Source organism: Lithobates pipiens, unplaced genomic scaffold, assembly GCF_037356315.1.
Source record: "Lithobates pipiens isolate NorthernLeopardFrog02 unplaced genomic scaffold, aLitPip1_a1.2 Scaffold_13, whole genome shotgun sequence".
NCBI classification, from domain to species: Eukaryota; Metazoa; Chordata; class Amphibia; order Anura; family Ranidae; genus Lithobates; species Lithobates pipiens.
The window spans coordinates 132,648,782-132,720,870 of NW_027507718.1; positions in this window are offsets into that span (position 1 = coordinate 132,648,782).

A 72,089-nucleotide genomic window follows, 5' to 3' on the forward strand; every position below is an offset into this window, starting at 1 on the left:
CCTAAAATATATATATGCCGAAGCATGGGGGCATCCTCCCGCAAAAAAGTTATGCTGCGTACATACGTTCAAACTTTTCCACGGGCAAGCCCTCCATCGGAATTTTGACCGTATGTACGCGGCATTAGGAGCAAAATCGCTCCTCCACCCCTTATGCCCCCATGCTTCGGCATATATGCTCTTTTTTAACTGTGGTGGTGAAATCACCTCCTACAGCACTGGAGTCGCGGCTTTATGTATCGTGGGAGCAAACGCTGTTGCTGTCAAGATAAATAAATCCACGCTGCAGCTGAATGGCGTACCTGAAAACATGAAAAATGGTTAACAATAACACAGTAAACAGTAAAGTATAAAAAATTTGAGAGAAGAGAGAGAGAGAGAGAGAGAGAACAATAAAACGACAACTATTTTTGGTTTTTATATTTTATATTTTTTTTGGTTTTTTTATTTCACTTTTTTTTTTTTTATATACACTTTTTTTTGAACTGTAAACTGTAACTGTAACAGTTCGGGTCTCTCAAAATGCGATGGCATCTTGGGAGACCCTGTGTAAGTGTGCCTAGCCTGTGAAATGCTGTACCCTACGCTAATACTTCACTAGTGTGTGGTAGCGTTCAAAACACTCACCCTGACAAAGACCAGGATTGCCAGGACAGCGTGGACAATAAGAACGGGTGTCACGCCTATATCCGCGCTTGCTACAGACACGACATCTTTTTTGGGGGGCTCGTTGGGTAGGGGTACTCGGGAGGACATAAGAATAATGCCTCTCATGCAGCCGGCTTACTGCATTTGGTTGGGAATGGTGAGGTACAGAACCGTCTGGAAACAGAAGCTCTGTGACAACCTCTCTTTGGAAGAAAAGAAAGGTTAATGTTCCGCCTGAAGTTTTGTATAGCACAAAAGCATTCAGCAAAGCCAATTGAAATAAGTAAGCAGACACTTTTTTGTACCAACGTCTGGTCTTACGGGAAGTTAGATACGGCGCCAACATCTGGTCATTGAGGTCCACCCCTCCCATATTTTTGTTATATTCGTGGACACAGAGGGGTTTCTCCACAATACCAGTCGCCGTAGAAATTTGGACCGTCGTGTCTGCATGAAGGGAGGTAAAAACGAAAACATTCTTATTATCCCTCCACTTCATAGCGAGCAAATTATTACACCGATAGCAGGCTCTCTCCCCCAGCCTAAGACGGGAATCTACAAGCCGCTGGGGAAAGCCCCGGAGATTAGGTCGCACGGTGCCACATGCTCCAATCTGATTATCAAATAAATGACTAAACAGTGGCACGCTGGTGTAATAGTTGTCCACGTACAAGTGGTACCCCTTTCCGAATAAGGGTGACACCAATTTCCACACTATCTTGCCAGCGCTTCCTATGTAATCAGGGCAGTTCTCCGGCTCTACGTAACTATCTTTACCCTCATAAACCATAAAGCTCCATGCATAGCCTGTGGCCCTGTCACAGCACTTATAGAGCTTGACCCCGTATCTGGTACGCTTGTTGGGAATGTACTGTTTGAATGACAAGCGACCAGTAAACTTAACCAGGGACTCATCAACGCAGACAACTTTTTGGGGAGTAAAGAAGTCTGCAAAACGTTGGTTGAAGTGGTTTATGAGGGGCCGAATTTTGTAGAGCCGATCGTATTCAGGGTCTCCACGTGGACGACAAAGTTCATTGTCACTGAAGTGCAAGAACCGCAAGATCTGCTCGTATCGTTTCCTGGACATGGAGTTAGAGAACACGGGCATGTGGTCAGCCGGATGCGTGGACCAATAAGCCCGCATCCGCATAAATTTGTGTGTGCCCATGTTGAGGGAAAGGCCCAAAAACGTCTTAAATTCGGAAACCGTAACTGGTTTCCAATCTCTGGCAAGAGACGGCAACTGGGGATTAGCGGCGATGCGTTGACCAGCATATAAATTGGTTTGGTCCACAATAGATCTATAGAGATCTTCCGTGAGATACAGAGAATAAAAATCGAGTGGCGTAAAATCATCTGTATCCACCTGAATACCGGGTTGGGCAGTGAATGGGGGAAGTACGGGTTCTGCAGAAGTGGTGGGCACCCAATCAGGATTGGCGAATTCTGCAGGAAGGGCACTATGGGTACGACGGGCCTGTCTTTGTCTTCTTCTTGGTGGCAGCGGGACACTACTTGTGCTTGCCACCTCGCCAGCTTGAACTGCACTTATGGGACTCGCCACGTCACCACGTGATACTGCAGTGCTGGATGTACGTCCAGGGTGTACTAGGCCGCTGGTGCTTGCCAGTTCACCAAAAGGATGAGCGGCGCTAGTACTGGCTCTATACTCCATACGAGGGACTTGCGGTTCCTGCACCTCAACAACATCAGAAAATCGGGGTCGGGTACGCCTGACAATAGCAGGGACCTCTTCTTCGTCGTCAGAGCTATCTGACATGGAGGCACTGTCCTCTACAGGTTCGTATTCTGAGCCTGAATCTGACAGATCAGTGTCTTCCTCTTCACTATCTGTCATGCTCAGAAACGTGTAGGCCTCTTCACTAGTGTACCTTCGCTTTGCCATTTTGGGCTCTAAATTTAGGGGTACAGTAGTGAGACTCACAGGTAAAAAAGCACCTAGCCTGTCAGCGACTGTATAAAACGCTACCAAAAAAAACTGTTAGCGATCGCAGGGATCAGGCCTGACTCTGCGAACGCTGCAGTTATGTGTGTTGTGTTTTGTAAGTGACAGTGATCGATCGATACTGCACTTGGGTGGGCTGGGCTGGGCTGGGCTGGGCAGAGGGGCAAAACGCAGGTGCTAGCAGGTATCTGGGCTGATCCCGCTAACAATGCGTTTTTTTAGAACCCTAAATTGCTGGGCACGCTAGTATAGATCTGATCAGATCAGATATTGATCTGTTCGGATACTATACCACTAAGGGAGGTGTATGCTTTGCGCGTGTGTGTTAGCGGTGCTGGCACTAACCTAGCACTGCCTGGGGCGACGCAGACCCTTTCTGACCCTAAAACCAAATTTATATCACCCGCCGGGTGATCAGGGGTTAAAACCTTTATTGGGTATTTATATCGGGGTACCTGAAGCTTTATAAAAAGCTGACGGGGAACCTAAATAACTAAATAACTAACTGGCTAACCAGCGTCACCAGTGACACTTATGCAGCGATCGCTGGTGAAAGGGTTAACTCTAGGGGCAATCAAAGGGTTAAAACCTTTATTAGGTTATATATCGGGGTACCTAACGGTATAAAAACCTGGCGTTGAACCTAAAAAAAAAACTAGCTTCCTAGCGGGACCAGTGACACTATTGCAGCGATCAGAAAAACGATCGCTTAGTGACACTGGTAAAAGAGGGTGAAAGGGTTAACTGGGAGGGCAATCAAGGGGTTAAACCTTTATTAGGGGGGGTAGGGGGCTACCCTGGACCTAAAGGGGCCTAACACTAGCTGCCCTGACACTTTTTACAGTCACAACTGACACTAAATGTAGTGATCAATAAATAAATGAACACTGCATTAGTGACACTGTGACTGGGGGGGGGGCGGGGGGCCGATCGGGGGGGGTGATCGGGGGGTGACTGGGGTGAAATGTGTGCCTGTGTGTACCTATGTGTCAGTGGACTGTTGGTGCACTTACTTGAAGGTCTTCACTCCTCGCTGTCCGGTTCAAAAAGACCGCCACGAGGAGTGTGACATCACTTCCTCCTCCTGTGTTTACATTTTCACAGGGGAGGAAGTTCGTCACTGGCCAGGAGCGATCGAGAGGGGATGGGCGGAAACCAACGGCCATCCCCTCATCGCCGATCGCTCCGGCACCGAAAGGGACCGCCGTATCTAGCGGGAGGGGGTCCGATCGGACCCCCCACCCGCTAGAAGGCATTCACGTACATTTACGTGATTGTGCCTGCCTGTGCCATTGTGTTGACGTACATTGGCAATACGGCGGTCCTCAAGTGGTTAACGGTGTTCGCGTGATCAAATTTTTTGCCTGTTCGCATGTTCTGCTGCGAACCGAACCAGGGGGTGTTCAGCTCATCCCTACCAGGTAGTACTTAGAACCCGAAAGAATAATTTTTTGTAAGCTTATATTGGTTTGTCAAATATAACTATTGTTTGTATTACTATTATGCTGGTGTTATAAAATGAAAGTGTATGCTTTGACCATGAATTTCTTTAATTGAAAAAACCTAAAAATTCAATCATCAGCAAATGGAGCAAATGGCCTCAATGCACAAAAAACCAAGGATGTTTTCAATGCACGTAACTGCACTTTCTATAATCTTGTTATCAGTGCAGCTCTAAGTAAAAAAAACAACACTAACATTTTTTTAGAATAGTATATGGCCAAAGGGCCAAAGAGAACCATATGTGTAGTCCCAGTTCATAAAATGAATAGTCGATCAACAAGAATGTGACGCAGAGAGATAACACCAGAGAGACAGAATTAATGCTCCTCAGTACTGACCAGGGTGCTCAAAAACATATCTTCTACGTGCATCCATATCAGTGCTTCCACCAATGTATATGCAGGCCGCTCACCTCAAACTGTGGACCTCTGAATTAACAGATAGGTCAGTCAAGCTTTCCCACACAGGTATTATGCCCTGTACAAACGGTCGGATATTCCGACGGAAAAGGTCCGATCGGATTATATTGTCGGAAAATTCGATCGTGTGTGGGTTCTATCATACTTTTTCCATTGGAAATTCTACCGGAAAAAATGTATGAGCAGGATCTAAAATTTTCCAACAAAAAAAATCAGATCAGACTCTTTCCGATCATTTGTAGAGAATTCCCATGGACAAAGTGCCACGCATGCTCAGATCAAATTACGAGACCAAAGCTATTGGCTACTAGCCTCTACGTAGTCCCGTCCTATCCAAAGAACGTCACCACTTTCCAAACGATCAGATTTTCTGACAACTTTGTCCGACCGTGTGTATGCAACACAAGTTTCGGACAAAATCCATCAGAAAAAATCAGATGGATTTTGTGGTCGGAATGTCCGTGTGTACAAGGCATTAGAGATGACAATTGCCTCTAGGGGATCCAAGAATCGATATCCAGCCCCTCCACGATAGCAGTGGAATAACACACTCATAAACAGTAGATGGGAACGTGGTGACCATGAAAAAATCAATAAAAGGTGCATAGTGCTCTCTGGTTGACTAATAACATCTTTTATTTATTAAAGAGTTACTCACAAACAGAGCACTGATGGCCCAGTGCTAGGATGCAGAGCGTACAACAAGCGTCTCATTGAAACAAAGAAAGGTGGCTGCAGATGACGTCACGGAGTCCTCAGGAGGCCTTTTTTTAGGAATAAATATCTGAAAAGTGTGGTCAGTACTTTGAAAAACCAACTTTTGCTGCAATTACAGCTGCAAGTAATTTTGGGTATGTCTCTACCAGCTTTGCACAGCTAGAGAGTGAATTTTTTTAAAAATAGCTCAAGCTCTGTCAGACCCTAGTCACCCTGTGCAGTGTCAATTTTTCCTGCTTCTTAGCATCCCGTCTCCCCTCTACAGTGCTGCCAGCTTCCCTCCTGTCCTGTCCCTCAGGCTGCTGGGGGGGGGGGGGGGGTTGGTTTCAGAATGGAGAGTGGGGGAAGGGGCTGGTAAATGTATAATTTACCGACCCCTTCCTTTTCTGAATGAACACGTCTGTACCTGACGCTCCTGTGTTCATTATTAACTGAAGCATAGTACACTATGTTTATCAGTTTGTAAATGAACAGAAAGCCGCTCAGCTTAGCGCACTTCCCATTCATTCACTGTCCAGTTCATTTGAGGCTGCAGAGAAAGGGACTGGGGAAACTCTGTCCTCAATCTCTTTGTCTGTCTCAATAATTAGAGATTAGCGGTCTGTTTAGACCCTAAGATACTTCAGCAAGTCTACCAAAGGGGCCCCTAAAAAAATGTTTAAAAAAAAATTGCCCTGTATTTGGCTCCATATATCTTCCAATCAACTCTGATCAGCTTCCCTGTCCCTGCTGAAGAAAAGCATCCCCACAACATGATTCAGCCACCACCATGTTTCAGGGTGATGTGCAATGTTATTTTTCAGTGACACTTTAGGTCAAAAAGGTCAGTTTTGGCCTTCTCTGACCAGAGCACCTTCTTACACATGTTTGCTGTGGAAGACATCCCTTCTGGTTCTGGATCCTGTCTGCTGCCTCCTGCTACGCTGATCTCTGGCTTCCTAATTTACTGGCTTGTTCTGATTACCCATTTTAGCTACCGAACCCTGGCTATGCTTTGACTAAGTTTACCATTTGAATAATTTTTACCATTATATTAAAAGGTGTGATTTCTTTTTTTACTGCATTTTCTGTCTCCATCTGATTCATGGTTCCTGATAGTAAGCAAAGGCCATGAATTCAGAAGATGCAGGTAATCCACCCGCTGATAATATTTTTTCCAGATTGAATGAGCAGGACCACTGCATGGATCAGTTTGATATAAAAGAAAGGAAGGTATTCCGGTGCTCCAATTTTTGTAATGTCTTATTAGGATGGTTCAATATAAGCTTAAATGGCTCATTAAAGTTAGTCACTATTTATTTGCAGGTGAGAAGGTAGCCATCCTCAGAGGGTATCCATAACCTCAGTATACAAGCAAAAAAACAGAAATGGGGGGTTAAGAACTCCAGTAGTTCTATCACATAAATATATGTTGGTTTTTTAACTTACTGGTTTGCAGGTTCATAAAGTGGTGATGTCCATCAAAAGTTAAAAAAATCCTGGAGTGTGTTGGTGATAGAGTGCAGGGTCCGCCGGCAGTCCTTTTGCTGTAAGGATGTTAGTCCTAGTTGTTTTAGCAACTAGTCCGTGTTGTACATGGTGTGGGAAGCTCCACGCTAACCACCCTGGAACGCAGAAGCGGAAGGGACGTCAACAGTGCTCAGCAAGCATCCAGACACAGAGTGTAGAATGTACAGGCTATGCACTCGGGGCTTACAGCTCCTTCTACTGGCCTGTTTGCTCTCAGGAGGAGAGCAACTTAAATACAAGTGCAGGAACTGCGGCTGTGGGACCATAACAGCCGATTGACCCACATTTTTGTAAAAAAAATGAAAGAAAAAGGGGAATGAGGATTAAAAATCTTTTATTTAATACAAAAAAATAAAATGAATGTGAATTCATACTAGAATAAAAATCGAAAAAAAATTTTGGAAACCAGATAACATTTTTGAGTTTAAGAATAAAAAAAAGGATATTTAAAAAAATGATATTTTGATATGGCAGTTCAACATGGTGGAACTCTATTATAATTAGTCTGTAATTATAATGTAGTCTGCTTTGTTGACCCAATCATTGTAGACTGCACAATAATTTTGCCCCGGCTACTACCAACTTTTTATTTTTACCTTTGTGGTGGCACAGTGGTACAGGTGGCGGCACAGTGGTATAGTGGTTAGCACTCTCACCTAGCAGTAAAAAGGGTTGCTGGTTTGATTCCCAACCAGTGGCGTAACTAGAACCTTCAGGGCCCCGATGCAAGAAACCATGAAGGGCCCCCCTGAACCCCAGCCAGGGCCCTTCCCTCCGAGCCCTGCGGTGGAACTCCAGGGAGTGGTCACAGGTATGACCTTTGTGAACCCTGTAGTTCCACCACTGGTATCAGTAGTTTTTTTTATTATTTAATTTTTTTAGGTGCCCCATTGGGGGACTGTCCCTAGGCAGGATGGGGTCCCCGTCCCCAGAAGAGATGAGGTCCTTTTCTCCAGGGCAGATGAAGTTACTGCCCCCAGGTGAGAAGGGGTCCCTGTCCCCAGGGGAGAAGGGGTTCCTGTCCCCAGGGGGAGATGGAGGGGTATGTAATGGTGTGTGGGGGATGGGGTCCTCTCACTCACCATGACCAAGCTGTAGGCCGCACACTCATCCATGTTGGCCTGGGCTCCATCCAGTGTTCTGGACGGGCGATCAGCATATCTCCCAGAAAGACCTTTCATCATCTGTGTATGACGGGGGAGGAGGAGGGCTGGCAGACAAGCCTGCAGTGTCCTCCGGGAGCTGGCTCTCATAGGGCTGCACTGCATCTGTGTGCTTAAAGTTTGTTTACCCGGGAGAAGTATGCAGTGCAGAGTGGGCCGGACTCGGGGGGGATAGTCGAGCATGGAGCTCTGCTAGTCACCCTCCACCTCCAGCCACCCGTGTGCATGGTGCACTGGTACGCCTAGCTGCCTATGCTGCTGCCGGCCATATGTAGAGGGGGCTGCATGGGCCCCCTGCATCACAGGGCCCGGTTGCGGTCGCGACTGCTGCACCCCCTATAGTTACGCCCCTGTTCCCAACCATGACACTACCTGCCTGGAGTTTGCATGTTCTCCCTGTGCCTGCGTGGGTTTCCTCCAGGTACTCCAGTTTCCTCCCACACTCCAAGTTCATGCTGATAGGTTAATTGGCTTCTGTCCAAAATTGGCCCTAGTATATGAATGGGGACCTTGGATTGTGGACTCCTTGAGGGTAAGGACCGATGTGAGTGTACAACGTACAGGGATAGGGACAATTGTAGACACTCATTCAGGTTGAACTGGGTGGACTGGTGTCTTTATTCAACCTTACTATGTAACTTGTTATACTATTTCTGATGTGCCACTTGGTAACTTAGATCCGATCTGGGATGTACCTTATGTATCCAAGGTTGTGGAACTGTTTTGCGCATTCTGGCCGACACTTCCTGGCTAATCATGACTTATTGTTGGCATGTTTTCCAGCACATAGACAAGGGAGGCAGGGTGGGGAATTCCTGTGACTACTAGTCATACTGAAAAGACTTGTCTAGGTGCCTAACTGTTAGTTTGATGTTTAAAGATTGCATTGTCATGTTTTTACTGGTTGTACGTCTTATCTATGCTAATATCTGCAGGAGGGTAATGTCATCCTGGGGGGTATAAAGCATGTGTCCGGGTTTCAATAAACAGTTATTCCTTTGGTTTTACCTCAACATCTTGTCTGTGTATGATGCTTGGGGTAAAGGGCTGGTATTATCTATTGGTCTGTTGGAAGGGTTTGTAGGGCAGGAGGCACAGTTTGGCAGAGGCAACCAGTCGAGTGAAAGGTGGCCCGTCACATTGGTGGCAGCAATGAGATGCTTCCTGAAGTCTGGGACATTCAAACCACCACCTGGATCTGGTTATCCCAAGAGGAGAAGTACAATACCAGGCGCCACGCAAAAGGATCTCAGAACGGGACTGCGAGAGAGAGTAGTACAGGGCATCAGTGCCAATGCAGGTCCTGTTGGGATGGTATGATTCCATCTGCTGGCAACTCTGGAAGGAAGCTCTAGACCGCAAGCAGAACCACCAGGGAAAAATTATCCCCTCCATCCAGGAAAGGTACTGGTTACAGTACGAAGTGAGGGTGATATTATTGGGGGAACAACTGCACTAGGAGTGAATGGCTGAGTTAAGCAGGCTGGTCCGGGCAGAGAAATGGTTGAACGAAAGCTACAGAGCCCTCTGCTGGTATGTAGCCCAAGGGTGCCTGTGGACAGAAGGACAGAACGGAAGGCTTTGGTAGCTTGGGGCTGTTGTACGGGAGGCTGACTTTGGGAGCGATCTGGAGTGGCATTTGGAGGAAATCATGGATTACACTGACTGGGTGCTGAACATCTTGGAAGTGCTCTGGGCACAGGAAGACATGGAGGGTCTAGCTGTTCAGGAATATGAGCTGGAGATCTCCTTCAGACAGCTGCTAGATTATGCTTAGCAGCTGGGCAGGGCTTCCTTTGCCTGGGTCTATGGGAAATTACCTGCAGATAGCTCTGAAATCCTGGTGTCAGCAATGAGGCAGAGTAACAGTGTGCTTTGCCCTCCTCTACCTGCAGCTACAGAAGTGGATCTCTCAATGTGGATGTAGCGAGTGTTGATTCACCTTGACAAACCTGTTTCTGCACAGGATGAGTGGAATGAGAAGAATGCATCAGTCCAGCAGTGAGACAGGGACCTGGGAGAAGAAGCAACCATCTCATCTCCCCAGCAGCAGATGGCTCCGGAGCCGTGGAAGCTGTCTCCCCTTCACAGTAAGGGTTCATGCCCCTGGAAGAAAGGGCCATAGAGATGTTGTCTCCACAGCTGGATGGGTCTGTAGGAGAATGGGAAGCCAGCTCAACTCCTCAGTGGCAGTCCAGGAGCCAGGGAAAGGAGGAAGCCATCCTCCCTCCCCAGCGAAAAGCCAAGGTGCAGAGAGATGAGGAAGACGACCTCCCTACCCAGAGGGAGAATCTCCTCTCAGGGGAGGAGGTAGTCGTCCTTTCCCCCCAGCATGAGAAAAAGATCTTGGGGTGGAAGGACGACTTCCCCTGCTTCTAAAAGTCAGTCATAGCAGACGATGTTGGGTCCCCATCTGAAGTGGCAACAGGGAAGATTGCCGCTGACCTGTCTCACACCTAACTTGTCTTCTTGGCTCCAGGGAGTCAGGACAGCTGGCCCCTCTCCCCAGCAGCAGATCTAGCCCCTGAATGGCAAAGACCCCCCATCTGAAGCGCTGGCAGCCGGACAGAGGATCCATGACCTTTGCCCCACATCTACTGACAACTCTTCCCCGCAGCCAAGAATGGCGATCATGTGGACCGACTGTGGGTTCACTCTTGTCCAGTCCAGTTGGTGGTATGGGACTTGGTTAGCTGGCCTTTGGTGGGGGAGGGGGAGAATGTGACAGGCCCAACTGGGACAGGGCTTTTAGGGGGGGGACTATGGTCTAGCCTTTTAACCACTGATTATTGCCCATGGAGGAGAACGGGAATTTGTCTGCTTCTCCCCATCAGAGCATAGAGGAGAGCCAGATTCTGAATCCCTTTGAGAGGCCGGGAGTATCTACCGGGATTATGCGGGCAGAAAGTCCACAGAACAGTGGTGCGTCTACGGGAACATTGTGTCAGACAGATTGTGCAGACGCACCTTCACCGGCGGGGGATATGGAATTCTTCTTGGGCATATTTCTTATCTTGCCCCGGCTGGACCTTGAGAGCTACATAATGCAGTATTTTGTCTCAGTTACTACCAAGTTATATAAACTTTATACTATTTCTGACCAAGATCTGCCACTTGGTAACCTAAATCCAAGCTGGTTTTGGGCTTGGACATTTAGAAATGAGGGGATGTCAGGGCTGGCTTAGCCCTTCCTTCTCTGGACTGGCTGCTCAGCTGTCTTCTCTCTCCACAGTTACCAGCTGTTCCTGATGATGCTCGTCTGACCTGCCTACTTAAAGCCATTCATTCAGCTCACTTCCCCTCTGCCTTTGCCTTGGTCACATCACAAGAAACAATCTCCTGTGGTTTGTTTAAAGACTGGCTTCCTGACATCCCTTCTGGCTCCTTATCCTGCTTGCTGTTGCTCTACTTGGATCCCTGACTTCTGGGCTGGCTGACTACCCGATCTGGTTATTGAACTCTGGCCTGGCTGACTACTCTATCCAGTTACTGGACTCTGGCTATGCTTGACTACTCTTTTTCTATTTACCTTTTTATTTCTATTAATAAACAAGTGTGATTTAATTGTACTTCTGTCTCACTCTGATTCATGGTTTCTGACAGTAGGCGAAGGCCATGAATTCAGAAGATACAGTCAATCCACTTGTTGGTAATATTTTTTCCAGATTGGATGAGCAAGGTCACCGCATAGATCAGTTTGCCATGGCCTTACAAATGCTCTTGAATCGCACGGCTCACCTGGAATCCCCCATGGTGGCTGTTCCGCCAGTCTCTGTGCAGGCACCCCCTCGAGTATTACCTCTATAAGAGGTATGTCTGGTTCTGATCCACTTCCCCAGTGATTTGGGGGCGATCCAGTTCAATGCAGAGGGTTTCTCAATCAGGTTGAGATACACTTCGAGATGCTGCCCCAGGCGTTTCCCACGGACAGAAGCAAAGTAGGTTTCGTGATATCTTTGCTTTCTGAGAGAGCTTTGACCTGAGCTAACCCTCTATGGGAGACGCAAAAACCTGTTGTCTTCAGTTACCCTCAGTTTGTGGCCTCCTTTAAAAGGGTATTTGACGTTCCCGCATGCTCTGCTTCTGCTGCCAAGTGCCTCATGTCCATCAAACAGTGAACAAGAACTGTTGCCGACTACGCCATTGAATTCCGTACTCTGGTAGCAGAGGTTGCTTGGAACAATGAGGCCGTCATAGCTGCTTTTTCTCATGGTCTCTCGGATTCCATCAAGGATGAGATAGCAGCCCGAGATATACCCACTGAGATGGAGAGCTTGATCTCGTTTGCCATCCTCATTGACTCTAGACTCAGAGAAAGACTTTCTCTTAAGGAGCGCTCGCGGAAGCCTCCTGTACATTTGCCTCTGAGCCTTGTAGTCCCACCCATGCCTCCCTCCCCTCCCATGCCTCCTGGTACCGAGTCGGTCAGTGAAGATGAACCCATGCACCTGGGCTTCACGCGTCTCTCTGCGGATGAGAGAGCCTTTAGGAGGAGGGAGAGAATGTGCCTTTATTGTGGCCAGGCAGGTCACTTTTTGAAGTCGTGTCCTACCCGTCCAGGGAAAGCCCGAACCTTGAGGTCCTGTCATGGACAGACCTTAGGTGGCGTTGTTTCGTCCCCAGTTATCCAGAAGGATAAGCCCCTGGTTTTGGTCTCCCTTTCTTGGGCTGAGTCGTCTATCGAGATACAGGCTCTAATCGACTCTGGGGCTGCAGGCCTGTTCATTGATGCTGCATTTGTTTCGCAGCACTCGATTCCGCTGCAGCTGCGTGACACTCCACTTGCCATTGAGGCTCTAGACGGGAGACCTTTACAGCCTGCCCATGTGACTCATGAGACGGTTCCGTTGTCCATGGACATTGGAATTATTTCCTCACCCAAGTTTCAGCTGGTTATTGGTTATCCTTGGTTACAGAGGCACAACCCCTCTTTTGATTGGCTCCGTGCTGAGGTTCTCTCCTGGTCACCACAATGCAGTGAGACATGCTTCCTGAAGGTATCCAAGGTCCTGTGCACCTCTTCACTCCCCTCCCTGCCGGAGGAGTACCGCGATTTTAGCAATGTCTTTGATAATGGTCAAGCCGGTAGTTTGCCTCCACACCGGTCTTATGATTGCGCAATTGACCTTCAACCTGGTGCCATACCTCCTCGTGGCCGGGTTTACCCTTTGTCGGTCTTAGAGGATAAGGCCATTGAGGAGTATGTTGCTGACGCACTTTCTCGAGGTTTCATCTGCAAATCCTCGTCTCCTGCTGGTGCTGGTTTCTTCTTTGTGAAAAAGAAGAGCAGTGAACTGAGACCTTGTATAGATTATAGGGGTCTCAATCGTGTCACGATTAAGAATGCCTACCCGATTCCATTGATTAGAGTTATTTGACCGCCTCAAGTGAGCTATGGTTTTCACAAAGCTTGACTTGAGAGGGGCATACAATCTCGTGCGCATTAAGGAGGCCGACGAGTGGAAAACTGCGTTTAATACCAGAACAGGCCATTATGAATACCTGGTAATGCCTTTTGGCCTTTGTAACGCCCCGGCAGTTTTCCAGGAATTTATTAACGATGTCCTCCGAGATTTGTTGCAGTTGTGTGTGGTGGTTTATCTCGATGATATCCTCATATTTTCCAAGTCCCTGGAGAGCCACCACACAGATGTCTGTCGTGTGCTTCAGAAACTAAGAGAGGACAATCTCTATTGTAAACTGGAGAAGTGCGAGTTCCATCGTGAACAGGTTACATTCCTGGGCTATGTCATTTCCATTGCTGGTTTTTCGATGGACCCAGAGAAACTTTTGGCAATCCTACAGTGACCTCGACCCGTGGGTTTACATCCTCTGCAGCGTTTCCTGGGCTTTGCCAACTACTATCGGAAGTTTATTCATAACTTCTCGTCTCTGGTCAAGCCCCTGACTGATATGACCAGAAAGGATAGTAACCCACAGAGTTGGTCTCCGGAGTCCATTAAGGCCTTTGAGACTCTCAAGGCTGCCTTTGTTTCTGCTTCTGTGTTGGCACATCCTGATCCTACGTTGTCTTTTATCCTAGAAGTTGATGCTTCTGAGACTGGAGTTGGCAACCTTCTGTCTCAATGTCCTAACTCTGAGAGTGCTATGCATCCGTGGGGCTACTTTTCCAAGAAATTGTCACCTGCTGAGTGCAATTATGAGATTGGTGATAGAGAGCTGTTGGCGATCATTTTAGCCCTGAAAGAATGGAGACATCTCCTTGAAGGTACCACTGTGCCTGTTCTTATTCTTACTGACCATAAGAATCTTACATTCTTGTCTGAGGCTAAGCAACTCTCTCCCAGAAGGGCGCGATGGGCTTTTTTCTTGTCGAGCTTTAATTACATTGTCTCATTCTTACCCGGTACTAAGAATGAAAGGGCTGATGCCTTGTCACGACAATTTTCCTCCATTTCCAAGTCGGGGTCGGTTCCGGTTTCTATGATTCCTCCTGATCGCATCTTGGCTACGGTTCGCACCAGTCTTACTTCTCCTTTGGGTGACAAAATTCTTGCTGCTCAGGTTTACGTCCTCTGCAGCATTTCCTGGGCTTTGCCCACTACTATCGGAAGTTTATTCGTAACTTCTCATCTCTGGTCAAGCCCTTGACTGATATGACCATAAGAATCTCACATTCTTGTCTGAGGCTAAGCGCCTCTCTCCCACAAGGGCGCGATGGGCTCTTTTCTTGTTGAGTTTTAATTACATTGTCTCATTCTTACCCGGTACTAAGAATGTAAGGACTGATGCCTTGTCACGACAATTTTCCTCCACTTCCAAGTCGGAGTCAGTTCCGGTTCCTATGATTCCTCCTGATCGCATCTTGGCTACGGTTCACACCAGTCTTACTTCTCCTTTGGGTGACAAAATTCTTGCTGCTCAGGTCCATACTCCTCCTGATAAACCTTGTGACCGCTGCTTTGTCCCAGAGAGTCTCCGTACTGCTGTGCTCCAGACTTACCATTCTCCCAAGGCAGCTGGCCATCCTGGGAAGAATCAACTCATTTGGGCCATTTCCCAACAATTCTGGTGGGCTAGTCTACGGGCTGATGTTACTGCCTTCGTAGCTGCCTGTCCCGTGTGTGCTCAGAGTAAGACTCCACGACACCTTCCAGTGGGCCTCCTACAACCCATACCCAATGGAGAGAGGCCCTGGACTCACCTGTCTATGGATTTCATTGTGGAGTTGCCCAACTCCCAAGGCTACACTGTTATCCTTATGGTGGTTGACCGGTTCTCAAAGATGTGTCATTGTTTTCCACTTAAGAAGTTACCCACCTCTAAGGAACTGGCTTCCATTTTTGCTCGGGGAGATCTTTCGCTTACATAGGCTACCCAAGGTGATTGTCTCGGGCAGGGGCAGTCAGTTTGTCTCCGGGTTCTGGCGAGCCTTTTGCGCACAGTTGGGAATCCAGCTTGCATTCTCTTCTGCGTATCACCCGCAGTCTAATAGGGCTGCAGAATGTGCCAATCAGTCCTTGGATCAATTCCTACGTTGCTATATTTCTGACCAGAATAACAACTGGTCTGACCTATTACCTTGGGCAGAGTTTGCTCACAACAGTGCCTTGAATTCTGCCTCCAGATTGTCTCCATTTATGGCAAATTATGGTTTCCAACCTTCCATGTTGCCTGACTAGTTTGTTCCGCAGAGTATTCCTGCGTTAGAGGAGCATCTCCGTGGTCTTCGTTCCACTTGGGTACAAGTCCAGGAGGCTTTGCGTCATGCTAATGATAGGTACAGACTCCATGCTGACCGCAGACGCCTGCCTGCGCCTTCCTACCAGGTTGGGGACAGGGCCTGGCTGTCATCTTGCAACCTCCGGCTTTGTGCTCCCTCACTGAAGTTTGCACCTTGGTTTATTGGGCCTTTCCGTATCCTTCGCAGGATTAACCCAGTGGCTTATGCGTTGGATCTTCCTCCTAGTATGCGTATCTCAAACGTTTTTATGTCTGCTTAATGAAACCGTTGGTCTGTAACCGATTTACCACCTCGGTGCCACAACCTCACCCTATTCAGGTTGAGAACCATGAGGAGTATGAGGTACAATCCATTGTTGACTCCCGTAGGTTCATTTGGGCGCATACAGTACTTCGTGCATTGGAAGGGGTACAGTCCGGAGGAACGCTCTTGGGTTTCATCCTCTGACGTACATGCCTCTGTCCTCCTCCGCGAGTTCCATAGATGGTTTCCCCTCAAGCCCGGTGGCCCTCCAAGGGAGAGGGGTCATTGAGGAGGGGGTACTGTCAGGGCTGGCTTAGCCCTTCCTTCTCTGGGCTGGCTGCTCATCTGTCGGCTAATTGCCAGCTCTCTTCTCTCTCCACAGTTACCAGCTGTTCCTGATGATGCTCGTCTGACCTGCCTACTTAAAGCCTTTCAGCTCACTTCACCTCTACCTTCGTCTTGGTCACATCACTAGAAACCATCTCCTGCGGTTTGTTTAAAGACTGGCTTGCTGACATCCCTTCTGGTTCCTTATCCTGCTTGCTGTTGCTCTACTTGGATCCCTGACTTCTGGCCTGGCTGACTACCCGATCTGGTTACTGGACTCTGGCTATGCTTGACTACGCTTTTTCTATTTACCTTTTTATTTTTATTAATAAACAAGTGTGATTTAATTATACTTCTGTCTAAGTCTCATTCATGGTTTCTGACAGTTCCAAAACCTTCAGAAATAGGGGAACCTAGGGGTTACCCACAATCCTGGACATGCCACAGCACCCTGCCAGTAAAGACTTTATGGCCTTACTACCAAAAAGTACTGGATCCCAGGGTCCAGCTCTCTAAAAAGAGAAGCATTCGCAAGCAAAACCTTGTTTCTTCAGACACGAGGCCCGGGTACCATTCCTTTAGCCCATGAAAGGACATCTGAACGGATCCAGTCAGCATGGCTAGCCCCAGCAAGGATTGCCTCCAGTGGAGCTCAGCACAGCACATCTTTACTCGTGACCAGCACCTTAGACACTGGCGAAAAAACTGAGGACTCCCAGGAGTGGGAGGGGTTATATAGGGAGTACACTTCTTGCCTTAGGGCGTGCCAGTGTCATCACCTATCAATGGCCCTATAACCCACATAGTAAGTACTATGACTCTGTGTCCCCTGATGTAAGAAAATAAATGAGGATCTTAATATCACTCCAATCGTCAAACACATGGCGGACAAACATTGCATATGGTCATCGCTTCCTGTGATTTTTTTTTACCAAAATGTTTATATTGTTTTGGAGCAGCCCCTGTTTTTTTCCCTAAAAAGCTTTTTGACTATTGAATCCACCCTCTCCTCTTTTCTATAGAATAATGCCCAGCCTCGGATTGCAAAATTATCCCTGTAGGCACCTAAATCATTAGGAGGGCTTGCGTGCAAGCATCCGGGTTCAAACTGGATTGGTTCGTTTTGAAGTCACTCACCTCTCACATATTGTCCATGGAAATATTTTTGTTACCTGTGAAATTTTAAGGGTGATCATGGTATTTTTAAATACCTGCTACTCCGGCATGCGATCCGGGTTCAATTTTGGGCATTGACCATAGAGCTCACAGAGTCCCCGATGGAAGAATTATTATCCTACCCTGAACATGTCAAACTGGTAACAACATTTTATAATCGGCTTTCATTATGGGGGTCGGACCCTTTTCAGAACTCACATGATAAATGGTTGATGTTGTTACCTGAACTGTCTAAGGAGGGCTGGGAAGATGCCACTGATGTTTGTTTTTTAGGATATCATTAGCACTGCTGATCAATTTGTCCAATTTAAATTTATCCATCACTTACACTACACTCCAGCTAAATTGGCTTGCATGGATTTGGGTATTGCTGCAGATATTGAATAAACAAGTGTCCATAAAGTGTGAACAACTGGTGCTGTTCTAAATCATGCAAATTAATTCCTTGATGAACATCCAGTAACAGTGCACCTCCACCGATATTGATATAAAATGCCTCCTTACCAGAGGTCTAGACTCCAAATTATAAGAGTCTAGACAGGCGTGATATGCAAGTATAGAATATTCAATCAGTTCCCTTTATTATATTGCAGGTGGTGGTATTGTAATGGCTGATGGTAAGGTTTACTTCCATAATAGCGCCCATGAAGGAAAGATAAAACTACCACATAGTGTAAAACTGCTTAACAATTTACGGTATTACAAGAAATCAGTGCTAAACGCTTACAGAAATCCGGTAAAAACAAGCATTAATAGATCCAAGATATCCTAGAAGTTGATTGACCAGTATACAGGATTGACATGCGTGGTACCTCATGAACATGGACTCCAACTGACACGTTTCAAGTTAATGTCCTCTGGGGCATGGGGTCCATGTCCTATACCACACAAATATATACTGTTCAAAAATAGGTAGGATACAGCCATCCCCACTACTCTAATCAAAGGTATGGCCATGCTGGTAATAGTGTAGATGTCCAAGCCTCGATTTAGAGCCAAGTTGGCCACTGGAGAGCAGCGCGTAAACATTTTTTTTGCTAATTTTATCCAATAGTTTTATTATCTTCTGAGTTAAAGCGGGGTTCCACCCAAAAGTGGAACTTCCGCTTATACGCTTTACATAGTTACATAGTTAGTAAGGTTGAATAAAGACATCAGTCCATCCTGAGTGAGTGTGCATGTCTACAATTATCCCTATACATTCATTCTCATTATTATTTATTATTTATTTAAGGTACCCATATAGTGCAGAGGAAACCCACGCAGGCACAGGGAGAACATGCAAACTCCAGGCAGGTAGTGTCATGGTTGGGATTTGAATCAGTGACCCTTTTTACTGCTATGTGAGAGTGCTACCCACTACACTGCTGTGCCGCCATACTTCTCCCCCCCAGTGCATCATTTGGCACCTTTCAGGGGGAAGGGAAGAACAGAGATTTGTTTTTGGCAGGTCTCCTTCCCCACTTCCAGAGACAGGGCCGCGGCCTGATCTTCCGGAAGCTCAGCCCCCTTCCTCCTTCCCCCAGCGCTGGGCCAATTAGAGAGAGCACCACACTTCGCGCATGCACAGTAGGGAACCAGCTGTGAAGCCAAAAGGCTTCACTGCCGGTTTACCTTACCAGTAATGGCAGCGGCAGCACCCGGGAGAAGATCTGAAGATCGACTGAGGTGCCAACATCACAGGCTCCCTGAACAGGCAAGTGCCCTTATATAGTATTTTTTTCACCCAGGCTGGACTTCCTCTTTAACCTGCCAGGCGGTAATCCCGAGTCTGGCTCGGGCTGGAATTTCAGTACCACGAGCGGTAACCCCGAGCCAGACTCGGGATCGCATCGCTGGATACAGGGAGACCTACTTACCTTGTCCCCTGGATCCAGCGATGTCCCCCCGCTGTGTGTGCGAGCCATCCTCCGCTCGATTCACACAGTGCCCGAGTGCCGCCGAGCTCTGTTCCCTGCGACGTTACAACGCACAGGAGCAGAGATCGGCGCCAAATTCAAAAAAGTCAAAATACACAATACACATACAGTACTGTAATCTTACAGATTACAGTACTGTATAAAAAAAATACACATCCCCTTTGTCCCTAGTGGTCTGTCCAGTGCCCTGCATGCAGTATTTATATTATAAATACTGTTTTTTTCTGCCTGGAATTTGGAGATTGTCCATAGCATAGATTATGTCAAAAGTGATTTTAGACCAGCTAGAAAACAGCGATAATAAATTAGAATCACTTGCACAATTGAGCGATAGCGATTTGTGGGGAGATCCGTCATCAAACACTAAATCTAATGACAGAAACAATTCTGCAAATGAGCAAATTTCAGTGTTTTTGGATTTGATTACATAATTGAATAATTTTTATTATTATTTGTTATCATTATTTATAGTTATTTATTATATTATAAACTTTATCATACCCGGGATGTCTACTAGACTCTTGTTTGAACAGATTTAAGAGAGTTATTCCTAAGAATTGCAGGCCTACAATATAAAACGACAAATTTCCATGCAAAATAATTGTACCACTTTCAGCACCTAAAATCAGAAATAATCATACCGCCAGGGAGGTTAAGCAGCCCATTGTTTTATCACAGTTATGTGATAGTTTAAGTTTGTTTAAGATTTTTGTTTGATATGTGTAAAGAGAGATCACACAACTACTTACAAGTATAACATTTATTAAAGATAATGACAGATAAAGATAAAGAAAATATGACAAGAATACTTAACTAAAGATGCTTTTTCTGCCATGGATCCTGTTTGCTGTTATGCACATCGCAGAGGCGACCACGGACGCTTATATAATGCAAGCTCTGGATGAGACAAACTTATTCCAGTTTGGGCTGTGGTATTTAAATTTGCATATAAGGAATAGACCACCCCCAAGCCAACTCCCTTTGCAATATGACCGTTCAAGGACTTGACCAGTTATCAAAAACATTCCTTTTATATAAGGAAAAGTCGTGCTTATGACCTTATATGGCCTCCTTAAGCAAGATTTGAAGCCTTAACATGCATTAGTGAGTCACTTTATTTATAAGGAAATATGTAAAATACAATTTACCCATCACTCCACCCCCTGACTCACAAATATCATATAATGCCTCCAACTGTACAAAAAGGCAACATATCAGCATTGGAAGGAAAGCACCTTATAATTGTAAATAAAAAGAATAATTAATGTATTCACCCACCCCCTGGTTTACCTTAAATGAAACATGGGCAATCTAAGTGTAGATACCTATTTTCCCTGTCTGGTTTACCTACTCAGAAAATCTAATTTTGCTGTTTGAGCTAAAAAAATATAAAAATATCCAAAGTTCAAAAAATATTTAAAAAACTATTTGTTGGACTAACAGAAAAACACCAAAATTTTCCTTTCAAAAGCACAGGAGCGCGTAGGAATATCACACTTTCCTTTCCAAGAGTTTAAAATTGTAGGAGCTTATCAAAGTCCTCCATATCTGGTGATGGATAGCAGAGTCTTATGCTGCATACACACAATCTGACTTTTTGACTGACTAGGTCAGACGGTCTTCCTGATGGACTTTCGGCGGAGGTCCAATGGACTTTCCAAACAAGCTGACTTGCGTACACACAAACTGACTTTCTGGAAGACTAGGTCTGACGGACTTCCCAAAGGACTTTCAAGATGATTGAACGTGACCCCAGGTATGACGGGACTAGAAAGGGAAGTCAATCTCGCAGTTTTCATCCGTGAGATTGCCACCTTGCGAGCCCTGTCGCCTGTTATGGATTTTAAGGGGAACCCCCTATGCCAAAAAAACGTGTGGGGTCCCCCCAAAATCCATACCAGACCCTTATCCGAGAATTATTAAAGAGGGCCCCGTCCGCAGACCCTGACAACCAACGGCCAGGGTTGTCAGGAAGAGGCCCTTGTCCTCATCAACATGGGGACAAGGTGCAAGGTGCTTTCCCCAAAGCACCCACCCCCCCATGCTGAGGGCATGCGGCCTGGTATGGTTCATGGGGGGGGGGGCGCGGTCGCTCATCCCCACCCCCTTTCTTGACCGGCCGGGCTGCGTGCTCAGATAAGGGTCTGGTATGGATTTTGGGGGGGGGACCACTCTGTTTTTTCGGCATAGGGAGTTCCTCTTAAAATCCATACCAGACCTAAGGGCCTGGTGTACAGTACCCTGTAGCCGAGAACCAGTGCTATAGGATCGCACTGGAAACATTCTCGCGGGCAGGTGCTGTAGCTGCCCTTGCATCGTATTTGGTCCTTTGGACCAGCATACAGAAGAACGGGCTTCCCGATAGGAATTTGGTCTGGCGGACCAAGATTTAAAACATGTTCTATTTCTAGGTCAGTCTGACTTTTGGGAAGAAAAAGTCAAACGGAGCCCACACACGATTGAATTGTCCGACGGATTCTGGTCCGCCAGACCAAGTCTGCCAGAAAGTCTGATCGTGTGTACGCGGCATTAGACATCCTGTGATCAGATTGCAGCTGCAGCACAACAATTGCAATGCTGTAGAACTAAAAGAACTGTAGAATATATATCTTCCGGACTATTGCAGCTCACACGTCGTAGACGAGCAAGTACATAACCACCATGGCAGATGGAACTTTAGACAGTTCAGGTACTTGACCATCAGAGCAGATAAAACAGTTCAGGTACTTCACCGTCAGAACAGATAGAGGAATTTAGGTACTTGACCATGATAGCAAGTGGAACTTGCACCAGTTTAGCTGCTGATCATTGGCAAAGTCTTTATAGACAGTGGCTGCTGTCAAAAGCATTTGTCTCCTTTCTCCAGCATGCTTGTGGCTGACGTCAAGGCAGGTGTGTTACCAAGGCTGTCAGTCCAACATTCCATAACTAACAATAATGACCATATAGCCCATCATAGATTCCTCAACAGTTAAATCCAGGATCCCTAGTGACCTGGGCTAATACTAATGCCCCGTACACACGGCGACGTACAACACTATGACGAACTGCAAAAATTAAGTTCAGTGCTTCCGAGCATGCGTCAAATTGTTTCCGAGCATGCGTAGGAATTTGTACAGACGATCGGAATTTCCAATCGGAACTTTTTCCGACCGAAAAATAGAGAACCTGCCCTCAATCTTTTGCTGGCTGGAATTTTGCCAGCAAAAGTCAGATTGAGCATACACACGGTTGCATTTTCCGACCAAAACCTCACATCGGACTTTTGCTGGCAGGATTTTCGATTGTGTGTACGTGACATAAAAGGAAAACTCAGCTTTTCTCGTTCAGGATGAAATATTGGTACAGGAACATCACCCACTTTTTCCTTTTTTTTTTCAATATAAACCGGCTTTTATTGGTACATTCAATAAAGTATACAGTAAGAACATTATCACAGTAAATGTCAATGAGGGTGACAATAATTACAGCATGAGGCATGGAAGAATATCCCATATAGGGAGGGGATTGCAATTAGAAATAATAGGGGGTTTACAGTGCAGGGTAATACAACATAAAATATGTAAACATAACACACATTGCACAGCAAGCATGCAAAGTTAGACACGGGGGGGGGGGGGGGGGGGGGGTTTATTTACAAAAGGCAAATTCACTTTGCACTAAAAGGGCACTTGGAAGTGCAGTCACTCTAAATCTAAGGGGTAGATCTGAAACGGGTGGAAGCTCTGCTGATTTTATCATCCAAGCATGTGCAAGCTAGAATGCTGTTTTTTATTTTCCTTGTATGTCCCCCTCAGATTTACAGTGACTTTACTTCTAAGTGCACTTTTAGTGCACTTTCAAGAGCACTTGCCAAATGTAAAGTGGATTTTCCTTTAGTAAATAACCCCCAAGCAGTCTCAGCTGCAGACATTGTCCATTGCCCAGTGAAAGAGGGGGTGGGGCGGTAGGGCCAAGGGGGAATGTCTGCATGTCTCTTCAGCTCTCTTACACAGACACAGACATGTAAAGGAAGGGGGTCAAGTCCTTCACACAAGCAGGCTGATTGTCTAACAAATTCTCCCACAGGATGACCCTCAAACCTCAGTAGCAAAACTTATTTTACAAATCACCCATACTTAACGTTACCTTTCTGTCTTAATTCAGGTAACATTGTCATTTAATATAGACAATACAACATCCATTCAACATATCTTCACACAAGTACCATGTCCTCAACATTAACTAGCTATGAACAATTTGGATATACACACATATGTTATGTTACTGCAGGGGAAACAAATAAAGAAAGGGATATTACTAAGTATCCCTAGGTTGGACTTTAGAGGCATACAAAACAAATAGTAATGTATAGGAAAAAAAAAACAATGTTTATTATGAAAATACAATGCATGAATAGAACATTCAAAGGTTAAAAAGCCCTTGTGTATCGACACGTTTCACCAGTAGGTTTCTTCAGGACACAAACAAGGTATTCAAAGATAACAGAGGAGAGAACAAATCTTACTTTATAGAGTAGAACATAACATACATATTACACATTAGAATTAAAAAGGGCAAAAAAGGACAAAGAATTAAAAAGGGCAAATATGTGCAAAGAGAGATCACACAAATACTTAAAAGTATAAAATTTATTTAAGATAATGACAGATACAGATAAAGATAAAGAAAATATGACTAGAATACTTAACTAAAGATGCTGTTTCCGCCATGGATCCCGTTTGCTGTTACACACATGACACAGAGGCTTCATGGTGGCAAGCTCTGGATGAGACAAACTTATTCCAGTTTGGGCCGTGGTATTTAGACTTGCGTATAAGGAACAGGCCACACCCAAGACAACTCCCTTTGCAATGTAACGCCTCAAGGACTTGATCAGTTAACAATACCGCTCCTGCTAGATAAGTTAAACCATGCTTCTGACCTTATATGGCTTCTCTAACCAAGATTTGGAGGCTTAAAATGCATTAGTGAGCCACTTTATTAATAAGGAAACATGTAATATGCAATTTCCTCATCACCCAACTGACTTCCACTCGATGAGGCTGGGGAAATCTTCCCCACTGAGCTATTGTACACAATGATCAGTGTTGCCAGCTATAGCCTGCAGCACTGATCGAGAGGGGAAAACCCGACAGGGTGCTTGTACAGAAGTCAAACGGTAGGTTGAATTCTTTACAGCCTCCCTGCCAATACATTGGATCAAAATTAGCTGTCCCTGCTGAAATGGCCAAGGTCCGATCCGTGTATGGCAGGTTTTCAAACCAATAGTGCAGATTACGTGTTCTGAATTGACAGTATGCCTCTTCCATATCTGTGTATCAGAAAATTTTGAAGCCAAAGACAAATAGGCAAAAAGCATTTTTCAGAAGGTAGTCAGCAATTGCTGCATATTTCTCTCAGGACAGGTTTGCTTTCATGTAGATCTAAAGACTTTTTTTCTTAAAATAAGTGTCTTTTCTCCCCTCCTTTTATGTGTGATCTCAATGCAGCTTGTATAACACAGATTTTATACGCAAATGCATTTTTCACAGGTTTAGGAAGTGTTTTAACATCTCCTGTGCAGTGTTAATATTGTAAAACACATTAGTGTATAAGGAACTGCTAAAACTAATATAACAATTTTAATGTGCTTTTCTTACAGAGTAGCATAAACGCTGGGGATGGGATGACATTTGAATGAAATGTAGGAAAACTCTAACAGGAATTGGTAAAGGTGAACTCTGGGAAAAAATGTATTTTAAATACTATACTTGCTAAGTAGGATAGTCCTAATATTATGTATACTGTGTGGGTGGCTTCTGCATAGTATAAAAATCACAACTTGGTGCAAGCCAAGCTTTATCACTGGATTTCCAGGTGCTGACAAATTGAGAGATGTGGTTATGGCAGTGAAGGACTCCAGTCACATCCTTGCCTCCTCATCCCTCCTCACCCATTCACAAAAAGCCATCTATTTTTTCTGCACAGAGTACAGTGCATTCTGTGAATAGAGGAGAGGGGAGGGGAGAGGAGGGGCATGTATGTGATATGCTATTCTTTCAAGCAACGTGGGCATTTCTACAATGAACATGGCTTCAGGGGAGTTTGTTATGTGACTGATATATAGACTGTCAGAGTTTATAGTGTCCCGTATAAATTTTTCTTTATATTCCATCTGAGACTCCTTTAAATGGATGCCATCTGGTCCAATCATCAGGGTATACATGTGTAGCCCTGGGTCTAGGGCACTTTCTGCCCACTGCAGCATGGACTGAGCTATAAATACTAATGCTACTGCTGCCCACATTGTTTCTCTTCCTCTCTTGTACTGCCAGTGAATGGAGGAGTGGCTGCATTGGAAAAGAAGAAAAAAGAGGACTCAGGACGCTTTGATAGGGCTGCCATTGCAGCCACATTTGCTGCAGCAGACCCTTCCCACAGCCTAGGAAAGCAGAGGACAATGTGATTGGAGGGAAATGGGAGAGAAAACAGACTCCTGGGAGCTACCTGAAACTATGGATGACAGTTCCCATTAGAAAGTTCTCTATCAAGGTAATGACTGGATGGGACTAAAAGTCCCAGGGGGACAAAAAACTGCAGAAGGAGAAAATGGAACGAGAAGCAGTCCCATATGGGCTGTGAGAGGTGACCAGAGACCAGGCTAGTGAGTCGGAGAGCTTCCTGTTGTGAATCTTTGTCACAGAGTCAAAGAGAGATTGGGCTACCACATCTGCACAGAGTGCACAGCTGTCAGGCAGACCCAGAAATGGGCACCCCTGGTTCAGGATGCCAGAGAGTCGGAGGAGTCTTAAAGTGGTTGTAAACCCTTACAACCAACTTTGACCTACAGGTAAGCCTAGACTAAGGCTTACCTGTAGGTCCAATAAATATCTCCTAAACCTACACGGTTTAGGAGATATTTGCCGAAAGACAGGCACCGCTGTCTACGGCGCATGCGCCTTAGACAGCGGCGTGCAGGCGCACTGAGCGCGCCGCGGTCAACGGTGATATGCCACGAGTGGCGGCTCCCGTGCGCATGCGCGGGAGTGACGTCATCGCAGCTTCGCTGAATGGCGGCGGCGGAGCAGCGAGACCCACGGAGAACCACAGAGAAAATGGATGCGCCGGACTACAGGGGACAGCGGGGACTTTGCTGGCTCCTGTGTCAGGTAAGTGACACATAATGGACTACTATGCGATGCATAGTAGTCCATTATGCTTTACCTTTGCAGGGAATGAAAGAGGAAGTAAACCCATCAGGGTTTACTTCCTCTTTAATTACAGACTGTATAGTGGTGAGAGATTACAGGCCACAGCTTCATTATGGATTTATGGGCATTCATTCACATCAGGCCACCTTTAGATCCATCACGCTTCAGTATAAATATATTAAAAAGTAGGAAGAACTTTTGCAGTTTTTTTTTTGATCTGAATGGTTGGTGTCTGTTTTCATCCTTCTGAGAAACTGACAGGTGGACCTGATCGGACTGCTCCCCGTGAAAGGGGCCTAACAGTATATGTAAACTCTTTTATGTTCCTTCTATCATGTCACAACTCCATAGCAATCATTTGATAGCAGCTGTGAAAACTCTGTTTAAAAGCAGATGGCTTGTCCTTCCTAGCAACCAGTGTGTGTAGTTGTGACACCAAAGTAAAAGAGGCAAAAAAGGTGGGGTTTTGATTCATTGTGTAAAAATGTAACAAATGTAGTATAATGCCTTGTACACTCGGTCGAAAATTCCGACGGAAAATGTGCGATCGGACCATGTTGTCGGAAAATCTGACCGTGTGTGGGCTCCATCTGACTTTTTCCGTCGTAATGTCCGACCAACAAAGTTTGAGAGCTGGATCTAAAATTTTCCGACAACATGATCCGATTGCGTCAATTCCGATCGTCTGTAGCCTAGTCTGACGGATAAAGTGCCATGCATGCTCAGAATAAATTCTGAGACGGAAGTGCTCGATCAGGTAAAACTAGCGTTCGTAATGGATATAGCACATTCGTCACGCTGCAATGTTAAAAATTGTTTAATGCAGCACATTCTCTTTTTCTTTATAATGCTAGAAGAATGTTGAAGTTGTTTTGCTGCTCATATTCACACACACTTCTCCAAAACATATTTCTTTATTATTTTTCCTGATTTCATGAATAGTATATTTTTATTCATCAGATCTCCAGAATCTTTTTTGTTTACATTTTGTGGTTGGTTTTTTAATCAAGATCTCCTTTTTTTGACATTTTGCTCATCTTCGTAATTTTTTTGGTGTGTTTTGTGTGTCAACTTACCACAACACCATTATTATCTTTTTATTTTATTGTTTTATTTTTTAATCTCGAGGAGGTTGTTTGGTGTTGGTGCTCCTTGTTAATTTGACTTTGTATTTTTGAAATTCACCTGCCTACTCACAAATAAACTGTCCCTTTTGAAGTAAAACACATTAGTATTTCTTGAACCAAAAAAACTTTATTAGGTGCCATAAACAAATAAAGAGGGAGGCAACGTGGAGAAACTAGGGAAATTGGTGAAGCCTTTGGCCCTGTCATGGTTATGCAATAGAGTTTGTCTGCTTACCTGTTTCATGTGTTCATCTCTAGAGACCAGCCGACCCTCACCTGACTGCTTTTGTAATCCATCCTCTGGCATGACTCCACCCTATCTCCAATCAGAGAACTCTATATTAACCTGTGCACTGCAGGCCAAACCTGCTGATCAACCATTGTGTATTCCTTTGTGTGTTTAGCTTCCTGTTACCTGCCGTGTGCGCTTCTGTTGTTCCGTTACCGACTCTGGCGTGTCCTTGACTATCCCTGTTTGCCTGTGATCCTAACCTATTGGCGTGTCCCTGACTATTCCTGTCTGCTTGTGGCCCGACCTTGGCTTTATTCCTCACTATCCCTATCCTCCTGTTGCCTACTGTGGGTGCGAGCTGGGGGACCCTGGGGGTCGCGACCTGGAGCCAGTTGCAGCCAAGTCCATCCTCACCACTAGAGGCTCTGGTGAACACCTGCGGGCTCTTAGACTCCGCGCCCCAGGGAATCTTACGCTCTAACCTCGGTGGGATCTGTCTCCCATCTGCAGCAGTCAGCCTTAGGGTCCACAACCTTGCGGTGCACTCCTGATCCCTACGGTGTGCATCTGTCACCTCACCTCAAGGTGACCTGACAGTTTGATCAGCCATGGACCCAGCTGACGTGCCGCTTCCTGCAGATGACCCATTGCAGGGCTTAGTTCGCAGACTTAAGACCCAAGAATCGCATCAGACCCAGGTGATGCGATTCCTTCAGGATTTGGCATCCCATGTTGAACAGGTTCAGGCCTCATTAGGACCCTCGGTTCGACAACCTCAACCGCTATCTACCGCTGCACCTATCACATCAGTCGCAGCCACACATTCATTACAACTACCAGCTCCGGCCCGTTTCTCTGGGGACTCCGAGGCTTGCAGGGGGTTCCTTAGCCAGTGCACAATTCATTTTGAACTTCAGCCCCAAAACTTCCTGTCCGATCGGGCGAAAGTAGCATATATTATATCCCTCCTGTCCGGCGAGGCGCTAGCTTGGGCTGCCCCTCTGTGGGAACTGAATGATCCAGTGGTTTCTAGCCTGTCTGATTTCTAGAAACTTTTTCGGAATATCTTTGAGGAACCGGGTCGTGTCTCCTCAGCGGCTAGCGCTCTTTTACGTCTCCGTCAAGAGTCCGCTTCTGTGGGACAGTATGCTCTTCAGTTCCGTATCCTTACAGCTGAATTGAGCTGGAATAATGAGGCCCTAGTTGCAACCTTTTTACATGGCCTCTCTGATAGAGTGAAGGATGAATAAGCAGGAAGATCCCTTCCTACTGATCTGGACAGCGTCATCACCTTGTGTAACCAGATCGATATTCGCTTTCAGGAGAGGGCCCTGGAAAAAAGACGCCAGCACTACCTGTTCTTTAGACAGCCTGAGCTCCCAATACCTTCTCTTCAATCCGAGGAGCACCCCCTGCCTGTTGAGGAACCTATGCAGTTGGGCCGGACAAAGTTATCTCCCGAAGGACGCGCTAGGCGCAGAACTCTGGGCCTATGCCTCTATTGTGGGGCCAAAGGTCATTTCCGTGACAATTGTTCTCTTCGTCCGGAAAAAACGCTCAGGGCTAATACATCTGGACGGTGGAGTATTAGACCCTGAAATATCACCTTCACCTTCTCGTCTTCTCCTTTCTGTGTTGCTTCATGTCGGTTCTTCCACTCATTCGGTCTCAGCACATCTGGATTCCAGAGCCGCTGCCAATTTCATGGATTGGGAAACTGCATCCTCCATGAAACTTAACCTTTTGCCCCTTACAACGCCATTGGTGGTCTTGGCGATTGATGGCACTGTTCTCCCAGGGGGCCCTATCCGCTTCCAGACCCTTCCTGTTAAGATGTCAGTAGGGACACTCCACCAGGAGTGGATATCCTTCCTTGTCTTACCTAAGGCTTCATCTCCTATCATATTAGGTCTTCCTTGGTTACGGCTCCATTCTCCACACGTTGACTGGTCTGCTGGACAGATCCTGGCTTGGGGTTCCTCCTGTTCCTCTTCCTGCCTACGCAAGGGTACCCCAAAAGAGAAACTTCCTGTTACCACCATCCCAGTATCTTCTGCTCTTCCCGCTGTATATAGCGATCTCTGGGATGTGTCCTGCAATAGTCGGACTGGTGCACTCTCTAGGTCATGTGGTACTCTGGATAAGGGGCCCACCTATGAACCTGAGTCGATCATTTACTCCAGTTTGCATAACCATTTACCTTTGCCTGTCCCTAATCTCCCTTGGACGCACAGCCAGGCTAACTTGTCTGCAAGTTCCACAGTCGCTATGCCCTGTGATGCGATTGAGATGGTCGCTACACCTGACAATACTATTCAGTTGGCCTCTGCACCAATTATGCCAGTCCAGCCCATGCCCAATGAGCTTCCTGCTTCTTGTTCAGGACCTTCTGTGACCTGGCCTCACCCTTCTTCTACTATGTCCGTTCAAACCCATTTAAGAGGCTCAATCCATCCTTTGGATAGACTGCCTCATTCGGCCAGGTGGGGTTTTCAGTCTTTTTCTCAGGGCTCTCTGCATTCTGTTTGTGTTTCAGCTATCCAGCTTGACTCTTGTGACATGTCACCTTCTAACCAACCTGACCTCAGGGATCCACTGACCTCTGCCCAGTCTGGTGGTCCTGTTCTGGATGCCCAGCTCATCTTTAAGGGTCTGGGGGACCCTGCTCAGGCTCCTGATCTTCTCATACCCTTACCCATTCCTAAAAAGCCTTTAGTCCTCAAGTCCTCTCGTCCTCTCCCTACCTCGGTTCCAGTCTCTGAGGATAACCTACCGTATATACTCGAGTATAAGCCGAGATTTTCAGCCTCTTTTTTGAGGCTGAAAGTGCCCCCCTCGGCTTATACTCGAGTCATCGCCGTCTGACTGCTCGATCAGCGTATCGAGCAGACAGACGGCGGACATACTACAATTCGAAAGCCGCGCCTCCGCCTCCGCCTCCGCCTGTGATAGGCGGAACACTCAATTTCCCAGCAGTCAGTGTTCCGCCTATCACGGACATCCGCTCATCCTCGTACTACGGACGAGGATGAGACGATGTCCGTGATAGGCGGAACACAGGCTGCTGGGAAATTCAGTGTTCCGCCTATCACAGGCGAAGGCGGAGGCGCGGCTTTTGAATTTTAGAATGGCCGCCGAGGCGCCGACGAAGAGCGGCGATCCTGGCAAGGCACGGGACGGAGGCAAGGCAAGGCACGGCACGGGACGGGACGGAGGCAAGGCACGACACGGGACGGAGGCAAGGAGGCAAGGCACGGGACGGAGGCAAGGAGGCAAGGCACGGCACGGGACGGAGGCAAGGAGGCAAGGCACGGGACGGAGGCTCGGGACACAGGTAGGCTGGACACACACACACACACACACACACACACACATGGACACACACACACAGGGATGGATGGATGGAGACACACACACACAGGGATGAATGGATACACACACACACAGGGATGGATGGATGGAGACACACACACACAGGGATGGATGGATGGAGACACACACACACAGGGATGGATGGATGGATGGAGACACACACACACAGGGATGGATGGATGGATGGACACACACACACACAGGGATGGATGGATGGATGGACACACACACACACAGGGATGGATGGATGGATGGACACACACACACACAGGGATGGATGGACGGACACACAGGGATGGACGGACACACAGGGATGGACGGACACACAGGGATGGACGGACACACACACAGGGATGGACAGGCATGTCTCACCCTCGGCTTATACACGAGTCAATAAGTTTGCCAGTTTTTTTGGGGGTAAATTGGGGCTTATATTCGGGTCGGCCTATACTCGAGTATATACGGTAAAATACGAGGTTAGTTAAGTTTTCGATTCCCGGCTCCGTAAAGGCATTCTTCAGTACCTTGTACATTGGAAAGGGTTTGGCCCTGAGGAGAGGTCTTGGATCACTGCATCTGAGGTCTTTGCTCCTAGTCTGTTGAGGAGGTTCCATCTGGAGTTTCCCTTTAAGCCTGGACCCAGCCGGGGGAGGGGGAGGCCTCGTAAGAGGGAGGGTACTGTCATGGTTATGCAATAGAGTTTGTCTGCTTACCTGTTTCGATCAGGTAAAACTAGCGTATGTAATGGATATAGCACATTCGTCACGCTGCCATGTTAAAAATTGTTTAATGCAGCACATTCTCTTTTTCTTTATAATGCTAGAAGAATGTTGAAGTTGTTTTGCTGCTCATATTCACACACACTTCTTCAAAACATATTTCTTTATTATTTTTCCTGATTTCATGAATAGTATATTTTTATTCATCAGATCTCCAGAATCTTTTTTGTTTACATTTTGTGGTTGGTTTTTTAATCAAGATCTCCTTTTTTGACATTTTGCTCATCTTCGTAATTTTTTTGGTGTGTTTTGTGTGTCAACTTACCACAACACCATTATTATCTTTTTATTTTATTGTTTTATTTTTTAATCTCGAGGAGGTTGTTTGGTGTTGGTGCTCCTTGTTAATTTGACTTTGTATTTTTGAAATTCACCTGCCTACTCACAAATAAACTGTCCCTTTTGAAGTAAAACACATTAGTATTTCTTGAACCAAAAAAACTTTATTAGGTGCCATAAACAAATAAAGAGGGAGGCAACGTGGAGAAACTAGGGAAATTGGTGAAGCCTTTGGCCCTGTCATGGTTATGCAATAGAGTTTGTCTGCTTACCTGTTTCATGTGTTCATCTCTAGAGACCAGCCGACCCTCACCTGACTGCTTTTGTAATCCATCCTCTGGCATGACTCCACCCTACCTCCTATCAGAGAACTCTATATTAACCTGTGCACTGCAGGCCAACCCTGCTGATCAACCATTGTGTATTCCTTTGTGTGTTTAGCTTCCTGTTACTTGCCGTGTGCGCTTCTGTTGCTCAGTTACCGACTCTGGCGTGTCCTTGACTATCCCCGTTTGCCTGTGATCCTGACCTATTGGCGTGTCCCTGACTATTCCTGTCTGCTTGTGGCCCCGACCTTGGCTTTATCCCTCACTATCCCTATCCTCCTGTTGCCTACTGTGGGTGCGATCTGGGGAACCCTGGGGGTCGCGACCTGGAGCCAGTTGCAGCCAAGTCCATCCTCACCACTAGAGGCTCTGGTGAACACCTGCTGGCTCTTAGACTCCGCGCCCCAGGGAATCTTACGCTCTAACCTCGGTGGGATCTGTCTCCCATCTGCAGCAGTCAGCCTTAGGGTCCACAACCTTGCGGTGCACTCCTGATCCCTACGGTGTGCATCTGTCACCTCGCCTCAAGGTGACCTGACAGGCCCCCAGGGTACACATCAATTATTTAAAGGCAAAAATTGGTGACCTGAGGAGAACATATCTAAGGGAGAACAGTCTGGTCCAGAAGTCCAAGAGATCAGGAACAGCAGCAGCTGACATCTATGTCCCCAGGCTGTGGTCATACAAGAGCCTGCATCTTCTGTCAGACCAGACTGAACCCAGGTCATCACACTCTGGTCTTCCTTCCACGCTTCCTTCCAGGCTGAGGCTGTGGCTGTGGTGCTGGAGGTGTGGCAGGAGGAGGAGGAGGAGCATGGTCCAAGTCAGACAAGTGTGTTTTTTGTGTCATTTGGCCCAACAACCCCTTATTTAAAGTTTTCATGATGATTTCCTCACACATGAGGCATTGCCCCTCCTCCATTCGGTCCAGTTTCCATGCAGCCAAGGCGGCAAAGGCCTCTTGATATATGGGGGTGGCTTTGAGGGCTGCAGAAGCCTCCCCAATTAGCCTGAGCGCCGACTCCTCCACATTCCCCCCCTTTCTGGCCCTTTTGAGTAGAAGGCAGAGGGGAGGGACCTGTGATTGAGTCAGGCTCCTAGGCCTTCCCACCTCTTGGTTGCCACTTACCCCTGCCTCCCACATTCCACAGCCACCTCCTGGCTGCCGCATTCCACGCCCTCCTCCTGGCTGAGGTCTTTCTGTGTATGAAAAAGGGACATAGTTTTAGTTTTTGGTTCATCAAACACACACAATTTTCATCTCTTGACTGTTGAAATTGTTAACAAATAGAAAAGACTATCATTCTGAGCCCAGCATTTTTCATTCTTGGCCCAAATATTTTGGCCACTACTGTCTATTGATATGTAAAATACTTTATAAAATCAGCAATTAGTGAGCAAAAATCAAGTTAACATCATTCACTTTTACTCCAAAAATATGTAGAACAATACTATACCTGGCTCATGCTGGGCTCCTCCACACCTTCCTGACTGGAAGGCCCAGGTTGGGCATCGGAAGCCTCAGCAGGGGTGGAATAAAGCATAGAAGGAAGCGTGGAAGGAAGAGTGTAGAGTGATTCCCTGACCTGAGTCTGGTCTGACAGAAAATGCAGCCTCTCATAGTACCACAGCCTGAGGACATAAACGTCATCTGCTGCAGCTCCAGATTTCATGGACTCCTGCACCTTCTTGCACTCCCTCAGATATGTACTCCTCAGGCCACCAATTTTTGTTTTTAAATAGGTGATGTCTGCCCTGGGGACCACTGGCTTCACCAACTCCAGAAGTTTCTCCATCGCTGCCTGCCTGTTTAATTTGCTGTAATGGGGATGTTTAGCTTGCCACAGACAGGGCAGCTCCCTGTACTTGTCGGTGAACAGGGGGAGGAAACTATGGTCGTTAAACCCATCCATATTCTCTGCAAGACACAACATAAGACAAACCCTAATGTTAGGCTAAACTCTCCTAATCTTGTCCCTATATAGGCCTCAATCTAGAAGCAGTATAGGCTAGTGATGTACCAAGTGTAAACTTTGGGGATAATAGCTCCGCGGGACCAAGTGCATAAACCGTTCAAAGGTGAAAACCAAAATATTTTTATTTATAATTAAATCAAAATAAGGCTTTCTTCAGCACACAGATCAAAACGTAAATTAAAGTCCTCTTATCTTCAGCACAAAAAAACAAGAATTAAAGAAAACACCTACAGTTCCGTAGGCAGGTCTTCGCCTCAAAATTTTCAGAGTCCTTATAGAAATCTTTTGCAGCCTTCAAAACAGCAACACAGCTCATCAGACAGGTGTTAATCTCTACTCCTCCTCACCACCACCTCTTCACTACTTCCTGTCTTATGAGCTGTTTTCTTGGAGGCCTTTAACCCTTTGTGTGCAGAATCCCTGTGGTCAGGGAGGGAGGCTCTTTCCCACCCAAATGTCACTTCAGAGCCCCCCAAATTCCGGGTCCCAACTATCTCTCTCTTAATATAGAGAGGACCACGAGTCAGTCCTCTCCTAATGACTATACCTGGAATTTCTCACCTATTTTGGGTGACCCCCTGAAGTCTACCGGGACTCCCTTAAAGGGACCACAACCCGAATACTGGTGCTACATAACAACTGTCCAGGACCCAACCTTGGCGTCCTGTACATATCTCCCCCCTGCCTCAACGAGGTTAGTGGGGCATGGTCGGATACCAGGCGAAACCTTCTGCCTAGGAGGAAATACCGTAAAGAGTCCAAAGCCCACTTAATGGCAAGACACTCCCGCTCCACCACCGTGTAGTTTTTCTCCGCTGCTGTCAGCTTCCTACTTAGAAAAACTACGGGGTGCTCTTCCTCATTGATCACTTGAGACAGGACTGCTCCTAACCCTTCATTTGAAGCATCTGTCTGTACTACAAAATCCTTAGTAAAATCCAGAGCTACGAGCATTGGATCCTGGCACAATGCCGTCTTAAGCTTCTGAAAAGCTTTTTCGGCATCGTCATTCCACTTTACCATCACAGACTTTCTGCCTTTGGTCAGGTCAGTCAATGGTGCAGCAATGGTGGCAAAGTTGGGGATAAACCTACGGTAGTAGCCAACTATGCCCAAAAACTCTCTGACCTGCTTCTTGGTTAGGGGATGGGGCCAGTCCTGTATAGCTTTTACTTTACTCATTTGGGGCTTCACCAGCCCTCTACCCACAATGTACCCTAGGTACTTGGCTTCCTCCACCCCAATTGCACATTTTTCCGGATTGATGGTGAATCCTGCTCTTCTCAAGGAGTCTACGACAGCCTGAACTCGGGGAAGATGGGACTCCCAATCAGTGCTGAAGATGACTACGTCATCCAAATAAACAGAAGCGTACCACTGATGTGGATGCAAAGTTTTGTCCTTGGCCCTTTGGAACGTAGTGGGGGCAGAGTGTAAACCAAATGGCATTCTTTTGTATTGGAAGTGGCCTTCCGGGGTAGGGAAGGCTGTTTTCTCCCCCTAGCTTCCTTGGTCAGGGGAATCTGCCAGTACCCTTTCTTGAGGTCCAGCGTGGTAATCTACCTGGCAGGACCCAACCTCTCAATTAGCTCAACTACCTGTGGCATGGGATAAGCATCAAACTTGGAGATTTCATTACGTTTTCTAAAGTCGTTGCAGAAGCGGAAAGTGCTGTTGGGTTTGGGTACCAACACGATTGGACTTGACCACTCACTCTGCGACTCCTCAATGACATCAAGCTTGAGCATTCTTTTCACCTCTTCAGACACTGCCACTCTATGAGCTTCTGGGATACGGTAAGGCTTTAACCAAATTTTTACATTGGGTTCAGTTACAATGTCATGCTCGATGACATTGGTGAGACCCGGCAACCCTGAAAACATGTCCCTATTTCTTTGAAGGAACGCTTTTGCTTGCTGGGTTTGGGGCCTAGTTAAGGTAGCAGCCTTCCCTGGCTGGTATACCTTGTAGTTTACCTCCCCCACTTTTTCTACTACCTCAAACAGACCTTGCCACTTGGCCAAGAACTTGCACTCCACTGTGGGTATTAGGACAGCCACCCGGTCTCCTACTTGAAACTGTCTGATTTTTGACAATCGGTTATACATCCTTCTTTGGGCATCCTGAGCCTTCTGCATGTGCTCCCTCACCAGCGGCATCCCCTTAGCCACCCTCTCTCGCATTTGAGAGATATGCTCTACCACAGTTTTGTGCGGTGAGGACTCACTTTCCCACGTTTCCTTTACCAGATCGAGCAACCCCCGGGGCCTTCTCTCATACAATAGCTCAAATGGTGAGAAGCCCGTGGACGCTTGTGGAACCTCCCGGATGGCAAACAAGAGGGCAGGGAGTAACATATCTCAATCCTTCCCCTCTTTCTGGACCACTCTTTTTAGCACGGACTTTAGAGTTTTATTAAACCTCTCAACAAGGCCATCGGTCTGCGGGTGATAGACGGACGTCCGCAACTGTTAAATCTGAAATAGTTTGCACAAGTCCGCCATCATCTTTGACATAAAAGGGGTGCCCTGGTCCGTTAGTATCTCTTTGGGAAATCCAGTTTGTGAAAACATTTGAAATAATTCCAGAGCAATGGCCTTAGAGGAAGTTTTCCTCAAAGGAACTGCTTCTGGATATCTGGTTGCGTAGTCTAGGATGACTAATATATATTGGTGCCCCCTTGCCGACTTTACCAGGGGTCCCACGAGATCCATAGCGATCCGCTCGAATGGAACCTCAATAATTGGCAAGGGTACCAGAGGGCTTCTATAGTGGGGCACTGGGGCAGTTAACTGGCAAATGGGACAAGATGCACAATATATTTTAACCTCAGCCTTCACCCTTGGCCAGTAAAACCGGTCGATTATCCTGGCCTCTGTTTTCTCTGCCCCCAAGTGTCCTCCCAGTGCGTCATTGTGGGCTAGATCAAGTAGCATCCGCCTATACGGTTGGGGAACCAGCAACTGCTCTATAGTTTCCCCACGACTTTCAGCCACTCGATAAAGCAAGTCCCCCTAAAAAGGCAAAATGAGGAAACCTCTGATCTGCCCCTGGCATTTGTGAGACCCCCATCCACAACAGAAACCTGCTCTCGGGCAACGACCAAGGTAGGATCCAGCAACTGGGCGGTGCCAAACGCACCCCTGGGTACATCCAGGTCTGGGTGCACTGGCCTTGAGGATGTTTCCCCTTCACCCTCCTCAACCGGGAACTGCAACGGGGAGAGCTCCTCGTCATCCTCCCCCAGCATAACCTGTAATGGGAAGACTTCCCCCCCTCAGAGGTTAACTTGGTTTTGAAACCTGAAACAGAAACATCATCCTTCAACTTAACGTTTTCTGCAATATCATTATCAGTAACCGGTATCTCCGTATCAGTGGGGTGTGTTGTGGGGGTTTCAGGCCCAGGTCCCTCAGACTCTGTTTCTTTCAGGTCCATCTGTATCTGGCTCCACAGTTTGAAACATAGTGGACAGTCCCTCCCCACTATAATGTCATGTATTAAGCTTCTCACTACCCCGATCTCTTGTGTCACAGAGGTATGGTCATAGCACACAGTTAATGAAACCAAAGGGTGTCCCCATGGATGCACACTATGCGTAGGGTTTTTCTTACCGTGCCAAGTCTCCCAATCACCCTGGCATGTACAAGTGCTACCAGTCCAGTAGCGCCCTGGCAGGAAGGTGGTTCACCCATACTTCACACTCGAACCGTCCTGCAATCGGATCCAGATGAGTGGCACAGACTCTTTGCACATAGAAGGAGCTTGTCCGACCACTCCCGCAGTCCATAGGCTCCTCCTGAAGTGGGCATTGCGCCCGGGTATGTCCCCAGGACCGACATCGCCAACACTGTAGGTCTCCCATTCTTGGGACAGGAACCACCCTTTGAGGTTCTGCAGCAGACGATGCAGTTTTGCGGGTCCCAACGTCTGGCAGGGCTTCTCTCCTAGGTGCTGTGGCTGGTCTGGTTGCCCTTGGTGTGGGTTCCTGATGCTTGGCAGGCCCAAGCAGGTCCTCCACCACGGTGTACCTTTCAACCAACTCAACCAGCTGGTCAGCGGTTGCAGTTTCTCCATGGCTTACCCAGCGCTGTAAGTCATCTGGCAGGGACCGCAGGTACCAGTCCATCACTACTCGTTCCACCATCTGTGGGCCTGACAGTTTTTCTGGCTGCAGCCATTTTTTAACCAGCTGTACCAGTTCATGCATTTGGGACCTGGGTGGTCAGTCAGGTTTGTACCACCAGCGATGCACCCTCTGAGCCCGGGCTGCTGTGGTCACTCCTAGGCGGGCCAGGATCTCTGCCTTCAGATGCTCATAGTCGCTGATGTGTTCCATTGGGAGGTCAAAATAGGCCTTTTGCGGGTCACCGGTGAGGAAAGGGGAGATAATGCCGGCCCATTGGTCACGGGGCCACCCCTCTCTCTCTGCTATCCTCTCAAAGGTGGTGAGAAAGTCCTCTACATTATCACTGGGTGTCAGTTTTTGTAAAAAATGGCTGGCCCTCACAGACACCTGGTTGCCAGCGGCGACAGCCGCTTGTTCTCGTCCCTGAGCCAGCCGCTGTACTGCCACCTGTGCTTGAGTGGACTCCTGCTGAGCAGTAAACTGGGCGGCTGGCATCCATGTGCTTTCCTGCTGTGCAGCTATGGCCTGTGCCAGGGCCTGCTGCTGCTGAGCAATCGCTTCCTCATGGCCACAGTTTGCGTCTGCTGAAGCTTGCTGCTGGGTCACGGTGGCTTGTGCCAAAGCCCTGATGACCTCCTCCATGTTTTTACCTGCTGCTAGCAGCGTCTGAGCTGACTTCACCCAAAACCAAGACATGCCATTTGTACAGTCTCTTTTAAATGTCAGTTTTTGGTTTTTAAACGTTTTTTGCGGCTGCAAATGCACTTTTCCCAGCATCCAAGACACCAGTTGTAAACTTTGGGGATAATAGCTCCGCGGGACCAAGTGCATAAACCGTTCAAAGGTGAAAACCAAAAGATTTTTATTCATAATTAAATCATAATAAGGCTTTCTTCAGCACACAGATCAAAACGTAACTTAAAGTCCGCGTATCTTCAGCACAAAAAAACAAGAATTAAAGAAAACACCTACAGTTCCGTAGCCGGGTCTTCGTCCCAAAGTTTTCAGAGTCCTTCTAGAAATCTTTTGCAGCCTCCAAAACAGCAACACAACAACACAGCTCATCAGACAGGTGTTAATCTCCTACTCCTCCTCACCACCACCTCTTCACTACTTCCTGTCTTATGAGCTGTTTTCTTGGAGGCATTTAACCCCCTGTGTGCAGAATCCTTGTGGTGAGGGTGGGAGGCTCTTTCCCACCCAAATGTCACTTCAGAGCCCCCCAAATTCCGGGTCCCAACTATCTCTCTCTTAATACAGAGAGGACCGCGAGTCAGTCCTCTCCTAATGACTATACCCAGAATTTCTCACCCATTTTGGGTGACCCCCCTGAAGTCTACCAGGACTCCCTTAAAGGGACCACAACCCGAATACCAGTGCTACATAGCACCCATCCAGGACCAAACCTTGGCATTCTGTACACAAGTTAAAATTGTACCTTTGTTTCGAACGATCTGCGCTTCAGTTCCTCCTTCCTCCGCTCACAGATCGTACGTACGACGCACCCGTGTTACATTTTATATACAGTGCACATGCGTGAAACTCCGTCCGCCCCTGACGTTCTTTGTAGTCTATTCCCCGCCCCTTCTCTTTCGGCGTAGTGGGAGAGCACATGGAGGAGACACAGCAGGTGCGCACTAATTATTCTACTAACGAGCAGGAGGAGGACGACGAAAGCCCAGAGCCAAAAACGTCCTGATTCTGGAGGAGATTTAAGGCCTCAAATATGTCTTTTGTAGAGATGTTGGAGATGGTGAACATATTGAAGAGGAACGACTATGATGGGAAGTATGGACCTTACACAAACCCAAATATCAGAAAGGCCAAGATCATGACTAAAGTTGTGAAGAGTCTTCAGAAGAATTTTGGGGTACGACGTTAGCCCACTCCAAAGACGATGTTTTGGCAAGTTGCACTTGACTACATTTGTTCAGTCCTATCTATTTCTAGTCAAAGGAAATTTGTTGTCTAGAGGGCTTTGTAATAGAATGAAATGCAAACTTGATTCAGGAGAGGACACTCAGCAGCTGTTTACACATCTGGACTCAGGAGCACTAGTGTGGGACACCAGAACTCCCTTTTTATTAGGGTGTCCCACACACGTGGATACTATAGGGATGTCTCCATCTGTCAAACTTTCGCAAAACAGGTAAGTATTCCAGCTTTAGAAAGTGTCATAAATAATAATGTTTTCAGCTTTGAACTCTGCCAAAAAACCCAATTGTACAACACTTCCAGGCAATGTTTCATATTCCTATTTCTGCCCTCAAATATCTGTGTGCTAAGTATTCCTTTCTTACATTCTCATAGGGGAGAGAAGACTCTGGACCTCTGAGGACACCAGGGACCCCACACCTCCCAAAGAAGGGGAAATACCAACACCGAAAACAGAGGAGGAGGAGGAAGGGGAGACTGTAGAAATTGGCGAAATTGGCACCACAACAGGTGAGGGTCTGAGACCACAGCTTCAGGTAAGGTAATCAATGTATGCCTACATATTTATAATACACAGTGTTTTTTTTGGTTTATTTTTAGGTGATGTGGATGGTGTGGTCGAAGAATCGCATTTTACCAGTGAAAGTGCCCAGATCATCATCTGGGTAGATAATGGGGTGCAATCGCGATTTAGATAATCTCAAGAAAAACATCAATGATGCTCAACAAAAAAATGAAGAACATCATTGATGTTTTAGGGAGAATCTGAAACACCTAAAACTAGCTAGCATCCATTTTCAATTTGAAAAAACTGTTTTATATTTTTAGAAAAGCAAAATTTGGAAGATGCACACAGCGTGTGAACATGTGCTATCTCCCATCATGGGGGATCAATGTACATGTTTTGTACGTGTTTTGTGGGTGCAACCCCCATGGGATGAAGGCAATATCAACACAGTTTGTACATACTCATGTTATGTTGTATGTACAGTGCCTTGCGAAAGTATTCGGCCCCCTTGAACTTTTCAACCTTTTGCCACATTTCAGGCTTCAAACGTAAAGATATAAAATTTTTATTTTTTGTGAAGAATCACCAACAAGTGGGACACAATTGTGAAGTGGAACGAAATCTATTGGATATTTTAAACTTTTTTAGCAAATAAAAAACTGAAAAGTGGTGCGTGCAAAATTATTCGGCCCCTTTACTTTCAGTGCAGCAAACTCACTCCAGAAGTTCAGCGAGGATCTCTGAATGATCCAATGTTGTCCTAAATGACTGATGGTGATAAATAGAATCCACCTGTGTGTAATCAAGTCTCTGTATAAATGCTCTGTGATAGTCTCAGGGTTCTGTTGAAAGCGCAGAGAGCATCATGTTAGGTACCTAGTCACGTTCGTATACGCACAGTTCCGGACGTTTTGGTTGTCGGTCGTTTTCGGTGGAACGCACGCCGTACACAACGAGGAACTACGCACTTACCACGAAACGATTGGTTTAAGCAAGCAGCCCCAGTGCCAGGTCGGGCACCGGGAAATGTAAGCAACCATTTGGCTTTATGTTTTTAATTTTTTTAATTAAAACGGTGTTACACTATGGATATTGTTTGCTCTCCTTTTTTTATGACCTGTCTGAGTCTATGAGGAGGAAGGTTTTTTCCATAAGAGATCCATCTTATTCCATGTGAGCAGGGAATCACCTGCATAAGCTCATCTGACTATCTTTTTAATTAAAGTAGTCAACACCATCTGGTAAGAAGAGAACTATATCTTCACGGTTGGGGTGTTGTCTGTGTCCAAAACTTGGTGAAGGGACGTTTCACAATTCTGTAGAAGATATCAGTCGTTTTTTGGCAAATGGATATAGACGGAGTTTATCACTAAATGAATCACTGTATGGACTGTGGATATATGTTGTTCTCTAGCATCTAATTGGGACTTTATTATTTATTAATTTTTTGCAATTGTTTTATGGTATTAATGTATGGTGATAGGTTGTCTACCACTCTAGTTGTTTATGATTAATAAGTTTTAGACTTGTTTGTAATTAATGTTTACATTCTAGCGCCCCTATTATTACCATATTTTCAGCACGACAAGTTTTTTTCTCTTGTTTCTAGGGAGCAGCTATTAGTGTTTCACTTAGCTAGTATTGACTCACTGATTATTTAATATTTTTTTCACATAGTATTTTATTAAGTGGAGCGGAGTTTATTTGCTGTTGTTTTTCAGTCGTATTTACACAAGCTCCTAGGCCTGCCCAGCTCTTGGCTGCCACTTAACCCTGCCTCCTGCTGGCTGCCACGTTCCACAGCCACCTCCTGGCTGCTGCATTCCACACCCTCCTCCTGGCTGAGGTCTTCCTGTGTATGAAAAAGGGACATAGTTTTAGTTTTTGGTTCATCAAACACTCACAATTTTCAGCTCTTGACTGTTGTAAATTGTTAACAAATAGAAAAGACTATCATTCTGAGCCCAGCATTTTTCATTCTTGGCCCAAACATTTTGGCCACTACTGTTTATTGATATATGAAACACTTTCTAAAATCAGCAATTAGTGAGCAAAAATCAAGATAACATCATTAATTTTTACTCCAAAAATATGTAGAACAATACTATACCTGGCTCAAGCTGGGCTCCTCCAGTTCTTCCTGTCTGGAAGGCCCAGGTTGGGTGTCGGAAGCCTCAGGAGGGGTGGAATAAAGCATAGAAGGAAGCGTGGAAGGAAGAGTAGAGAGGGATTCCCTGATCTCAGCCTAGTCTGACAGAAAATGCAGCCTCTCATAGTACCACAGCCTGGGGACATAAACTTCATCTGTTGCTGCTCCAGTTTTCATGGAGTTCAGCACCTTCTTGTGCTCCCTCAGATATGTACTCTTCAGGCCACCAATTTTATTTTTTAAATAGGTGATGTCTGCCCTGGGGACTACCGGCTGAACAAACTCCAGCAGTTTCTCCATCGCTGCCTGCCTCTTTAATTTGTTGCTGTAGTGGGGATGTGTAGCTTGCCACAGACAGGGCAGCTCCCTGTACTTGTCGATGAACAGGGGGAGAAAGCTGTGGTCATCCATATTCTTATCTGCAAGACAAAACACAAGACAAACCCTAATGTCAGGCTAAACTCTCCTAATCTTATCCCAATATAGGCCTCAATCTAGAAGCAGTATAGGCTAGTGATGTATCAAGTTAAAATTGTACCTTCATTTGAACAATCGGCGCCTCAGCTCCTCCCTCTGCTCACAGATCATACATACGACACACGCGTGTTGCGCTTTATATACAGTGCGCATGACGTTCTTTCAAGTCTATTGCCCGCCCCTTCTCTTTCGGCACAGTGGAGAGAGCACATGGCAGAGACACAGCAGGGGCATGATAATAATTCCACTAACGAGGAGGAGGACGAGGAAAGCCTGGAGCCAGAAACGTCCCGATCCCGGAGGAGAAGATTTAAGGCCTCAAATATGTACTCTGGTTTCTCTTCAGATCGAATAAATCTTTCACCTTTAAAAAAATATATATATATATATGTGTTTTGGAGAGATATTGGCAATGGTGGACATATTGAAGAGGAACGACTATGATGGGAAGTATTTCGTGTGTTCATATTATTATTATTGCTTGCATACTGCTCCATGTGCTTTTATTTAATGTTGTACAGTTTAAAATGGCCATTTTCATGTTCATGGGTTCAATCGTTCGTAATAAACATTGTTCGTTATCCCACTCCAAAGACAATGTTTTGCCAAGTTGCACTTGACTACATTTTTTTACACAACAGGTAAGTATTGCAGCTTTAGAAAGTGTCAAAAATAATGTTTTCACCTTTGAACTCTGCCAAAAAACACAATTGTATGACACTTCCAAGCAATGTTTCATATTCCTATTTCTGCCCTCAAATATATGTGTGCTAAGTATTCCTTTCTTACATTCTCATAGGGGAGAGAAGATTCTGGACATCGAGAAGTCGCTCCTGACCACGGCCCAAAAAATGTTCGAGTACGGGGATAAGAGCCTGATGGCATGGCTGGCCAAGGGACAGTTTGCAGTTAACCACATTACCGGGGTTCGGGATTTGAATGGGACGCTGCTGCGATCCCCGGATGCTATCAATCTTAGATTTGCCACCTACTACCAGCACCTCTACTCGACCAGGGTGGACTATAGCTTTCAGGAACTGTCCGAGTACCTGGAGGGCATTCCCCTACCGACTATTGGTGTTCAGGCTTGCTCGGCTCTGGAGAAGGATATTTCTCTGGAAGAGGTCCAGGCCGCTCTATCGCAATTACAGGTGGGGAAGACCCCTGGGGCGGATGGCCTGCCTAAGGAATTTTATTCCCACTATCCTGATTTATTGGCCCCGCGGTTGGTGTCCCTGTATGCCAATTGCCTTCGTTTGGAGGCTCTGCCGGCATCTATGTATGAGGCGTGGTGGTGTTGGTCCCCAAACCAGGCAAGGATCCTGAGGACTGCTCCTCCTACCGTCCAATATCACTCTTGAACGTGGATGTCAAGGTGTTGGCAAAAATCCTGGATAACAGGCTGTCTACGGTTCTGGAGGAGGTGGTCCACTCAGATCAGACCGGGTTTATGCCTGGGAAGGGTACCGACATCAACCTCCGGCGCCTTTTTCTTAATATGTCCACAGTGCACAGTAATAGCGGGAAACGGGTCATCGCCTCCCTTGACGCCCAAAAGGCGTTTGATTCAGTGGAGTGGGTCTTCCTATGGGAGATCCTGGGTCGATTTGGGTTTGGGCCTAGGTTCCTTCGGTGGTTGAGGATACTCTATCGGGAGCCTCTGGCTTGCGTCCGGACCAATGATAGACTATCGGCATCCTTCCCATTACAGAGGGGCACAAGGCAGGGCTGCCCCCTCTCCCCGGCCCTATTTGCGCTTGCAATTGAGCCTTTGGCAGTTATGATTCGGGCCTCAGAGAGGGTGCGGGGACTGCGGGTGGGAGCATTAGAGGAAAAGATCTCGTTGTATGCAGACGATGCCCTGCTGTATCTCCAGGACGCGGATGACTCCCTGTCGGCGGCCCTGGAGATTTTTGATACCTTTGGAAGGTTTTCGGGCATACGGATCAACTGGTCAAAATCCAACATATTCCCGCTTGACCTGCAGGCCAGGGACATTAGTATTGACATCCCTCTTCGTTGGGTTGACCAGTTCCGGTACTTGGGTATCCAGGTTAGGAGGGAGCTGGCAAGCTTTGGGGAGCTGAATCTGCAGCCGGTTTTGCCTCAGCTTCGGACCAGGTGCACCGCATGGGCCTCCCTCCCCCTGAACCTTATGGGTCGTATAAATTTGCTGAAGATGATTTTCCTCCCCAAGTTTTTATATGTTTTTCGCCACAGCCCTATCTGGATACCCAACTCCTTCTTTGTGGAGGTCGACAGATGCGTGGGTTCCTTTATTTGGAAGGGGGAGACGCCCCGGTTGGCCAGGTCCACCCTGATGCTTCCTATCCGTTCTGGGGGGTTGGCACCACCGGACTATCGAGCGTACTACTGGGTGGCGGTTTTGGTGATGGCTCGGTGGTGGCTTGCCCTCCCTAGGGGGAATGCGGCGGTGTGCTTGGAGGCGGAGGTCGTGGGGTCACTTCGAGAGCTGAGCAGCCTGGTGTATAGGGGGCGACGGGCAGGCAGCGGGCTCCCGGCACCTACAAAAACTACCCTTTAGGGCATGGGCGGTGGCCAGGCGGGGGCTGGTTGACCCACAGGACTGGTCTCCCCATTGCCCACTCTGGGCTAACCCTAGTCTCCCCCATATGAAGATGGTGCCGGACCCACAGGTATGGGCCAGGTATGGGATCGAGACCTTGGGGAATATATTTGTTGCTGGAGTCTTGCTCTCATTCGCGGCCCTACAGGATAAGTACCACCTACCGGATTGGATGGCATTCCGATACTTCCAGCTGCGCCATGCTGTCAGGGCCCAATTCCCGTATCCGATTAGGTTGCGAATGGACCCCATTGAGGAGATGTTAGTGCAGGAGAGAATGGATAAGCCCTTGTCTGCATTGCACCTGAACCTACTGCGGACTGACTCTGCTAAGGTGCACAAATTATGGGACTTATAGAAGGCAGATTTACCCGGGTTGGACAGATTGGATTGGGAGGAATGTCTGGCAGATAGTGCAGCTACCCTTATATCCTCCAGGGAAAGGTTGATCCAGGTCAAATTTTTGCATAGGGTCTATTACACCCCTCAAAGGCTCCATCAGTTTTATCCCCAGTGGTCGGGGGACTGCCTCAGATGTAGACAGTCTATAGGCACATATCTGCATATGTTCTGGGGCTGTCCCAAGATTACTGTATACTGGGCTCAGGTATTTGACACTATCAATGGGCGTCTCCAGTTAGAGCTACCCCTGTCACCAGAGCTGGCCTTATTGGGGATCCAGGATGATGACCAAAGGCCTAGATATACTAAACTGTTGTTGACCTATCTTCTGTTTTGTGCCAAAAGGGAAATCATATTGAGGTGGAATGCTTCCTCCCACCTACGATTGGAATGTGGGAAAAGTCGATTAATACGGTGCTCCCGTTATACAAACTTACCTATATGAATAGGAATTGCCCCCAGAAATTCAACAAGGTCTGGAGGGCATGGACAGCCTAACGGGTGGGGTTCACAGGGGGGAAATGGGACCCCTGGGTACTTTTTGTACTTCCTATGTTTTTTTTCAGGCCTTTGATCAATTGTTGGTGGTGGAATGATGGGTGTCTGTGGGTGGCGTGGGTTAGCCACGCCGGCGCTAGCAATATACCTTGTCACCTGTTAACTATGGTTGAGAACTGGTGTCTTTCTTTCCTTTTACTTTTACTCATCTCTTTTCTTTCCTTCTGTTATACATTTACATGTTCTGCCTGACTACTGTATACATACTATGTCTTGGATTTGGTCCATGTTGGTCTACTTACTGGACTGTGCCTTAATTTGATTGCAATAAAAGGAACATTCTGGTTTGTTAAAAAAAAAAAAAAAAAAAACTTTGTAAGTTCCTGTGTTCTGTATGTTATGCTTTGAGACAAGTTAGAAAAATGTTACCAAAAGTAATGTTTTATATACACCAAATATGTTGGTTTGTTGTAAAACCCTTTTCGAAACGCACATGTAAATGTACTTTGAGTAAAAAGTTAAATTATCAACAACGTGTGGCTTCCTTTTTCAATGCGCAAAAGCAGTATTTGTAGTAAAGTTGTTGTTTTCTGTGACAACGGGTGTTATTTACTAAAGGCAAATCAAGTTTGCACTCCAAGTGCAGTTTCAGGTGCACTTTTGCAGTGCACTTGTAGTGCATAGTGGATTTGCCTTTAGTAAATAACACCCACAGTGCTTTTTAAATTTCCCCAATCACGCCATTTTCATGACCCCACATATTTCTGCCATGGTGCTGAAAATTTGCAATATTTTTGTCAGTAATGCACTACATACACTAACAACAAAAACAAGGTGTGTGTGTAGCAGACCCACAACATAATAATATTATCTGAAGAAGAGTCTGTCACCTCATCTCGCTATGAAATTGGGTTTGCATTGTTGTAGAAAAAGGCCCAAAAAAAACACAAAAAAAACCTAGGAGACACCTAAAACAAAGCCAAGCAGTAAATGAAAACAAAGATTATTGGAGTTTGAAAGAAAAATGTATTACAAAAATGCCTCTCAGACATTGCCTGGCATATCAATGGCCCCCCTACCCACAAAGTACTCCACATATCTTGTTCTGACCTCGCGGGCACTTTGGGGGAGCAAGCCAAGACGGCCAGCTTCAAGGGCCATCAGGTTGGCATTTTCAGGTAAGTCTGCATCAGGCCCAACTGAGGCCACATAGTTTGCTGAGTGTTTTTTCAAAAAATTGCGCAGAATGCAGCACAAAAGCACAATATGATTGAGTTTATATTCCGCCATGTGGATTGGAGTCAAAAATAGGCGGAACCGGCTGGCCATTATCCCGAAAGTGTTCTCCACTACTCTTCTGGCTCTGGCCAGCTGGAAATTAAAGATCCTTGGATCCGGGGTGAGGGTCCTCATCGGGAAAGGCCGCATCAGAAGGGTTGCCAGAGCAAATGCCTCATCCGCGACAAAAACAAAGCGGAGTCCTTCCACATTCTCCTCTGGAGGTGGCAAGCCCAGACTGCCACTCTGGAGATGCCAGTAGAACTCTGTCTGCGCGAACACTCCACCATCCAACATCCGGCCATTTTTCCCCACATCCACATACAGGAAGTCATATGTTGCTGACACCACCGCCAACATCACGATACTTTTATACCCCATGTAATTATAATAGTAGGACCCCGAGTTGAGGGGTGGGATGATGCGGACGTGTTTCCCATCAACTGCACCTCCACAATTGGGAAAGTCCCAACGGCTGGCAAAGTGGGAGGCCACAGTCTGCCATTCCTGTGGCGTTGAAGTAAACTGTGGAGTCAAACAAGAAAAAAAAATTAGTAATTTTGCACATCAACATTGCAAGCAGATTAGACACAAACATTTTTGGCCAAGATCAGTATAACATTTTTGGAAATTAGTATTTAAAGCCAAAAGTATAAGGTCCCCTTATCAAATTCCTGTGGGATGTTTTGGACAGGTAACCCACTCCACTTCATTGAGAGCTGAATGCATAAATAATGTGTGATACTTTGGCCAGACCCTCCTTACTTACACTATTAGCAGCCCACCGTACAGGTAAGAAGTGTCATAATACAAAAAAAAAGGAACAGATGGAAGCACATTGTTACATTCTGCTATTACCTGTCAAGATAATAATAGGAGAAACAAAACTATAAACAGTAGCATTTGAAAGTATTGAGGCAGGACCTTGCACTACATGCTTTGGTGAATTCATCCATAAATCTGACCACAAAAGAGGTAGGTATAGTGTGTATTGGGTTTGGCAAAGTCAGCAGATAGAGGATTGCTATCACCTGACTTAGCAGTTGGGGGGAGGGGGGTTCCTAATGAGTTTGGCCCACCAAAAAAAAACTCTGCCACTCTGCATGAATTTAAGCACACACAAAACATTTGTACACATTTTAGGGGGAGTTTAGGGGAAAGCAATATTATGGAGCTGACAGAATACATTGCAAAGTGACTAGGCTATAGGTTTATGGGCCCAGAAGAGCATGCTGGGAAAGTTAGTGAAGGCAAATATGCATGAAGGACAAAAAAGGAACTTTAAAAGCTCCCAGCATGCATGAGGACAAAGGGGCCCAGCATATCAATTACAGCATATTGCAATCATGGTAATTAGGGAATGAGGAAAGAAATACAATACAGTAGCAAACATTAAATACATAGAATGTGATGTTAAAGGAGAAAACGTACCTTAACCACTTTCAGACCGGACCATTTTGCTGGTAAATGACCAGAGGTCTTTTTACACTTTGGCACTGCGCTGCTTTAACTGGTAATTGCGCGGTCATGCAATGTTGTACCCAAACAAAATGTGCGTCCTTTTCTTCCCACAAATAGAGCTTTCTTTTGATGGTATTTGATTGCCTCTGCGATTTTTATTTTTTGCGATATAAACGTAAAAAGACCGCAAATTTTGAAAAAAAATGATATTTTCTACTTTTTGTTATTAGAAAAATCCAATAAACTCAATTTTAGTCATACATTTAGGCCAAAATGTATTCAGCCACATGTCTTTGGTAAAAAAAAAGTCAATAATTGTATATTTATTGGTTTGCGCAAAAGTTGTCACATCTACAAACTAAGGTACGTTTTCTGGAATTTACGCAGCTTTTAGTTTACGACTGCCTATCTCATTTCTTGAGGTGCTAAAATGGCAGGGCAGTACAAAACCCCCCCAAATGACCCCATTTTGGAAAGTAGACCCCCTAAGGAAATTGATAAGAGGCATGTTGAGCCCATTGAATATTTTATTTTTTTGCCTCAAGCGATTGAATAATGACAAAAAAAAATTTTTTTTTTTTTTTTTTACACAAAGTTGTCACTAAATGATATATTGCTCACACATGCTATGGGCGTATGTGAAATGACACCCCAAAATAAATTCTGCTGCTTCTCCTGAGTACGGGGATACCACATATGTGGGACTTTTTGGGAGCCTAGCCGCGTACGGGGCCCCGAAAACCAAGCACCGCCTTCAGGCTTTCTAAGGGCGTTACAGTTTTGAAGGCCATAAAATGCCAAGATGGCACAAACCCCCCCCAAATGACCCCATTTTGGAAAGTAGACACCCCTAAATTTAGGGGTACACTAGTGAGACTAGGTAATAAATGGCGGGTGCCCTGAAACTATAAAAAAATAACTAACCAACCAGCGTCACCTGTAACAGTTATATGGTGATCACTGGTGAAAGGGTTAACTAGGGGGCAATCAGGGGGCTTTATGCGGTAGTATATGGGGGTCCCTGGTGCTATAAAAAGCTGCGGCGAACCTAAATACCTACCTGCCTAACTAGCGTCACCTGTGACACTAATACAGCGATCAGAAAAACGATCGCTTATTAGGCTGGGTTCACACTGGAGCGATGCGGGAACGCCACGAATGCGCGGCGGGTTCCCGCATCGCATGCCTCCCGGCGGCAGTTCACACTGCCCTATGCGAACTGCTGGGAGTGTCAGTGAAATGTTACTGACACCCCCAGATCAGTTCGCATATCGCAGTGCGATCTGCAAACTCGGATCGCATGGTGTGAACACCCATGCGATCCGATTCTGCTGCGGGCCAAAAAAAGGGTCCCGTGCGAATTTGCGGCGGGTGCGGCGGGTGTGGCGGGTGCGGCGGGTGCGGCGAATGGCTGAACTCGAATCGCACAGAGATCGGATGTGATTTGCACTGCAGTGCGGTGCGAATCACATCCGTTCTCAAACCGCTGCAATGTGAACCCAGCCTTAGTGACACTGGCGACGGGGGGTGATCACGGGGTTAAACCTTTATTGGGGGGGTTAGGGGGGTACCTTAGAACTAAAGGGGGCTAACCCTAACTGCCCTAACAGTTATTAGTCACAAATGACACCCGCCGGGTGATCAGGGGGTTAAACCTTTATTAGGTAATAAATGGCGGGTGCCCTGAAACTATAAAAAAAAGAACTAACCAACCAGCGTCACCTGTAACAGTTATATGGTGATCACAGGTGAAAGGGTTAACTAGGGGGCAATCAGGGGGCTTTATGCGGTAGTATATGGGGGTCCCTGGCGCTATAAAAAGCTGCGGCGAACCTAAATACCTACCTGCCTAACTAGCGTCACCTGTGACACTAATACGGCGATCAGAAAAATGATCGCTTATTAGGCTGGGTTCACACTGGAGCGATGCGGAAACGCCGCGAATCCGCGGCGGGTTCCCGCATCGCATGCCTCCCGGCGGCAGTTCACACTGCCCTATGCGAACTGCTGGGAGTGTCAGTGAAATGTTACTGACACCCCCAGATCAGTTTGCATATCGCAGTGCGATCTGCAAACTCGGATCGCATGGTGTGAACACCCATGCGATCCGATTCTGCTGCGGGCCAAAAAAAGGGTCCCGTGCGAATTTGCGGCGGGTGCGGCGGGTGTGGCGGGTGCGGCGAATGGCTGAACTCGAATCGCACAGAGATCAGATGTGATTTGCACTGCAGTGCGGTGCGAATCACATTCGTTCTCATAAACCGCTGCAATGTGAACCCAGCCTTAGTGACACTGGCGACGGGGGGTGATCACGGGGTTAAACCTTTATTGGGGGGGTTAGGGGGGTACATTAGAACTAAAAGGGGGCTAACTCTAACTGCCCTAACAGTTATTACAGTCACAAATGACACCAATGCAAAAAAAAAAAAAAAAAAAATGACATTGGTGTCACTGTGACTGGGGGGCAGGGGTAATTGGGGGGGTGATCGGGGGGTAAAGGGGGGGTGTGAGTGTGCCTGGCATGTTCTACTGTGTGTGTAGAGTGTTGGTGCAACTCACCGATCCGCTCTCCTCCGTGTCGGAACGAAAAATACCGACACGGAGGAGAGAATACATCACTTCCTCTCCTGTGTTTACATTACAGGAGAGGAAGTGATGTCACGGGGGATTTCCATTCGTCGAGAGCGATCGCGAGGGGGTGGCCATGAATGAATGGCCGCCCCCTCATCCCGGATCGCTCTCGAAGGAATGCCGACCGCCGCAGGCACCGGGGGGGGGGCCCGATCGGGCCCCCCACCCGCGGGCAGGCAGGGACTTATATATACGCCCATATGCCTGCCCGTGCCATTCTGCCGACGTATATCGTCGTGCGGCGGTCGGCAAGTGGTTAATATAGTCCTTCTGCAGGACCTGTATGATGGTAGAACAGCCTGTTGAGAGCTTCAGGTCCTGAAGACTTCTCCCTGTCGCCAAGTACCGTAAGGTAGCGATGAGCTTCTGCTCCGGAGTGATGGCTTTCCGCGTGCAGGTATCCTGCCTGCTGATATAAGGGGACAGCAAAGCCAGCAGATGGTGAAAAACGGGGTCCGTCATCCAGAGATAATTCCTGAAATCATCAGGATTATTCTCCCGGATCTCACAAAGCAAAGGTATGTGCGAGAATTGGTCATGCTGGAGCAACCAATTCTTGCTCCACGAACTCCTCCTCGCCCTGTTCATGGACTGGGCTTGTGTCAAAGCTAAAACACCAACACCAAGCCCCTGCACAGCACAAACTCTATGACGAGTACGTACACAAAACATGGCTTCAAAATGGTCGGCTGGTCAGAATGGACAACAGAAAGCACCGATAAACAGCAAGAACGAACTGAAAATCAGAAACGAGCGGACAATAAGCACTGAAAATCTAAGCGTACTATGCCAAGATATAGTCCACAATGACCAACAAATGCAAACTGACTACACGCACTGATAAACAGATACGCACCGTCAAGCACAAACTGAAGAGCAGTAACGATCTGAAGCCAAATCTGAAAAGCACGAATCGTCTCTAAGCAAACTTCTACTAACATGCGATAAACACAAGGTCAGCAGAAGGAGCCCAAAGGGGGTGGCACGTGGTGCTGAACTTCCCTTTTCTAGTCCCGCCGTACGCGGTTTAAGTCGACCGGAAATTCCGACAACTTTGTCCGACCGTGTATATGTAACACCACTTCCGGACTAAATCTGTTGGAAATTATCCGATGGATTTTGTGGTCGGAATGTCCGACCATGTGTACAAGGGCTTAGAGTACTGATTTTACTTTTGGCTATTTCTAGATCCTCCTTGAGAGATATGTTTTTAAACAATAACTGTCTGTAATTGTTAGCCAACCAGCAAGCCGCAAATTTGTGCAGTCCCATGGGCGTCCGCAGAACTTTTTCCAAGGGGGGGCATCATTTCAAGGCCACTCATGCTCCGCCCCTTTTCGACAATCTCATGAAAATCTTTCCACTGGTAATACATATGTGTTATATAACAGATAATTCATCTTCACTTTGTATTGGAAGTTACTCTGGCGGCTGTGTTCCATGCCCATATAGCCTAGAGAATGTACATCTTTTTACATTGCAATACATCTGTTGTGGCCATATTTTGATCTCATACTGTCACTGTATTGGCTGTTTTCATCAAGATAAAAATATGGCAACAACAGATGTATTGCAATGTAAAGAGATGTACATTCTCTAGGCTATATGGGCATGGAACACAGCCACCTGAGTAACCTTGCGGGGTGGAAAGCATGGGGGACTGGAGAGCACTATGGGGGGTGGAGAGCACATGGGTGGGCGCAAAATGCAGGGGGAGTGGAGAGTACAGGGGTGGGGAGTGGAGAGTGCTGGGGGGGAGCCAAAAAGAACAGGGGTGGAGAGCACGGAGGGTAGAGAGCACTGGGGGGGCTGGAGAGCACCAGGGGGGCAGAAAGAACAGGGGTGGGGAGTAGGGGGGGGTGAAGAGCACTGGGGTGGGGGCTGGAGAGTGATGGGGAGAGCTGAAGAGCACTGGGGGGGGAAAGAACAGGGGGGGAGCATTGGGGGAGTGGAGAGCACTGGGGGGAAAGAACAGGGGGAGAGAGGAGAGCACTGGGGGGAGAAAGCACTGGGGGAGAGCACTGGGGGGAGTGGAGGGCACGGGGGAGGGAGCACTGGTGGTAACAGGGGTGGAGAGCACTGGGGGGGAGAGCACTGGGTAGGGGAACAGGGGGGAGAGAACTGGGGGGAAAGCAATGGGATGGTGGCTAGAGAAGGATGGGGAGAGCTGGAGAGCAGCAAGAACAGGGGAGGAGAAAACTGGGGGGGGGGGCAGGACAGTGTGGTGGTGGAGGAGAGCACTGGAGGGGGTGGCGATGGAGACCACTGGGGGCTGGGGGGGGCAGGAGAGTGTGATCGTGGAGGAGAGCACTGGGGGTGGCAGGAGAGCATGGTGGTGGAGGAGACCACTGGGGGGGGCAGGAGAGTGTGGTGGTGAAGGAGAGCACTGGGGGTGGCAGGAGAGTGTGGTGGTGAAGGAGAGCACTGGGGGTGGCAGGAGAGTGTGGTGGTGGAGGAGACCACTGGGGGGGCAGGAGAGTGTGGTGGTGGAGGAGAGCACGGTGGTGGAGGAGAGCATGGGGGGGCAGGAGAGTGCAGTGGTGGAGAGCACTGGGGGGGGGCAGGAGAGTGCGGTGGTGGAGAGCACTGGGGGGGGGCAGGAGAGTGCGGTGGTGGAGAGCACTGGGGGGGGGCAGGAGAGTGCGGTGGTGGAGAGCACTGGGGGGGGCAGGAGAGTGCGGTGGTGGAGGAGAGCACGGTGGTGGAAGAGAGCATGGGGGGCAGGAGAGTGCGGTGGTGGAGAGCACTGGGGGGGCAGGAGAGTGTGGTGGTGGAGGAGAGCACTGGAGGGGTGGCAGGAGAGTGTGGTGGTGGAGGAGACCACTGGGGGGGGCAGGAGAGTGTGGTGGTGGAGGAGAGCACGGTGGTGGAGGAGAGCATGGGGGGGCAGGAGAGTGCGGTGGTGGAGAGCACTGGGGGGGCAGGAGAGTGCGGTGGTGGAGAGCACTGGGGGGGGGCAGGAGAGTGCGGTGGTGGAGGAGAGCACGGTGGTGGAAGAGAGCATGGGGGGGCAGGAGAGTGCGGTGGTGGAGAGCACTGGAGGGGGCAGGAGAGTGCGGTGGTGGAGGAGAGCACTGGGGGGGCAGAAGAGTGCAGTGGTGGAGGAGAGCACTGGGGGGGCAGGAGAGTGCAGTGGTGGAGGAGAGCACTGGGGGGGCAGGAGAGTGTGGTGGTGGATAAGAAGAGCACTGGGGGGGGGCAGGAGAGTGCGGTGGTGGAAGAGAGCACTGGGGGGGGGGGGGGGCAGGAGAGTGCGTGGTGGAAGAGAAGAGCACTGGGGGGGCAGGAGAGTGCGGTGGTGGAAGAGAGCACTGGGGGGCAGGAGAGTGCGGTGGTGGAGGAGAGCACTGCAGCCCCCCCCCCCCCCTCGATCCTCCTATCCAGGCACTGTAGCACGGATGGACATCTACTCCTCTGGATCACAGCGCTGGATGGCTGTGCTCGGCGGCCGCTCTGTAACACAGTCCCGCCCCCCCAGACCGGCTCATGTGATAGGCGGAACATGGTTCTCTCTACTATCACACGAGCTGGTCTGGGGGGGCGAGACTGTGTTACAGAGCGGCCGCCGAACACAGCCATCCAGCGGTGTAATCCAGAGGAGAGAGCGGACTCAGAAAAAAAATGCAGCATGGAGGCGGCGGCGGCAGCAACACCTTGGGAATTCCAGGAGGGGGGGGGGGAACTTGACCCCCCTTGCCCCCTGCTGCGGATGCCCATGTGCAGTCCTACACTCACATTTGTTGTATTTTTTCTCTGTAACCTTTATATTTTCATACTTTTGTGCCCGGTGTTATGGGCTTTTAGATTCCTCCATTGCTCTTATTATTTCAGAGCTATTGTTAACATTATCAATCCTGGCCATCAATTTCTCCATGATGTACAAGTTCAGATACAACAATACACCACAGAACAGACTTCTGACACAATAGTCTACCAATATGCACAAGAATGGAGACACAAACATTAAATTAACACTAGTATCTTCACAGAATAGTGTCTAGACCCAAGAAATAAAAGATAGAGGAGACCTGCTGAACAATTGAGATGGAGATACAGTATGTACATTATATACAACACAAACAAGGAACAATAGGGTAGCCCTCTAGGTTGACAAAAGAAAGGTAAAAACACAGCTGTGTTTAAACCAATAGCTGGTACACCCAATTCAGTTTAAAAAAAAAAACATACAAAAAATACTATACGACAAATTGAGCTTATCAAATGATTGGTAGGATTTCTCCTAACAAAAAAATGTCAAGGTATAATATAGTATGCTAAATGCAACTTATTTTACTGGTATTTTGACAGAAAACAATGAGAATATTACTGCTTGTAAATTCCCACAGCAAAAAACAAACAAACTATCTTTTAGCTCAGTTTTAATGTCCTACACACAAATACTATGTCTTTAGTGGACCCACCATTTAAATAAAAATCTAAAACCTGTTCAACCTTTTCAACAAAACAACCAAGACCACACTCTTTCAGTGTCTTTCCAATAAAACACATATGTACTCACCATACAGCACACTCAAACAATGGTTAGTGAGAGCAATGAAGCTTGGTGAGCACAAACGAAACAAATAAATAAAAACAAAATTTCTCCCACTAAGTACTTCCTCCCCATTACATTGACCGGTTATAATGGTCCTTATGCCGCGTACACACGGCTGGAATTTCCGATGGAAACAGTCCAATGGGAGATTTTCATCATTTTCCGACCGTGTGTATGCCCATCAGTCTTTTTCTGTCGGCATTTCCAACGGTCTTTAGATTGAGAGTGAAGGAATATGTATATTATCTAGAGCCACTATGACTCCATTTTAGGTTTAGTATCCATCTTGTCATCTTGTCCATCTTATCCATCTTGTCAGTATATAGTCAAACATAACTTGTCTAATCTTAAGCCGCGTACACACGGGCGGATTGTATGGCCTACTTAGTCCGTCATACAATCCGACGGACAGTCCGTCATACTTTCGAATGAACGGACTTAACCACACACGGATGCACAAACAGTCCGTCGAAAGCTTGCGCGATGACGTGTACAGCACGTACGACGGGACTAGAAATAGGAAGTCCAATACACAGCAATGCAACCTTTCGCCGTGTAAATCCTTTCTGAGCATGCGCCATTCTTAGTCCGTCGAACTAGCCTACTGACGAGCGGATTGTCCGCTGAAACCAAAGTATGACGGACAGTATTACGGAAATTCTGAAATACTTAGTACGCCAGACTGCACGCTAAAAAAGTCAGCTGAAGCCCACACACGAGCGGACTGTCCGCTGAAATGTGTTTCGACGGACTAAGTTGGCCATACAGTCCGCCCGTGTGTACGCGGCTTTAGGAATTCGCCTACGCAGGTTCCCGAGAAGGTATTTCTCATAGACTAGCTTGTTCCCGTTTGTTATGTGAGTTCTGAGAAATAGATATCGTTGTACTGTAAATAGGCAAGGTTGATATGACTTGTACGTCTGAAACAGAACTGTTTGTATAACTGTGGAAGGTCCTATGATGCACATAGGATGTAGCTATAATGTTGTATAAGGTTATATGACCAGTTTTCTACCATATAAGTAAGTGACAAAATAAAGCTTATCAGATTACATAGTTACATAGTTACATAGTTAGTCAGGTTGAAAAAAGACACATGCCCATCAAGTTCAACCACAAAAAAAAAAAATTATAATAATATCATACAATCCCACATACCCAATTCTATACCCACAGTTGATCCAGAGGAAGGCAAAAAAAAAAACAGCAGAGCATGATCCAATTTGCTAAAGCAGGGGAAAAAATTCCTTCCTGATCCCCCGAGAGGCAATCGGATTTTCCCCGGATCAACTTTACCTATAAATGTTAGTACCCAGTTATATTATGTACACTTAGGAAATAATCCAGGCCCTTCTTAAAGCAATCCACTGAGCTGGCCAGAACCACCTCTGCAGGGAGTCTATTGCTTATTTTCACAGCTCTTACTGTGAAGAAACCTTTCCGTATTTGGAGATGAAATCTCTTTTCCTCTAGATGTAAAGAGTGCCCCCTTGTCCTCTTTGTTGACTGTAAAGTGAATAACTCAACACCAAGTTCACTATATGGACCCCTTATATATTTGTACATGTTGATCATATCCCCCTTAATCTCCTTTAATCAAGAGAGAATAAATTCAGTTCCTCTAATCTTTCCTCATAGCTGAGTTCCTCCATGCCTCTTATCAGTTTGGTTGCCCTTCTCTGCACTTTCTCCAGTTCCCCCGATATCCTTTTTGAGAACTGGTGCCCAAAACTGAACGGCATATTCCAGATGAGGTCTTACTAATGATTTGAACAGGGACAAAATGATATTTCTCTCTCTGGAGTCCATACCTCTCTTAATACAGGAAACAACTTTGCTCGCTTTGGAAACTGCAGCTTGGCATTGCATGCTATTACTGAGCTTATGATCTACCAAAACCCCCAGATCCTTCTCCACTATGGATTCCCCCAGTTGTACTCCCCCTAGCATGTATGATGCATGCATATTCTTAGCCTCCAAGTGCATAACTTTGCATTTATCAACATTAAACCTCATCTGCCACATAGTCGCCCAATTAGACAGAGCATTGAGGTCGGCTTGTAAATTGGAGACATCCTGTAAGGAGGTTATTCCACTGCATAACTTGGTGTCATCTGCAAAGACAGAAATTTTACTTTTGATCCCAGACTCAATATCATTTATAAAGATATTAAAAAGTAAGGGTCCCAGCACTGAACCTTGGGGTACACCACTGATAACCTTGGACCATTCAGAGTAAGAATCATTAACCACTACTCTCCGAATTCTGTCTTTTAGCAAGTTTTCTATCCATTTACAAATTGATATTTCCAAACCTGTAGACTTTACCTTACACATGAGCCGTGTGTGTGGAACTGTATCGAACGCTTTCGCAAAATCCAAGTATACCACGTCCACCGCCACCCCTCTGTCAGACTTTGTTCCCTTTTTAAATATAGGCACCACATTGGCCCTCAGATTACTCTGAGCAACTACAGCACTGTCTATCTGTATCACGTTTCTTAAGAGTATTCTCAGAAAAAGATGAAGGGAAGTCAGACCCCCCGTTTATCATAATTTAAACCTTACAACTGGGGTAGTTGACAGGATGACCCTGGCGTTGATTCGGTAAAGTAGAAATATTTTCTTTTCCTTGCCATAATCAGACGTTCAGTGTCATCTTAGGGAAAGAACAAAAAGTGGAAATTCTAAGTATAGACTTATAAAGAAAAGCTCTTAGAGAACTTGTAAAAAGTCCTTGGGAAGGACTCAGAAAAAAAGAGAATCCTTGGGAAGGATTCAGGAAAAGGGATCTTGGGAAGATCACTGTCACGATCTGGAGTCAGGCTCAGAGACCAGTAGCTATAGCAGCAGAGCAGATATTCACACAGGTCACCCTGGCTGATGGCACGGGTTCACCTGAGGTGCGGGGTCTAAGCACTAACCGGTATTCACCAGAGCTCCCAAAGGTGGAGATGGGCTTGGCTGCGTGTTAGTGCCAGGTCGCGGTCCTCAGGATAGCCCCACCAGGAGGTGAGCAAGCCGGGGTTCAGTAGCGGGTGAACAGGTAAGGATCAAACTAGAGCGTGGTCAGTAAGCAAGCCAAAAAGGTCGGTAACGAGTTGTTGCAGATTGGGATCAGGCAGAAGCGTAGTCGTGGAACAAGCCAAGGGTCGATAACAAGCAGTAGTAAATATAAGCAGCAGCAGCGAAGACGGGAACGAGATACAGGCTGGAGATGGCACAATATTCTGGCAAGGAGGAAGTGCAGAGACATGGCTTATATAGGAAGTTCATGGGAGGAGCAAAGGGTTCAAGGTTCAAGGCAAACAAGATTCAAGACAAGATCACTAAAGGAATTGTCCAAGGAGCTGTCCAGCATTCCAGGTGGCTCAGTAAGCAGAGTCACTGCCAGACACACCAGAGGTCCCAGGTTCAAGCCCAGGTCCTAACAATCACTGTAATTAAAAGGTATACCTATATATATATATATATATATAAATAAAAATAAAATATTGGATGGTCTGACAGAACTAAGTATTATACCGGAATTATTGCTTTAGGGCTTATTGGTGATTAGCTTCTGCTGACTTATCAATCTGTATAGAGTTGAATAAGAATTTTTAGAGTTTATAAGAAACCCTGGATTGGTGAGTATCCAGGTGATTTCTTTTAATGTACTAACAAATGTCTCAAAAGTGTCCCGATTGTATTACTGGTTTGTTATTCTGTTATACTGGTTCACGGACATGTCTTGTAGTTAGTGTCCCGGGAGGTTATCATCTTAGACTAGGAAAGGGAACCTTATTTAGAGAAGGTACACCATGGGTTCAAGTTTTAAGATATAATATACATAATAGTTTTGTGTTCCAAGAAGGTCCGACAGTGAGGGGAGTAATAAGTATTATTCACAGAAGGGGGGGATTTTATCAAGTCTGTCCCAGGTCTTTGATAGATTGTGACATCAGGGACGTTTTAAAATAATTAAAATATGGGCAGAGTGTTAATAACACTTTCTTAAGGTAATACACAAATTGGTGAGGCAAGATTTTGATCAAAACATTTCAAAGCTATTTGAATAATTCTTTTTGCTACTGACATCTCTTGCGAGGGGAAGTTGTGTGCAAAATTTGGACAATTTGGCTTTTTGTCAACAGGGTTCAAGTGCTAATATCTCACTAACCCTATTAGATAGTGTTAATTGTTTGCGGCATTGTTACTACAGCAATTGAAAGTACTGTTTGAACCTGTTGGCACTCTGCCAAAAAATTTGAACTATAAATAAAAATTGTTTGGTTATAAAAATAAGAAAAGTAATAACGTACAAAGCTTTCTTATGATAAGGGGAACCTCTGGCCATAATGAGTGCTTATTGGCATTTTGCCAAGAAAAAAAAAAAATGAGTTCCAGGATAACTAAACCAATTCCTCCCCCCGAACCGGGAGAGATATGCAAATGTTATGTATCCCAAGTCTGTACATATTATGTGTACATTAATCCATGGGTAGATAATTTGGCCGGTTGGACTGGAGCCATGGGTAGCTGTGACCCCTTCCCCAGGAAAGGACAGAACAATACCTTCCATGTGGACATGGTAAAGGGCTTACGTCTGGGAGACAAGAAAACCTTTCCATATTTCTCAGGTGATCCCACCTGGGACATGGATTATATGAAAAAAGGGGGGGAGAATTGGCTGACTTATGCGCCCTATTGTTATGATAGGTCAGATAACAAAGTGAGAAGGAATCCCAGAAACAAAGAGGCTCCCTATAGCATCCTAGCCCAAACACCTCCTCCCCCTTACATTTCACAACCAGATCAAGAGCTGCACGAAAGACCTCATCACATTAGGACACACAGAAAATATCACAGCAAATAACTGATTTCTGCAAGAGGCTGACAGTGAAGGATGCTGCAGGCTGTTTTGAGATTCCTAAACAAACACCAGTGCAGACACATTATGAAAATGATTTCTTAGGAAATCAAAGGGGAAACTTTTATAAAAAGAGAGGAGGGGGATACAGAGGGAGGGGGCAAGGACAATGAGGGGGTTACACATAGAGACAACCAAGAGGATGGCTTACAGCCAATAGTTGAGGATTTCTTAAAGAAAGGGGATCTTAAAGGGAAATTGTCTCGCCCTACAATACTCCCATTAACCCTGTAAAGAAGGCAAATGGTGACTATAGGTTTGTACAAGACCTAAGGGCTATCAATAGCCTAGTGGTACCGACTGCCCCAATAGTGCCTGATGTGTCATCAATATTTACTGCCATACCACCCGATGCTGAGTATTTTACTGTGATTGATTTATTGAATGCATTTTTATTTCCGTCCCTGTGGATGAGGAGACCCAACCCATCTTTGCATTTAAATTTTTAAACCAGACCTTAACCTGGTGTATAATTTCTCAGGGCTTTGTGGATTCACCAGTAGTGTTTTCCATCATTTTGCAAACCACCCTCAAGGGGTGGACACCTGAATTTTGTTCATCTCTGCTGCAATATGTGGATGACATCCTCATATGCAGTCCTTCAAAGGAGGCCAGTGTCTGTGACTCAGTAAGTCTTCTGCAATATCTCTATGAATGTGGACACAAGGTGACAATGAAAAAATGACAATGGTGTCAGAAAAGTGTTGATTACCTTGGTTTTGTACTCTCAAAGGGGAAAGGAAAATCAGTCACAAAAGAGCCGCGGAGCTCTTGGGTCTAGCCCGCCCACAGACCAAGAAGGACATGCTAACCTTCTTGGGGCTCATTGGTTACTGCCGCCAATGGATACCTGATTGTTCCTACTATGACAACATTCTAAGACAAGCCACAGGTTCTGAAATGTCAGATATTGTATCATGGTCACCAGATATGCATTCTTGTATTTGAAAAATGCTACGGTTGTAGCTCCAGAGCTTGACCTCCCAGATTATGGAAAGATGTTTCCTTTATATGCAAGGGAAAATTGTAAGACCATGGCAGGTGTCCTCGCCCAGGAACATGGTGGCAACAAAGAGGCTCCCTATAGCATCCTAGCCCAAACACCTCCTCCCCCTTACATTTCACAACCAGATCAAGAGCTGCACGAAAGACCTCATCACATTAGGACACACAGAAAATATCACAGCAAATAACTGATTTCTGCAAGAGGCTGACAGTGAAGGATGCTGCAGGCTGTTTTGAGATTCCTAAACAAACACCAGTGCAGACACATTATGAAAATGATTTCTTAGGAAATCAAAGGGGAAACTTTTATAAAAAGAGAGGAGGGGGATACAGAGGGAGGGGGCAAGGACAATGAGGGGGTTACACATAGAGACAACCAAGAGGATGGCTTACAGCCAATAGTTGAGGATTTCTTAAAGAAAGGGGATCTTAAAGGGAAATTGTCTCGCCCTACAATACTCCCATTAACCCTGTAAAGAAGGCAAATGGTGACTATAGGTTTGTACAAGACCTAAGGGCTATCAATAGCCTAGTGGTACCGACTGCCCCAATAGTGCCTGATGTGTCATCAATATTTACTGCCATACCACCCGATGCTGAGTATTTTACTGTGATTGATTTATTGAATGCATTTTTATTTCCGTCCCTGTGGATGAGGAGACCCAACCCATCTTTGCATTTAAATTTTTAAACCAGACCTTAACCTGGTGTTTAATTTCTCAGGGCTTTGTGGATTCACCAGTAGTGTTTTCCATCATTTTGCAAACCACCCTCAAGGGGTGGACACCTGAATTTTGTTCATCTCTGCTGCAATATGTGGATGACATCCTCATATGCAGTCCTTCAAAGGAGGCCAGTGTCTGTGACTCAGTAAGTCTTCTGCAATATCTCTATGAATGTGGACACAAGGTGACAATGAAAAAATGACAATGGTGTCAGAAAAGTGTTGATTACCTTGGTTTTGTACTCTCAAAGGGGAAAGGAAAATCAGTCACAAAAGAGCCGCGGAGCTCTTGGGTCTAGCCCGCCCACAGACCAAGAAGGACATGCTAACCTTCTTGGGGCTCATTGGTTACTGCCGCCAATGGATACCTGATTGTTCCTACTATGACAACATTCTGAGACAAGCCACAGGTTCTGAAATGTCAGATATTGTATCATGGTCACCAGATATGCATTCTTGTATTTGAAAAATGCTACGGTTGTAGCTCCAGAGCTTGACCTCCCAGATTATGGAAAGATGTTTCCTTTATATGCAAGGGAAAATTGTAAGACCATGGCAGGTGTCCTCGCCCAGGAACATGGTGGCAAACTCCGCCCTATTTTTTTTTTCAAAGGTGGTTCCGATGCAGGTTCAAGGTATGCCTGCGTGTCTCAGAGCTTTAGCATCCTGTGCGATAATGGTTGAGATGGCCACTTCTTTCTCTCTGGGGCACGACACCACACTTCACACCCCTTACAATGTACCAATCCTGTTGAAAAATCTACATACACAGCACATGTCTGCTCAAAGGCTGAGTGGCTATGAGGTGATATTGCTTTCTAATCCAAAATTGCACATCAAATATGCTTCTCCCACTGCAGGACCAGCACTAATCTTAAAGGCCCTTTTAGGATTAAACGTAGAACAGGATGAGGTTGTGCCACAACATGATTGCATAAACCTCATTCACCAAGACACATCACCCAGGTCAGATTTATCTTCCGCAACACTGCAGAGCACACACAGGCCAACAAACAGCTAGCCAAGGGAAATGCTCTGGCTGATTTAGCTGGTAAACAAGCTGCTATTTTACAAAATGCAAAGATCCAAATGCTCATACTAGCATCAGAATTGCCCTTTTTTTATCAGGTTCTTTCAGATTTACAGGGATGTGCAGAAGAAGCTGATCTCAGAGATTGGGACAAAATAGGTGTGCAGAAAGATCCAAAAACTGGACTTCTCTGCAAAGAGGGGAAGCTATGAATAGCAATAGCTAGTGCATCACTTTTTATTGCTCAGTATTATGGAATAGGTTACAGAGGCTGGAAGGCCGCTTGTGAACTGCTCGAGAAAGATTTTTTATTTTACAGAACTTTTCTGGAGGGTTAAAGATTATGTATCAAGATGCATCACATGTATCAGGAACAACCCAAACAACCCACACAAGGCCAAACATTTGATATATCCAACAACTCCTTGTTACACATTTGCAAGTTGATGAAGTCAAACACATGCCAAGGAAAAATATGTAAGAAAATTGGTTGAAACATTGCATATACAGTGGTGTGAAAAAGTGTTTGCCCCCTTCCTCATTTCCTGTTCCTTTGCATGTTTGTCACACTTAAGTGTTTCGGAACATCAAACCAATTTAAACAATAGTCAAGGACAACACAAGTAAACACAAAATGCAATTTGTAAATGAAGGTGTTTATTATTAAAAGTGAAAAAAAATCCAAACCATCATGGCCCTGTGTGAAAAAGTGATTGCCCCCTAAACCTAATAACTGGTTGGGCCACCCTTAGCAGCAACAACTGCAACCAAGCGTTTGCGATAACGTGCAATGAGGCTTTTACAGCGTCCTGGAGGAATTTTGGCCCACTCATCTTTGCAGAATTGTCCTAATTCAGTTACATTAGAGGGTTTTCGAGCATGAACGGCCTTTTTAAGGTCATACCACAACATCTCAATAGGATTCAGGTCAGGACTTTGGCTAGGCCACTCCAAAGTCTTCATTTTGTTTTTCTTCAGCCATTCGGTGGTGGACTTGCTGGTGTGTTTAGGATCATTGTCCTGCTGCAGAACCCAAGTTCGTTTCAGCTTGAGTACACGAACAGATGGTCGGACATTCTCCTTCAGGATCTCTTGGTAGACAGCAGAATTCATAGTTCCTTTTATCACGGCAAGTCTTCCAGGTCCTGAAGCAGCAAAACAGCCCCAGACCATCACACTACCACCACCATATTTTACTGTTGGTATAATGTTCTTTTTATGAAATGCAGTGTTCCTTCTACGCCAGATATACTTGGACACACACCTTCCAAAGAGTTCCACTTTTGTCTCATCGGTCCACAGAATGTTGTCCCAAAAGTCTTGGGGATCATCAAGATGTGTTGTGGAGAAATTGAGACGAGCTTTGATGTTCTTTTTGCTCAGCAGTGGTTTTCTCCTTGGAACTCTGCCATGCAGGCCATTTTTGCCCAGTCTTTTCCTGATGGTGGAGGCATGAACGCTGACCTTAACTGAGGCAAGTGAGGCCTGCAGTTCCTTGGACGTTGTTGTGAGGTCTTTTGTGACCTCTTGGATGAGTCGTCGCTGCGCTCTTGGGGTAATTTTGGGCGGCCGGCCACTCCTGGGAAGGTTCACCACTGTTCCATGTCTTCGCCATTTGTGGATAATGGCTCTCACTGTGGTTCGCTGGATTCCCAAAGCTTTGGAAATGGCTTTATAACCCTTTCCAGACTGATAGATCTCAATTACTTTCTTTCTCAATTGTTCCTGAATTTCTTTGGGTCTCGGCATGATGTGTAGCTTTTAAGGATCTTCTGGTGGACCTTACTGTGTCAAGCAGCTCCTATTTAAGTGATGCCTTGATTGTGAACAGGTGTGGCAATAATCAGGCCTGGGTGTGGCTAGAGAAATTGAACTCAGGTGTGGACAACCACAGTTTTTTTTCACCTTTAATAATAAACACCTTCATTTACAAATTGCATTTTGTGTTTACTTGTGTTGTCCTTGACTATTGTTTAAATTGGTTTGATGTTCCGAAACACTTAAGTGTGACAAACATGCAAAGGAACAGGAAATGAGGAAGGGGGCAAACACTTTTTCACACCACTGTAGTTGAGAGAACTGTTGCTCGCAGCTTTCCTTTTTCTTCACAGGGAGCTACTCACCCCTTCACACCGTGGTGGCCCAACAGCTGAACAGAAGTAAAAAGGAAGGCTATCCCTTTGGACCTCCTACCACAGTGGTTGCAGTGACCAGAACAGCCATCCTAGTGGAAAATTGCCAGTCCTGGATCCATGCCAACAGAGTGAAAAAGGTTGCCCAAAGCCCCAAGAGCAGGAAGTAGATCTTGGATAATGGAGGCCCTCAAGCAGATGTCCAAGAAGACAAAGGAGGAGTTCCTGGGAAAGCCCGGACAGAGAAGATGACCTCGCTTATTTCACCACTTCTGGCAAGCCATTCTGCCTACTGATCCTGATCTCTCCGACAGTGTTCCTACGCACCTGGATCATCACTAACTGTATCTATCACCCTGAAGATTTGGGTGCAATTAAAAGTATCTGTGGGAACACACATACTCAGGAGAAAATTACAATGACACAAGCTAGAACCAAGAGAGAGATTGGAAATAGTTTTACTGATAAAATGCTTTTGCTAAAATTTAAATATGCCTATGCTCTAAAGTCGGGGTATGAAAAATGTTGGATATGTAGTAAACTCCATCCTAACACTGCCAGGATTCCCCTGATGGCAGTACCTCTAAACTTCACCCCCCTTCTTGACGGCAGACCTCCTGTCGACTTTACAAATGTCATCAGAATGCTTTCAAATGATACTCTTACTTTTCGAATCATTGGTAGAAGTCACTCTCCAGACTGGTGTTTTTGGTTAGTAAAAATTCTACCAGAGGAGCGGTAGTTTGTCAAGCTAGAATTCATTTTTCAATGACCTCAGGTAAAAGCCCTGTCTTTCACACTTCTGACCTTGCCCTAAAAACCACTCCAGTTCCACCTCCACAGTAGGAAAATTGTTGTCCAGTTTAACCTTTTCCAGTTTTTCTGACGAAATGATGATAATATACAATAAACTACCATTAGCTCTAGGAAACAGTACTTATATCTGCTGTGGGAAAATTTGTCACCCTTGGATCCCCGCTGAACCACAAGGATGGTGTTATCTTGCAGCCCCAGTCCCCATCATGGGCATAGTAGGAGATAGCAAGGGAGGACACCTCCTCGAAGCTAGCATGCATCCTAGGTACCCCCTTAAACAACGTGAAAAAAGGGAGTTATTTTTTGGAAAAGATATGGCCTGGGCCTGGTTCCCATTGGGTACAGGGTGGGGAATAGATTTAATGAAGAGATTAGATAATTACGCCTGGATCATGGATGAAGTCATGGAGAAGAATTCTGTTGATATTTCTAAATGAAACATAGAAACCAGAGTATTTAGAAAACAATTAGAACTGCATGATCTGGCTATTGAAAGCATAGTCCTGACAGGACTATGTGAGATGAACAAGAATTATGAATGTTGCACCTGGGTACATAACACATCTGTTGAAATACCTGATTATTATGATATCATTGCACAACACAGAAAGGAGGTAGACAAATTACAACAAGAAGCTAGGAACATTGCAAAATCCTGTAGCCCCTTTGGAGGAGAGGGTTTTGGTTTTGGTGGAATCTTCTCATGGCTCAAGGATATTGTAATAATTATAGTGATGATTATGATTCTCATCCTGATACTATATCTGTGTTATAAATGCTGTAGGTGTCTAATGGAGAGGGTACATCAACCACGTAATGACATATTGCCATACATCATGTATATGAAACACTATAAGAGAAGTAGGGGGCTTAACCCAAAATTAAACATGTAGGGTATTTACATCTTTCTTTTGTAAACATTAACTAAAATGAGAGCAAATATATAGATTAATGTTTTAAGAGGGGATTGAAGGAATATGTATATTATCTAGAGCCACTATGACTCCATTTTAGGTTTAGTATCCATCTTGTCAGTATGCATATAGTCAAACATAACTTGTCTAATCTTAGGTAGAGATGGCCTTGCGGATCGCCCGGCGGTCGGTTCACGGCGAATTTTGCTCGTTCGCGATTCACCAAACCGGTGGACTTCTGCCGCTGTTCGCAGGGCAGACATATGCGTTTACATTGTGAAGAACTTTGACCCATGATGACACATCCATCATGGGCTACAGGACAGCCAATTGAGACATTTCAACACGTGGACAATTTTACATTCTGTCTTTTGTCAGTGTGGGGACAGGATGCTGTGTGGAGCAGGGACAGTCAGTTTAATCAATAGCTATTACTATTAGGTCCACAAAAGTCCTTTTAAGGACTGGTATAGGTGTACAGTATATAGGGTTGTAATACACTTAGTATATACTTTCTTTCAAAGATACAAAGTATATTCTGGTGCACTGCTGTGCTGCTGAGTGCACTGCTGACCGATTCTGCAGCTGTCTTTTGTCAGTGTAGGGACAGGACGCTGTGTGGAGCAGGGACAGTCAGTTTAATCACTAGCTATTACTATTAGGTCCACAAAGGTCCTTTTAAGGATGGGTATAGGTGTACAGTATATAGGGTTGTAATACACTTAGAATATACTTTCTTTCAAGTATATTATGGTGCACTGCTGTGCTGCTGAGTGCTTGCTGACCGATTCTGCAGCTGTCTTTTATCAGTGTAGGGAGGGACAGTTTGGTGTTTGGAGACGGGACAGTGTGCAAATCACTAGCTACTAGGTCCACAAAGTTGTACACGTATAATATACTTTCTTTCAAATATAGAAAGCATATTATACTTGACTTCTGTGCTGCTGAGCTGATTGCTGCTTGATTCTGCAGCTTTCTTTTATCAGTGTAGGGACTGAGGGACAGTTTGGTGTTTGGAGCAGGGACAGTCTGCAAATCACTAGCTACTAGGTCCACAAAGGTCCTTTTAAGGACTGGTATAGGTGTACAGTATATAGGGTTGTACACGTATAATATACTTTCTTTTAAATATAGAAAGCATATTATACTAGGCTGCTATGCTGCTGAGCTGATTGCTGCCAGATTCTGCAGTTGTCTTTCATCAGTGCAGGGACTGAGGGACAGTTTGGTGTTTGGAGCAGGGACAGTCTGCAAATCACTAGCTACTAGGTCCACAAAGGTCCTTTTAAGGACTGGTATAGGTGTACAATATATAGGGTTGTACAAGTATAATATACTTTCTTTCAAATATAGAAAGCATATTATATATCACGGTGCTGGTGTCAGTGCTCTCTATCACGGTGCTGGTGTCAGTGCTCTCTATCACGGTGCTGGTGTGGTGTCAGTGCTCTCTATCTCTGTGCTGGTGTCAGTGCTCTCTATCTCGGTGCTGGTGTCAGTGCTCTCTATCTCAGTGCTGGTGTCAGTGCTCTATCACGGTGCTGGTGTCAGTGCTCTCTATCATGGTGCTGGTGTCAGTGCCCTCTATAACGGTGCTGGTGTCAGTACTCTCAGGGTGCTGGTGTCAGTGCTCTCTATAATATATAGGGTTGTACAAGTATAATATACTTTCTTTCAAATATAGAAAGCATATTATATATCAGGGTGCTGGTGTCAGTGCTCTCTATCACGGTGCTGGTGTCAGTGCTCTCTATCACGGTGCTGGTGTGGTGTCAGTGCTCTCTATCTCTGTGCTGGTGTCAGTGCTCTCTATCTCGGTGCTGGTGTCAGTGCTCTCTATCACGGTGCTGGTGTCAGTGCTTTCTATCTCGGTGCTGGTGTCAGTGCTCTCTATCTCAGTGCTCTCTATCTCTGTGCTGGTGTCAGTGCTCTCTATCTCTGTGCTGGTGTCAGTGCTCTCTATCTCAGTGCTGGTGTCAGTGCTCAGTCTCTATCGCGGTGCTGGTATCAGTGTTCTATCTCAGTGCTGGTGTGAGTGAGGGAGATAGCAGCAGAGAAGCCAATCAGTAAGCAGTTCCAGCACCATGTCTGAGGATCAGCACTGGACTGAAATTCCGTCGGAATTCTGACTGGAAAACCATCGGAGCTTTTTTCGATGAGAATTCCGATCATGCGTACGCCGCATTAGAGTTATTCTGATACCCACTAATAAAACAAAACATTTACCTATATTTTTCCCTAGATAAACATGCTGTGACCTCCAAACTACCGGAAAAACTGAGTTTAAAATCCAGCCCAATAACCTAAATCTGCATTACACAAATCTCTGCATTATATTAAATACCTTTAGTCCTAGTCCTCAACTTTGTGCGTCGCCAATTATGTTACTAGGGATGAGCCGAACACCCCCCGGTTCAGTTCGCATCCAGAACATGCAAAAAATTTGTGCGAACGCCGTTAAAGACTATGGGACATGAACATGAATAATCAAAAGTGCTAATTTTAAAGGCTTATATGCAAGTTATTGTCATAAAAAGTGTTTGGGGACCCGGGTTTTGCCCCAGGGGACATGTATCAATGCAAAAAAAGTTTTAAAAACAGCCGTTTTTTCGGGAGCAGTGATTTTAATAATTCTTAAAGTGAAACAATAAAAGTGTAACATTCCTTTAAATTTCGTACCTGGGGGGTGTCTATAGTATGCCTGTAAAGTGGCGCATGTTTCCCGTGCTTAGAACAGTCTGAGAGCAAAATTTAATTTCTAAAGGAAAAAAAGTAATTTAAAACTACTTGCGGCTATAATCAATTGTCAGTCCCAGCAATACACATAAAAGTCATTAAAAAAAACGGCATGGAATTCCCCCAAAGGGGAACCCCAAACCAAAATTTAAAAAAAAGAAAAGCGTGAGGGTCCCCCCAAATTCCATACCAGACCCTTATCCGAGCACGCAACCTGGCAGGCCACTTGAAAAGGGGGGGACGAGAGAGCGCTCCCCCCTCCTGAATCATACCAGACCACATGCCCTCAACATTGGGAGGGTGCTTTGGGTTAGCATATGGGAAAGCCATAGGGAAGTCCCCATGCGTCAGAGGGGCGTGGGGTCACCGGGTGGCCCCACCCTCCATTATATAAGAGCTGTCACCTGAACAGAAGCTTCACACAGTGGGAGACTCCCATTGAGGTGGAAGTGGGGAAGAAGAAGCCGGAGGAAGATGACAGACAAGAAGACCGGAGGAAGAAGCAGAGGAAGATAGAGGAAGAAGTGGGGGAAGAACAGAATGGAGGAAGAAGAAGAAAACCAAAGGAAAAACAGAAGAAGATGAAAGAAGAAGTGGGGAAAGAATTCTCAACATCAACATGGGGACA